The sequence below is a fragment of the Natator depressus genome, chromosome 1, assembly GCF_965152275.1.
Source record: "Natator depressus isolate rNatDep1 chromosome 1, rNatDep2.hap1, whole genome shotgun sequence".
Classification (NCBI taxonomy): domain Eukaryota; kingdom Metazoa; phylum Chordata; order Testudines; family Cheloniidae; genus Natator; species Natator depressus.
In genome coordinates, this window is record NC_134234.1 from 272,249,366 (window position 1) to 272,310,313 (window position 60,948).

At 40.8% G+C, this 60,948-nt stretch overlaps 1 protein-coding gene across 1 annotated transcript; it reads right to left on the reverse strand.

Annotated features, from left to right (window-relative positions):
• Positions 1-38,176: 38,176 nt before the first annotated feature.
• ALX1 (ALX homeobox 1) lies at positions 38,177-60,696 on the reverse strand. The gene is made up of 4 exons (XM_074951253.1): positions 60,437-60,696; positions 57,069-57,373; positions 52,906-53,034; positions 38,177-38,763 (listed from the first exon to the last, which is right to left on the reverse strand). The coding sequence occupies exons 1-4, from the start codon at positions 60,666-60,668 to the stop codon at positions 38,443-38,445; spliced, it is 987 nt and encodes a 328-aa protein (XP_074807354.1). The 5' UTR covers positions 60,669-60,696; the 3' UTR covers positions 38,177-38,442.
• Positions 60,697-60,948: the final 252 nt, after the last annotated feature.

Here is a 60,948-nt window from a genome sequence, read left to right on the forward strand (position 1 = left end):
TTTATACCTGCGCTTAACAGTGCTGCAACTTGCTGCCCTCAGGGGTGTGTTTTTTCACCCCCCCGAGCGAGAAAGTTGCAGCGCTGTTAATTGCCAGTGTAGACAAGCCCTACGTTTACCAGACCTGAACAAGAGCTCTGGGTAAACTAGAAAGCTTGTGTTTCTCACCAACAGAAGTCCAATAAAAGATATTACCTCACATACCTTGTCTCTTCAATAACTAGCAGTTATAAATATCTAGGGGTGGAAGCATCTGAAAGAGTCCTCCTCAGAATGAGGTTTTTATTTCAGATTTAATTTTTTTTATTAAAGTTAATGTGTAAAAAATTATATAGTACACAGGTTAAGAAAAGAGTGTCTGTACATCTGGGTATAGCTAAAGGCATACCTTAGCCAGTTTACAGCTGCCTCAAGTTTTGTTACCACTGCATTCCGATCAGCCTTTACCAGAATCACCTGTACCAAGGAACCTATTCACTTTCTTAGGCCTCGATTCAGCAATGTCATTCAGCACGTGCCTAACTTTCAGCAGGAGTATGCCCATTAAGGACGATAACTCTTTTAACCCAGAAATAGTTACTCAGCCACAGTTTATTTAAATCCATAAATCATCTGGTCAGGGAATGGAAACATCATATTACCTCTGTAATTAACGAGTGCTATATGAACGGCTTATTGGAATATTTCAAATGAAATATACATGTTGAACTTTGTTTCCAGTGTCTATTGGAGCATTCAAGTTAAAATTCACTTTTTGCAAACATTTGCACTGCTGAAAGTCCAGAGCTTGAATGTTCTCAAAGGGTGAAATTCACCCTTGTGCTAAGGCCTATGTACCACTTAAGTCTCACTTGAGCTCTCAAAATTAGCTTTTCCTTTAGCACATATAAATTTTTTTCTTAACCCCCTATAGTATTGTAATAGATCCAGGCCAGTTGGGTACAGCAGAGTAGTCCTTATTGGGATCCAGGAAGTGGGCGGGCTTCTGCTAAATGATCCCCCCCCAGCCTAAGGGGGGGGGGGGGTCCACAGGACCTGGAAAACCAAATAATTACGGGGGACAACTAATGAACAACAGGGACAGGAGTGCGGTCAAAGGGTCAAACGAAGGGAACCGGATGGGGACACTGAGCAGAGGACACCAGACAGCGCCCACTGCTCCTCAAAGGCGTCAAGGGAGTCAGTGGATGCCACCCAGAGGAACTCTGCCCGGAGGCGTGAATGGACAGAGGATCGGAAATAGGCCCCACAGTCGCAGCAGACTCCATCGGCCTACCTCCTCACCCTGGTTTTATAGATGGCCATTTTAGCCAGGGCCAGGAGGAGGTTGACCAGGAAGTCCTGTGACTTAGCGGGGCCATGGACAAGGAGTGCATAGATAAGGAGGTGAGGGGAAAAGTGCAACCAAAATGTTAACAAAATATTCGTGAGGAGCCGGAATAGGGGCTGCAGCCTGGCGCACTCCAGGTAGACGTGCGCCAGGGTTTCCCTCACGCCGCAAAAGGGGCAGGTGTCCGGGATTGGGGTGAACCACGCCAAGTACACGCCCATGCTCATGGCCCCGTGAAGGAGCCGCCAACTGATATCCCCGGCGGGCCTCGGGACTAAGGTGGAATAGAGGCTGGCCCACCGGGGCTCCTCACCCTCTAGAGGTGGCAGGAGATCCCGCCACTTTGTGTCAGGGTGGGACGCGAGGGTGAGGACATGAAGGGTGTGGAGCACGAGCATGTAGAGATGTTGTTTTGGCGCGGTCTGGAACCGGACCGGCTGCAGCTCCCATAGCCGGCTCACGGTGAAGGGGCGGGGGGGTCGGTCGGGTCCATGGGGCAGGGGCCCGATGAAAAGATCCAGAGGGCCTGGGGTGGAGGATGGGTGGGGTGTGCCCTCTCTTAGGACCCGGTTGAGGTAAACCCGAGCAGCGGGCTGTACAGCAGAGTAGAAGAAGGCAGATATACTGGCCACTGGATAAGCAGTTTTCTGTTCCCTGACTAACCAGAACAGGGGCTGCTCCAGGCTAATGAGAACACCTGATTCCAATTAACCTGCAAAGAGTCAGGTGAGGCCATTAAGCTAGTGTGAACATCTGACTCTAATTAAGTCCCCTCTGATATTATAAAAGGGCTCACTCCGGTCAGGCTGAGGGGAACCAGGGAGCCAGAGAAGAGGCAGTGCAGCTGAAAGGCTGGGTAATGAAGACAACCTCAAGCGACTGGAAAGGGAGCCTTAAGGTAAGGGTGAAGAAGGAGTTAATAGAGAGAAGCAGGAGAGCTGTGGGGAAGTGACCCAGGGAAATGTAGCAACTCTAGCACTTAAAGGTTGGCTGTCAACAGCTGCTGCCATTAGGGTCCCTGGGCCAGAACCCGGAGTAGAGGGCAGGCCTGGGTTCCCTCCAACCCGCCACTACAGAAACATTTCCTGGGAGGGGAAGACAGGCCCCTGTCAGGATAGGAGGCTAAGCTGTTCGGGAATAAGCCCATAGGGACAACAGAGACTGTGGGAGTTCTCTCACCAACCTCTTTACTGGCTTATGCTAAAAAGGGCTCAGTAGACTGTAACCCTGGCCTTAGAGAGAGAAGGGCTAAATGGAGGGTCTCAGTGAGCCTCTGAGGCTAGCATAAACCGTCTGGAAGTGCAGGACCCATGGGGACAAGGTTGGAGCTCTGCCACAGTATACATACTAGTATTTCTATTTTCTATAGGCTATATGCACAGAATATATATGTTATATAGAATATGAACACAATACTACTTTTAAAAATAGGCTAGTCTACAATTCCTCCATTATTTTGACTAGAAATGTCAAACTGAATGGGATCGGGGTTCCCCTTCTACTCCTCCCCAAAGGAAGATTGTGGCTAGTAGGAGAAGGGACACGTAAAACATTTCCATTAGTGTGTGAGGGAAGCTAAGGGAAGAGGAAAAAGATGTGAACATTCCCCCTTGAGCTCTTCCAATAAATTATCTTATTGCCACTGTTTCTTCTCATGATGACTTCTGATTTTTAAAGGCTGCCCCATCTCTCTGTTGTTCAGTTCACATGTCAGATGCAAGACAGATGGAGTGGGCTATCAGTGGCCAACACAAGGAGGCCAGCACTATAATCATATGTCTGCGGCAGCAGTATACATCTCTGTATTTTCAGGATTCCCTGAAATCTGGACACATGTATTTGCATAACTGCAAGGCACATCCCCTAGGAGGAGAAAATAAACGCAATTTTAAAAAACTGTATCTCCTCACAAGCTATCTGCGACATCCAAAAATCCTGGGATGAAATGTATAAAACTTGGCTTCTTATACAAACAACGATAGCTCATCATTTTTATAGGCTCCAGGGCTATTAAGAATATGGAAAGTCTTACTGTGACATGATGGAAAATGCTATCTTCTGGCTGTTGTTAGTGCACTTTGTGAGCCTGAAATTTTGGAGCCAATGGGAAAAGACTTGTCAGGCTTCACCTTAATTTCCATAACTGATTTTATATGGAACAAATGCACATGCTGTCACATTGTAATAATATCGTACAAGTCCTTCTAGCTGTGGGGCAGGATTCTACCACCTGTACTCATGTGAGTAATGTTTACTTGCACAAGTAGACCAGGCTTTGCTGACACTATACCCAGAAGCAAGGAAGGAGTTCTTAGCTGGCAGTCTTGCTCATGCAGTCCCTTGTCAAAGGTGTTCTTTGCGCAATATAATGTCCAGTGTTTTTCCAGTGCTCATTGCCTTTCCCTACTGTAGTTAAAGGCAACAGGACTCTGAGGCTGTCACTGTTGTTAATCCAGCTACCAACAAAAGACGTGATCTGAATGATGAACTAGGAGAAAAGAGTTCCCTGCCTGCTGTCTCCCCAGGTAACATTACTTTGTTGTGTGGTGCACATTTAAACTCCCTTAATAAATAGATGGACTCAGTTCCATGATGGTGAAGCAAAGCAATGATTAAGTATTTGTGAAACATAAAGCAGACATGTGAAGGAGAGTCATTAAAAGCAAAGACAATTAGTCAGACTAAAAAAACAATACACCGAGATATACATGTCTAGCCTAGATACACACAGTAGCTACAGTCTGGAAGCATTTATCCTTGGATTACTCTTTATCTATTAATAACATTTGAAAAATGATTCCTACCCCCAAGTCGTTTTCATGAGGCAAGTGTAATGTGAAATTCTGAACAAAGCCATCGATATAATTAGTAGCCATCCTGTGACCATACTTGGAAAAACCCTTCCGAAGCCTCAGTCCCTGAATGAAGGCAGGTCCTGAAGAATGCCTCCCCTCTCCCCCCTCCCCAATTTTTAAATAAAGAAAAATAGCCTTTTTGGACAATGTGGAAATGGTGGTATGTTGAGTTTCATAAACCCCAGCTTTGCTTAGGAATGTCCGGCATATGTTGATCGATGGCACTTGAAAAGACCTATGAATACACAAGGAGCAAGAGAAAATAAGGCCTCCAATAGAGCTGTCTTGATAAATGGACACACAGGGTCTGATCCAAAGTCTACTGACAGTAATGGGAGTTTTCCCATTGATTTCAATAGGGTTTGGCTCAGGCCCATGGTCACAGCAAAAAATGAAATCTTTCATACTCAGGTGCTAGTGGGTACTTTTTTTTCCCCCTCTGGATTACATGAGTCTGCACAAGCCAACTAGAAAGTGGGAGTATAGTAATGGAAGGAGTAAAGGCGAAACCCCCCTGTGCTGCAAGTCGAATTCGTTAAAAAGATCAGGACCAAAGGGAGAAGCGTGTAGATCCCAAGGCAGCCCCAGTTTGGGCTCTGGCCATTAATACAGGTTTTTATGGAAACTCTTTTCTGTCGCTTTCAATAAAAAAAAAAAGCATCTGCTGCATTATCAGTGGCATGTGATATAGACACTGCCCCCAAGATACAGACACACCTTACCACAGAAATGTGATCCCTGCTGAGCAGTTTGAGCCATTGAACTCTTTACTGCAATTCAGAAGGAAAATACGTCCTATGTAATTCAGTCCTTTCCCTCCTTTCCCCTCACCCTTTTCTTAGTTAAAGCTCAAATTGTTATTGATTCCTAAATCAAAAGTATTTATATTGTGTGTAAGAATGGAGAAGTAAGAGAGGAGATGTGAAACAGTAGCTAAGTACAGAATGACAGGTTTCAGAGTAGCAGCCGTGTTAGTCTGTATTCGCAAAAAGAAAAGGAGGACTTGTGGCACCTTAGACACTAACCAATTTATTTGAGCATAAGCTTTCGTGAGCCGATGAAGTGAGCTGTAGCTCACAAAAGCTTATGCTCAAATAAATTGGTTAGTCTCTAAGGTGCCACAAGTCCTCCTTTTCTTTTTAAGTACAGAATATAAAACTTGCATTACCATTCTAGCTTCTCAAGGCCTGATCCTGTGACCTCTCACTCACTGGAATAATCTTTACTCATGTGAACAGTCTGAATGATTTTCAGTGGGGTACTCTGGCTGTGCACCTCTGGAAATCACGTCCCAGAGGTCTATTTTATTCATAGATATTAACAAAAATTGACCAGGTTTGAACATGTTTAATGTTGTCTATTGTATATACTCCATATAGTGGGGACATTGCCGAGTTCCAGAAGGTGTGAAGGACTGGATACTGATTTCCATTGGAATAGGATTATTAATTACAATTAGGAAAGGTCATAGCTATTTTCCTCTTGCAAGGAAGCAAGATTTTTTGGCAAGGGCTGCCTCTGACACCTAACAGGTCTTGGGGAACGGATATGTCTGTGGTTAGTGGATTCCTAGCTCCCTTATTCTTTTGAGTAGTTTTAGCTGAGGGCTATATCTACACTAGAAATGCTACAGCAGCACAGCTGCAGCTGTGCCATTGTAGTATAGACACTTTCTACAACAACAGAAGGGGTTCAAGCAATTTAGTTCAGATAAAGTCATTGGAAATACTGATGTGATTAAGCACTATGTACCAACGCTGACTCACCAGCGTGGCAACTCCCACTGGTCATCCTAGGGATTAGCTCTCCAGCCTCCGGAGCGCCCTCTGCAGGCCAGTGTCCCGCTTGCCTCAGGCCCCCGTGTCCCTCCCAGACCCCAGTGCCCCTTCTCTTGGATTCTGTCCTCTGCAGTCCCCTTGCAGTCTCTGGGTCTCCTCACCACAGGGAATCCCCACTCTCCATCCCCACCTTGCCTCAGCAGCTACTGCTAGTCCTCATCAAGCCCCCGCACACTGGGGCAGACTTCTGTCTGTACCACTCATCATCGGCAAGGAGGGTTTGGACCTGCTGCTTTTACCTAAACTTGGGCTGCCCCTCCGCAACCCCAGTACCTGCTTTAGGCCTTCCACAAGGCCTGCAGGTTGGGGTTTTCCAGCCTGGAGCTCCCCAGCTCCTCTGACCTTTCCCCAATCCTGCTTCACTCTAGGTACCCTGGTGAGTTTCCGAGCAGCCAGGCCCATCTCTCTCCCCACAGCTAGAGAGAGACTGCCTGAGCTCCTGGCTCACAGCCTTTTATAGGGCCAGCTGTGGCTTGATTGGGGTGTGGCCCCAGCTGAGGCTGCCTTCCCCATCAGCCTAGCCTTTGGCTCACCACCTGAGCCCTCTCCCAGGGCTGGCTGTAACCCTTTCAGGCCAGGAGCGGGTGACCGCCCCGCTACACACTACGTGTGTGAATAAAAGTCGCTGGGTCAAGCCTCTTGTAATCATTCCCACCTGAAAAAAAATAAGCCAATGGAGCATACATTTTGTACTACACTCTTCTTTAGAGGGAAGGAAAATATTTTGTACAATTCAAGCATTTTTCTAATTCTGCTTTTCCTACCAAAATTATTTGTCTCACTTGTACATCTATAATATATAGGTAGGTACTGTACTTTTCACTTGCAATTTTAGCAACTTAAATAGGCAAGACTATCATCAATATACAGAATGAGAATGAGGAAAAGTAATATTGGGGCTGTTTTCTGTCAGGGTGACATAAGGGTGGTAGAGATGCTTTCTCATCACAAGTAAGTTGTAAGCATTGTGGGAGGGCTAGAAATCAATGGGCAGTTTCTTAGACACATATTGTCATGTCTTTCCTTTGATATATATGGCTATGTTCCTTTCAGTGGGTTCTCACGTGTAGGCTTTGAGAATATTATCCAAGCTATGAGCTTGATCTGAAGCTCATTGAGGTGAATGGAAAGATTTTGATTCCTTTCAGTGGATCAGAAGCTATTACAGATATCTAGCATATCAGATTAGCAAGTGTTCCATATATGGCTCTTCTCTAATGACTACATGTAGGCCTTTGAGGCCCAGATTTATGCTCTAAACTAGAGCTGAATGAATAATTGATTTTTGTTTGTTTGTTTCATGGCTGAACAAAACAAGGAGATTAGTTTCTAATCAAAATTGATTTTTTTTTTACCAAAATCAAAAACCAAAAAAATTTTCATTCGGGTCAAATGAAACATTTTGAATGTCATTTCATTTTTAAAAAAAAAATCATTTTGAAATGTCCATTTGAATCAACATTTCATTTTTTAAAAATTGCATTGATTGCATAAAAAATTGCATACAAAAGCATTGATTCAAAAACATCCATGTTTCTGAAAAAGAAAAAAATCTGTTTTTCAGCTAAAACAGTAGTTTCAGTGCCCTGAGCAATGCATTCTTCAGTGAGTTTAATATTGACTGAAAAAATTTTCCCCAACTCTGCACTGAACTGCCTTTGAAGAGCAGGGTTTAGGTCACACCCCCCACCTTGGCCACTCCCATTGGCTAGGTGAGGCAGCTCCCTGCTCAGTATGCTGGTTTTTGTAGATCCCATTTTAAAGCAGCTAACATGCATTGTACAAGGAGTTTAGGTACCTAATTCAGGGCTGTAGGTGGCAAGGCACCTACAAGTTAGAAATTATAACCCCTACCTCCTTTGTGGATCTAGCCCAAAGTATCTTTATAGGAAATGGAAATAATAACCTTTACATTTTCTTAAGAATGGTCTGAATTCCAGTACAACTGTTTAATCAAAAGTAGATGTTTTATCTGCAGTATTTTTTCCCCATAGATTGAAGACATTAGTTATTTATTAATAAAATAATAGGAAAAATATTATCTGACCTAACCAAGATGTGCAATTTAGTTAAATTATAAGGTTGACTAACAATTGTTATTGATTTTATTACTAACATCCTGCTGTAATAGAAGAAATGTAATACATATGACTACCATTTATTATTCGTTCTCCCATTCAGCTTGGTTGTTGAGTCTTTGCTGAATTACTTTTTGGATGGATAACAAAACTAGACATTTGGTACTCCTCTAATTTGCAGTGGCTTTTAATGAACTCAAACCCCTCAGCTTTTTTCAGTGTATTTTAAAAAAACTTTTAAAAGTAATTAAAAATATATAGTTCTGTTACATCTCATGACATTTGTATTGCTGGAGACATACCGCTTTCCTCTTCTAATGAGGTGCATTAGTCAAGAGCTAAAAGACCTTTGACCTTAGGATCAAGTGCCTACTCTGCAGGGACAAAGCTCAGTACATGGGATTATGAGTTGACAGGAGACAGCTGGAAGAAATACCTGCAAATTCACACGTAAAGTAATCCCTGAAAATTGAATGGAGGTATGTGGAAATAATAATTATGTTCTCTGTGAAAAGCCTTATAAAAACTTAACTAGGGTTTTGGGACCCTGGCTACAGTTGCAGTGTTAGAACTAAGCAGTCATGCATTTTTAGCGCTGTGGTCAGAAGGGAATGAACTTTCATGAATGGGCTTAATCTCCCGTTGATTTTATTGCTAACCCCTTCGCTGTGCTAATGATGACATATCTTGTATACCAATAGGCTACCAATAGGACTCACTCGCTTCATACAAGTACCCAATATTTTGTTTTTAAAAACTCTTCAGAGAACAATGATGACAAATAACTGTAAATGCCTAAAATAGATGGATTGACAGACGTAGCAAAGACTTGTTCTGTATAATGACAGCTGGTCGATAACTTTAAAAAAATTACATTTTGTATATTTTTTCAGTTTAACTCAAAATAATGAATGTTCAGCCACTGAAGTTGTACCGCCTTTCATTCACCAGCATGTATATTTCTGTGAGGAAAATATCTGTGGTAAACTAGTATATCAAAACCATACGTCAAAATTCCCCTCATTATCCCTGAAAGGCATGTCACTGAAGCCTCTGGTCTTTATCTTAACTTCCACTTAGATTTTGCTCTCTCCTTCTTTGAACTACTCCTAGAACCCTCTAGGCCAAACCCTGGAATCCAGACAAGCTACACCTTTACCATAAAACTCACCTTTGCATTCACCCAGTTTTGAGGCTCCTGTGTACAAGGTTGTTTCCCCTGCATTGAGTTGGAGCAATCTCTAGCCTTCTCTAATTTACACCAACTATCAAAGATCTCAAGGAGCCAGAACTGCAACTGGGGATTGGCACAGTGTAGGAGCATCCCAGTCACACCCCTTTCTTTGAGACATGGCTCCTACACCAGCAACAAACTGGAAGTAGCCCAGAAGCATCCAATTTGCTGTAAACTTCCGTTTGTGCCTGGATGATACTCCAATGGCTGGATACTTGGACAATATGGCTAAAATCTGCCAAGGGTATTGTACAAAGCAACCATGCTGCATCTAAAGACCTGACATCATCTAATGTTTAAATACCACACACAGAATCAACTAAAATAATGCCCAGTATATTTATGGGCTAAATAAATGTTTTCTTTAATAGATTTTGAATCATAAATTTGTAATTTGGTTTTTAAAAATTAATTGTCTAAGAATGACATTACTGATAAAGTGAAGGCTGCTCTGTTATTTGCCATTTACCAATGCCCCCAAGTAATCAGCTAAGCACAATCAATGTTTTGGTCATGCCACCTTTCCCAGCCACACGGCAAGAGGTGGTGCAGGAACAGTTGTGGATCCCCCACCCTAGAGCATTCTTTCAGTGGTAGAAGCTGCATAAAGTTGTCCAAATGCAGGGTAGAATCTGTTTCTATGTCTGTATATTTTGGTCTTTTGTATATACTTCTACTGTAGAGCTGGTCTGAGCAGGATTCCCATCTAAATAGCTTAGACATGGTCACCAAGGGCTATAGAAGAATGGTTGCTTTCTCATGTAAGAATAGATATACCATTTTTCATAACTTATACGTACTTTGGAGTGGTCATTTATTAAAAAATGCAACTATTTTTAAAACAATCAAGGTTTTGTCTAGAGTGATAAATTACAATCTGAAGCAAAGTGAACTTGTTTTGTGATAATCCTTTGAGATCAACAGCTGCCTTGCTGTCTGGCTTACATTGGCTGAAGAAACCAAAATGCAAACATACACTGCCCCTTATTTATAATTGCTGTATTGAAGCAAATCTGTCCTGCTTTCTGGAAAATAAAATAAAGCTGTGCCAAGGAGCACGTTTTATTTACAAATACAACAATCACATGTATAGCAATAAAATAAATCCTATAATCATTGCAATTATTCTGTTTATTGTAAACTTTGACATGCCATTTGAAACATGCTCCAGAGAGATTTCCCTTTTCCTAGACATCTGGCCAGATGGATGCTTCTGCACATGAAATGAAGACTTTCACCTTTGTATAATTTGTGTGTGTATGTTTCCTACAGAAACTACTGGACGACGAAACACATCCCCTTACCAAAAGCAGTATTTATACGAGGCAAATACGTTGTCTCACAATAGAAATTGGCTAAGATGGCAATGATTATTTTACAAAATAAGACTACTCCAGGCAAGTTTTTAATTTACATATATATATCAGAATTAGGGCATATCTGGAGCTTTGTCTGCAGTGGGAATTTGCCCCAATTACAGCCGTCAGAGGCTGTTCACTGTTTAAACTGTACAACGCTGGTGTAAACATATGACATTACTATGAACTACAACATGCCGTAATGTACTTCACCACAGTTGCAAGCATTGTTAAGATGCAGTGGGGCAAATGAATCCTGTCTGCACTAGGTTTGTACTGATGCTACTATATCAATAGCCATCAGGCTGAAATCAAGGCAATTGTCCAGTATAGACAAGGCCACACTTTTCCCATATGGTGCCATTTTTATATGAAAAAATTAAACGTTTAGGCTGAGATTTTCAAAGCCACTTAATAAATGTGGCCACCCAATTCCCATTACTTAAATAGGAATTGATTGTCTAAGTCACCTTGATGGCTTTGAAAATGTCCTGCTTAGCACCTAAGGCTCCAGGTCCTGCAGACTGATCCACATCCTTGTAGTTGACTTCATTGGGACTGTGCGTGGGCATAAGAGTCCATCCACACAGATCAGTTTGCAAGATCAGGCCCTAACTGAAAAGTGATTGAATACTTTTCCTGGCTTATTGATGACTCATCAATATATCACTGAAAGAGAGATTCTCACTAGTACACACCCATAGAGAGATTTTTTTTACACAATGCAATTTATTGCAAGATGTTTTCAGCATCCCCTCTAATGTTTTACATATTTGTACTTGGATAATAATTTATTATCTGACAAACCAGATTCTCATAAGATTGGTTTTACACTGAAACCATAACACTGGGCTTGTCTACATGAGGACCTTCATGAAAATTTATCCAAATAAGCTAAAGGCATGAACACCCTCATTCAGAATTAAAGTAGTCTTAATTCGGTTTAGTTTTTCACTTTGAAGTGAATTAAACTAAACAGAATAAAGGCCACTTTAATTCTGAATAACAGCATCCACAAATGGATTTAATGAGGTTTATCTAATCCACTTCAAATTCACACCTTTAGTTAATTTGGATTAATTTTCCAGGATGTTCCCATGTAGATAAACTCATTGTCTCCGTGATCTTAATCTATTGCTATGGAAAGAACTGGGACAATGCGCCCAAAAACTATTTGAGTAGAATCCACTTTGCCTGTATTTGCAGCCCATTTTCCACATTCATGCCAATAACTTGTTATTCACAAGATGTTCACAGAGTAAAAGTCTTCTGAATATCATGCCAATATATGTTTGCATGAAAATTCAGGCTAGAAAGGTTTGCCTAGCCATCTTGAAATGTCTTTGACATCCCTCTTCCTAACAATCATAGTTTCAGGTTGCCACTCAAGGTGTAGAAACTCTGTCACCTGTTGTACATCACCCCCTATACACCACGAATAATGAATTGCTGAAGACATGGTCAAAGTAAATAGTTCGCTCATGGAGTGTGTTCACATGAAGAGGTGATCAAAGTCTATTCACAGATAATTGGCCCACAGAAGAAAGAGAGAAACTGAAATAAATTCACTTCCCCAACTTTAAAAATGAAAATATTACAAATTATGACATCACTGCAAGCTCAAGTGGCAAAAGAAAGAGAGATGGGAGGAGGGAAGAAAGCATTTCTAATGATAAATTATCAGTAATATCCCCTTCTTTGTGAGATTCAAATGTGTGTAAATAACAGTCAAGGTAGGTAGATCTAATCATGTTGGAAGGGAAAGGAACAAAGCTGTGGAAGAGACATCAGCCTTCTCCCCTGAGATGGCACAAATTCCTCTAGATAGACACTGTGTTGTTAGGGTTCTGTATGTTATCATGAGTCTGTGGCCAGTGGCAAAAAGACAGAGCCACCAAATTTTCTGAGGATCATTAATTCCTTCTCAGCTCCTCTTGGTGGGGTAGACAGCCATAAATCAGTTAGCCAGTGGAAGTATGGCCTACAAGCCAGTCATGCTACCAGGGGAAAAATGGGGACCAGGACAGTATATGGGGAGCCTCTCACATACAACTGCCCCAAGTTTGATGGTTTATGGCCAGGATTCCTCTAAGAATATAATCAAGAAGACACTTGGGTTTTTCCACAGCACCACTAATTCACCCCACTCCTAAAAGGCTCTAGCAACTCAATGAGCTGAAATGTACAGAGATTTCTGAATATTTTTTTTTCCTTCAGAAAGCCAAGTATCTTGGACAATCAGCAAATTGGCCCGTGTACATGCCTGGTATAACTCCATCGCCTGGGATCAATATGGCCATTATGGAAAATAACAGAAAAGCAAATGGTCTTACTTTTGTCTGGTACATTTGGTAGCTACATTTTGTCTTAAATATTTTGTGTCTGCAGCCTGAAAAAAAAGACTAATAAAAAAGAACTTTACAAGGCAAGCTCTGAAATAGTTTTCCTTTCATCTTTTCCTTTGTTTATAGATTCAGAAGGGACCGTGATGATCGTCTGATCTGACCTCTTGCATAACAGGCCACATAACTTCCCCCATCCATCTCTGCATCAATCCCCTAACTTCCATTTGAGCTATGGCATATCTTTTAAAGAGCCATCCAGTCTAGATTCAGAGAGTACAAATGATGGAGAATCCACCACATCTCTTTGTAAATTGTTGCAATGGTAAATTGCCCTCACTGTCAAAAATGTGCACCTTACTTATAGCTCATGATGCCAGTGCAAAAAAGGAGGATGCGATGCAACTTTAAAGGTAACGTCAACCATGATTTGTGCTTGAAGCAGTGCACTTTAATGTATATCAACTAAAATAACCATGACACATTTCGATTGCAGTATTTTTCAAGTCTGCTGAGTCTGCATCTTGTGCACATCAGCTTGCTGGTGCCCTATCAGTTGCAGGTGTGAGGCCTTATATTAGGAGAGATTTAGTGCATGGACTCTCCCTTGCTGTGTTTGTACAGTGCCTAGCAAACTGGGGCCCTGATCTCAACTGGAACTGCTAGATCTTACAATAATACAAATAAGTAAAAATATATTTCCCAACAGAAATAACATCACAATGAGGAATACACTTTGATGACCTGGTTGCAAGATTACAAATACTGTTTACTAATAATGTGTTGTGAAGAAGGGAATTTCACTAACCTTTTTTACTTTGGCATTCCATATATTCTTTAAAATGAAGTGTTTCCTCTCTAAATATAAACAGTTCCATTTTTCATGCTTTCTTCTCTTTTTAAGAGATTTTTCCTGGGGTGTAACTTTTAGGGCTCTGATGTAAGGGCAGCTGTGTTTTTTTAAGAGGTGTTTACGCCACTTCTTGCACACAGCTCATCATCATGCTCTACTCAAATATGTTGAGAATTAAAAATGCAGCATAATAGTGGCCCAGGCATTTACCTTCCGAGCAATGGCTGGATCAGTGCTGGAGCACAACTTGGAATCAAGCATAAATGATATATATGGCATAAAGAATACTCTAGAAATGTGTGAAATGGTCTTACTGCTGTTTCAGATTATGGCAAGGGAGGAGAAGTGCCAGTGTTCACATGTTCTGGTGAAAATAAAAACTTGTGTGTAAAAATGATTGCTCTTGGCTTTTGCCCCAGCTGCTATACTCAGTCAATTTTCGGTATCATCCATGTTGCAGGACGGTCCACTTAGTTCCTACTTGGTATTTATAGAGCAGTCTCTGGGATCTGCTTTTCCTTCGTATTGAACACTGTCCCTCCTGTTATATGCTAGATTAGGCTAGTTATTAATATTAACATTCCTGATCTTAAGAACATTTTCATATCATCTGGCACCATCCAGCTCAAATCTAGCTGCATGTCAATTGTACAAGTTTGCAAAACTCAGGTAAGTTTTCCTTCTCCTTCTTCACTGGACCCAGGTCAGGTCATACCACAGTGATGTACTGTGATTGTCTTATTGTGGTCTACATTCTGTTTTATGCTGGACAAGAGCAACAGCCTAAATGAATACTGTGTTTGAAATGGCAATTCACAATATCTTGCCTCCTGAGAACGACACTTAATGTCCATCTACAGGTGTCACTGGATTCTTACTGTCAGGTTGGAAGGAGTCTAGGGCCTCATCACAGAACAGCTAAGAGAGTCTTGACTAAAATGGCTGGGTCACGTGAGATGATGAGAGTGGGATATGTTGGCCAGAGAGTACAAGAGCTAGTAGTCATGAGGAAAACTAGACAAAGGTGGTCTGAGATGTTGAATGAGGATATGAAGAAGGTTGGTGTCAGTCTGGAAGATGTACTTGACAAGAACATTTGAAGACAAAGAATAAGAGCCATCTGACTCCTGTTGAATGGACAAGGAGAAGAGGAAGAATATGTTTTCCTTGGATAGATAGTTGGGGCCCTATTTGAGTGGCATAAACTGTAAATGGGAATCTTTGCAAGAGTAATAAGTTTTTTTTATGGCTTCAGATTTTAGGGTTCATATTATTTCATTGTGTAGCCTATCACTTTTCATCTTAACCTTGTCCACTTGAGTATTCTCTTTCAGCAGCATGAAATGATTGTTCTTCTCTCTTCCTCATTGACCAGCATACATCATGGCTAGCCTAATTGTAATCTTTAGTTTACTTGTCATATTCTTATCACAGAGCATTCTTGTCAACTCCCTCCATTTACAACAAGCACTCTTCATGCGGCTTCTAACCACAGCCACATTCTCATAATGGCTCAACACAGAACCGAGATATTTAAATTGTTGCATAGACTTTAACTCTGTACCATCTAGTTTAATTGGCTTCTCATTGTCTCTGTCAATGAAGCATCACATGTATTCCATCCTTTGTCAGCTGATTTGTAAGCCATTTTCTTCTAATGCAGTCCTCCCTGTTTATAAGTCCCTTTACAATTTGTATTCATCTTCATCACACAGCATAATGTCACTGGTGAAAAACATGCTCCATGGAACTTCTCTTATAATTCAGTTCAGTACAATCACAAATAGGAATGGGCTGAAAGCTGATCCTTGATGTAGACTTACCCTCACAATGAATTACTCACTGCAGCTGCAGTTATACCTCACTACTGTTGTGCTACCCTCAAATATGTCCATGCTAGTCTGTCTGAACATATGTCCCCGGCAGATTGCGTGACTGCAGGTACACCACAACAATTCTGTAGGAATTCTGTCATAAGCCTTCTCTAAATACACAAACATTAAGAACAATTCCTTGCATTTCTCCCATACTTCTGCCATATTTGGGCTGTAAACACTGCATCCACTGTTGACCTTTCTGGCATAAACCCGAACTGGTGCTCCAGCTCCTCCTGAAGTCTTTTCTCGAAAATTCTTTCAAGCCATTTTGTCATGTGACTCATTAATTTGATGCATCATTGTTTACTGTGTTCTGCTTTACACTAAAACACAGGGACCAATTTGCTCTTTCTCCAATTGCCAGACATTATTCCAATACAGAGAATTATGTTTAGAAAGTTCATCATCACCACAACTGTCTCATGCCCCAATAGTTTAAATGCCTCAATTAGTACACTATACTGCCTTTCCCCATTAATCCCTGTGAGCTAAGTAGGTATTATCTCCATTTACAGACAGGAAAACTGAGAGATGCCTGGCCCAAGTTGATATGGAACGTCTCTGTGAGATAAACAAAGACCGTAGTTGTCCAGTCCATCTTCTGGGAAAAAATCTATGGCCTGTGAATACAGGAGGTAAGACTAGATGATTATCGTGGTCCCCTCTGGACGCAGAGTCTATGTATCCTTGAAACTTCCATTTTTGTGTCACCACCTTGGTGATAAAAATCATGGATAACAGATCCAACAGCCATAATGTTAACTCCAGCAGCAATTTTAAAAGCCATGGACTGGCAGAAGTGAACTGGTTTCTCAAAATTTGGTGAAGCAGAACTTTTTACTGGAGCCTGCCAGAATCTATGCTTTCAAAAAAATATACGAGTCTTTCTCAAGATGTGAATCTGTACAATCAAATACAGATTAATGCAATGATATCTGCTGGAGTCTGCACGCATTGTGAAATGATACTCTGAAAAAGGTATGACTGCATTGGTTCATATCAAAGAGCTGTTATCTCAGAAGCCTAATGACAGTACTTTAAGCACAGTATTAATAATGGTTTCACTGCTGATCAATGCATGCAAGAAAGAAGAGGCAGTATCCCATTTGAAGAACTACTGTAAATGGAATCTCGTTAGGTGTCTTGAGTGGTTTGTGTGTAGCACCCCGGGACCCTGTTATGTGATGACACACAGTTGATGTGATATGGGGCATGAAAAAAGTTCAGTTGGAAATGTAAAGAGATCCAACAAAGAAAAATAAAAAGGAAGCAAATATTTTTTAGAATGTCGAGGGGGAAAGCCCAACATAGAATAAAAAAGAATGGTCACTCAAAAGACAGTTGACCTGTAAAATTGTAGTGGACAACAAGAAAAGATGATTCCGGGCTTGAATCTCCAAAAGAAAAGGAGATGATGTGCAGAATCATTTGGATTTGGCCTGCTAGAAAGGCACATTAAGGAAGCAGAGAGGAGGTGGAGCAGGAATATCCAAGGTAGCAGGTTTGGCAGCTTTGCCATAGATTGGATTTCACCCCCATTATTCACAATTATCCTTTATATAGCCTCCCCAATGACAACTGTCAGCAGTCTCCAACACTATAATGGTCATACACAAGAATGAGGAACCCTAGCATTGTGGTGGTTCTGGTTTTAGAGGCTTTGTAGGAAAGCCAATACCCAAACACTAGACCTAACTATGGGCCTATAAACTCCCTGAAATTCATGAATACTTGCACTTTTTTGAATGCCTTCTCTAGCAGGAGGTAACTTCAGAACAGAACTTGAATTTTGGTGAAGTTCAGATACAAATCTGTATAATGGACTGAGCCAAGACCTCAGATCTGAACATTCCTGACCATTGGAGAAGTTCAGATCTAGAGTCAAACTTGCTTGCTCCAGGATTTAGTGCAACAGAAATGAATACAGTTATTCTACAGCATGGAAATGGCTCAATTTCATGGTTTAAATATACATCTCTTTTGAACATGTTTTCCAACAAAAGCCTTCTTTACAGCCTACTTAAGGTTGCCAACTTTCAGTTAATTTACTGACAGTAAAAGGGCTATGTTTATAATGTCAGTAAATCAGTAATGTTTGCTGTCAGCCGTTCTGGAACAAATGTTATTATGTTGTTCTGTTTCCATTTCATATATCTAGGAATCACAATGTGAAGTTACACAGGACAAAGGATGAATGGATGTTAGAAGACAATGACCTTGATTGGTATTGCTGGCTGGGACTATTCACTGCTTTACTAGCAGGTTAGAGGTGTAGCGGTGGAGTTTGAGAAACAGGCAGTTGGCTTCAGGTAGCCTATATGACTCCTTGGGGTGGGAATCTCCCCAGCTGTTCCATTGATGGCTGACTACTCTGTATGCAGTTGGTCCCTGAACAACTCCATTCTGGCAATGTAGATTTGCAGTCGGACAATAGGATTTCTCTTTGATTATGAGTTTGGTCCTGCATATTTTTTCAAAAAGAAAACAAAATTAGAATAATGTAGGAAGAGACAGAAGACGTTTCCCCATTATTTTTTTTTTTTTGCTAAAATAATGGAAAACTCTTTTAACAAGAAAAAAATACTAGACAGAAAGCTATCACCACTGTACCAACTCCATTATCTCTTAACATGGTTCATTTGGTATAGAGATAGCTCACTCCACTCCATCATGTTTACAGTCCTGGGGCCTGACTCTCTCTGTTCCAGCTGGGGTGCACTCAGCAGAGGGACAGAGTTGGGGCAAAGGTGACTTAAAGGCATCCTTCCAGTATTTTAGGCCCGGCTGGAGGCCTGCCCAACCCCTACGTAAGTTGGAGCTGCCCAAGGAGCTATATGTTGCTGAATATAGTCCAGGGTAGCACCATTGCAAACTGCCTCTTAAACATTCCCCTACACCAGGACCTGCAAGGGAAAAAGTGACAGAGGAGAGCTATTTGTTCAGTTTTATGTAGGTTGGAGAACCCCCATACTCCACAGATGTTCTCTGCGGGGAGATTCACTGACTTTAAGACTCCTTTATAGCACCAGAGCAATGGAAAAGGACCCTCGGCTAATGGAGAATCAGGCCAATAGTTCTGATCAATCTGTACTTATATAATTGTAGATATATATCTAGGATATATGTAACTGACATATATCCTCAATGTACTCAGCTAAAATCAGTGCTTTGGAAAATGTACTTTCCCAACAGTAAATAACAAGGTGAATTTTCAGTCTTTTCAGAAACTTACTTTTTTTGCCTCACCACTTTGCTACATTAATGTAAAAGGAGGCAGAAACACTATGACTTCCCCAAACCACATTGTGTATGTTATATAACAAAGCTTAAACTAGCATCAGCATCTTCTTTGTCCCCATATACAGGCATCTGCCTCCTGTGGACTGTAGTGTAGTAAAAATTGTGTTAAAACTGCAGCTACTATTTAAAATTTTCAGGGGGTTTCCTGCTCCTGCTTGCAGGCTCGGGGGTTCTGCAGGGAAGCAAGTGATCTGCAGTCAGTTCTGCCAGCAGACAGCTTAGAGTAAGGTGGGATAAGTTCTACCTCTCTGCTTTAGGGAGCAGCCTGCTTTGTCTCTCTATTTTGGAGTCTTCTATGTTATCTTTCTGAGTTCTAAGAAACAAAGTAGTGTTACGTTTCAACATTCCAGCAAAAGTATTTTAAGTTTCTATCTAACCTCTCTGTGTATATGCCCTCAACATATATGAACAGTCACTGTTCCACTGTCCCCAGATTAACAGTCATTTCCAATCTTAGTAGAGCCACCAAAATCAGCAAAACAGCAGAGGAACCAGAATCAAATTCAACTTTGGCATAAGTGGCTGAAATTTTCTTCCAAGAGCAGGGAACTGTGAGCAGGCCTGCCCTATTATAGGAGTCCTTACCCCCTGTGCATCCTCTGAATTTGGCCCTATTACTGAGCTCAAGAAAAAAGCTAAGCACCCAGAACAGTGATTGAGAAAATGAAAGAAGCCACAATACAAAATCCAAACACGGAGGTGATGACTACGCATACATATGCTTCTATTAATGTAATCCATACGTGTCAGTTTATATTGTACCCATCCTAGGCACCAGGTGTGAGACTTCATAAGTGAGAGTTCTCTTCTCCTGTAGCGGCAACAGGAGGAGAGAGAGAATGTGGAAAGCAAAATTCTTGATCTTCTTGTGGGCTGCTAAGGGTAAGGAATCATAAAGCAAATCCAATGATAACAATGTGGGGTTAGTTGTTAGAGGCATCAGAGGATAGGATCAAAGGCTCAGAAGAAAGCAAAATTTGACAAAAAAGAATCAATTGAGAGTAAGGGTCACTGAGGGAAACAGGAATAAAAGAATAAAGAGCACAGGAAAACATATGTAAGCTGTACTCGTGTGGAGGGAGTGGAAAGAAGGAAAAGGGAGGAACCCCTCCTCCACATGCTTCATGACTTACACTCAGAGGGCTTTTGTGTACATTTGTGTCTTGTTCTCTGTTTCCTCCTTGTGTATGGAATAATCAAATCACACAGTCAGAAAATCAGTGTTCCTGGAGTCAAACCTCACCCACAGACGGGTACTCTTCCCACTTAATGTTCAAAGCAGAGTGCTAGGCATTTAGAAGCATGACTCCTGCCAGTGACATCTGTGAGATTTGCTCTGTAGATCTAAAACCTTCCACAGTGCTTTGAAAATATTTATCTCCTGTTTCTCTTTCCAAATACATTGGGACCAATTCTGGGCCCTGTCCCAGCCCTTATATGCTGCTGCTGCAGGGGAGTAGATAGCAGCTGCAAAGAGCCAGGGGCAAAGTCCACCAGTGGGGGAACAATGTAGGGCTACCATAAGCAGCCCAACTCTGGGCCCCTCACGATCCCCAAAACTGTGATTATGCACAGTGGGTCAGGGGAGGAGTCTCTATAGCATAGATTTGGGGCTATGCCATTGCCCCTAGTCAGCTTAGGATGTGCTGATATCAATTATAACACACCTGGGGCTGCTCTAATTTTCACTAGGAGCCATTTTGGTTCTGGGAGTTTCCCAGATTCCCAACAGCTTAAAGCCACTGTTGCATACACATACTTCATCTGGCCTGCACCTTCTGTGTGGCCAGCAGTCCAGGGGAGGAATAATGTCTCATAGTCTGTGTCTACCCTTGGAGCTGTGGGTATGATTCCAAGCTCTCATTGAGCTAGCATGTTAAGTGCTAAAAGTAGCGTAGTCACGGAAGCATGGGCAGTGGCTATTGGCGACATGGGCTAGCTGCCCCAAGTACAAACCTGCCTGAACCCACTGGTATGTACTCAGCATGGTCAGTCTATGTCACAGCTATCAGTGCTACTGCAGCTCCGTGAGTATTTTTAGCACACTAGTTGTGCTAGCAGAGCAATGTCTAACACGAGCCAATGACTGGAACTGAAGCTAGACAAATTCAGACTGGAACTAAGGTGTAAATTTTGAACAGTCAAAGTAACTAACCATTGGAACAATTTACCAAGGGTCGTGGTGGATTCTCCATCAATTTTTAAACCTAGATTGGCTTGGGTCTTCTAAAAGATCTGCTCTAGGAATTATTTTTGGGGAGTTCTAGGGCCCGTGCTATACTGGAATGGTCCCTTCTGGCCTTGCAATCTGTGACAAGAGCTCGCCCAAGTATGTCTGCTCCAGCTGGGAATCGCACCCCCCCCCCCAGCTCCAAGTGCAGCCATAGTCAGAGAAATTCCTAAGCTTCCCTGCTCTTGCTTTTGGAGGGCAATAATCTGTTGCTGGATTTAACAGTAGCAGTGTGCTATTTAATCGTCACCAACTATCCGGGGGCGGGGGCAAGAATCCACTGCTTTCTACCCCGGGGATTGGGAGTTTCAGTTGTGCAATCTCCTTGCTTTTTTCCCCCCATGCTCTTAGCAAGGATGAAGGGAAGCTGCACAGAGACACGGGGAGAGGGAGTAAATGGCATTAATGAAGGACATTATTCCTGGTGCTTCCTCTGGGTCAGGGAATTTCTGCCCTATACTATGGACCACACCTGCTTTTGTTCTGTGTAGCAACTCTTACTGAGGCAAAACTTCAGTTTTCCCAATGGTTTAAGAGTTCTTTAAACCAGTAAATATCTACATGTTAAAGTTCTGATCCTTTAGCACCCCTACAAGGTGCTGAGAACCCTTAACTCTGTAAGTGTTTCAGGGAGGGGCCAACTCTTAGCATACATTTGTGCTGCACTGTGCACACAGAGGGTCCCAAGGATAGTTTGGTGCTTTTAAATGCTACCCTAACTTAAATAATCATAGGTGGCTTAGTGACGCTCAGCATACTGCAAAACTGGGCCCAAAGGAGAACTGGGCTAGGGGCATTCCAGAACAGGCTGATGAGCAATACTAGCTAGGAGGGACATGGAAGAGCCTTCTGGAACGAGCTTTAATAAATGTATTGGATCTTTGTTCAAAATCACAAGTTCTCTTTCACCAAACACCTTATGGAATTCATAAAACCTCTTCTTCCTCCCAATGCACTGGTCTTGGATTAGGGTACCAAACACACTAATGAAGGATAAATCTGTGGGAATTTTCCTGAGCAAGGATTGCAGGATCAAGTACTTGTGTTAAAAGAGAGCATAAAATATCTTAAACAAATTACCAAGGGACAACTGTAGACAGAGACAAGCACAAGAAGAATTTGAAAGTCAAAGGCAAATGAAAGCTACCTTGGTGCCCAACTACATTAAATTACCAATTTATCCCGTTATATAACTCACTGTGTCTGATGCTTGAAGAGTATAGTGCTTTTAAATGGTGTCACAATATAGACAAATGTGGATTTGAATTACTTGAAGAGCACACATAACATGCCGTTATTAATTATGACTGTGAAAGTGCATTATATAGTACCTAGATATATATAGATATATAGTACCCAACTGAGATTGTGGCCCCTTTGTGCTAGGCATTGTATAAATATGTAGTGTGAGACAGTCACTGCTTTAAAGAGCTTCCCATCTAAATAAACAAGATAGGAAAATGTGGGAGAAAATATGCGTGTGTTATCTCTTTTTTGTAGATGGAGAACTGCAGCTCAGAGAGATTAAGGCCCAGATTTTCAAAGATATTTAAGCACCTACCTCCCATTGATTTCAATGGAAGTTAGGCCTTGAAACACCTTTGAGAATCTGGGCCTAAATTGATATTAGAAGTCTGTGGCAGAGCCAGAATCTGAACCCACATCTACTGAAGCCCAGTCAAGTGCCTTAACCACAGGACCATCTATACCACGCCACATGAGCTGATCTGTATCTTAGACTGAAGGCTCTGCTGGTAACTGAATGTGCTTGCATGGCTTTGTCTAACCTTGTTCCTTTCCCTTCTTGTGTCAACAGATGCTAAGAACTGTACATTCTTCTCTGTCTATGAAGTGTGGAGAACAGCTATAGCCCAAATCTTGTGGGATTGCATGGAGAGGAAAGGCAGCTATTGACCAGATCCTCAGCTGGTGTAAATTGATGTAGCTCAGTTAACGTCAATGGAGCTGAGGAGTTGGCCCATCGTGTCCTTTTCCCTGTACCTCACTGTCTGTCTGACCTTTTCACAACTAATAGGAGTGGTGCCAGCAGAGAGAGGACGGGCCCCAGGGAATAGCCTCTCTGTAGTCATGTTCCCCTCAAACACCATTGGAGGTTATGTTGCAGCAAGCATTATAAGTTACTGATTTCCAGAAAAGCATTAGCACTCCATGTCACAGCTTCTACACACCATGGTGGAGGTACCATAGACACACACAGTGTTGTGAGGTGAGAGGAGCAGTTAGGAAAGATTCAGATCACAGGTATTGTCCAGTACTGCAGAAATCCAGAAATTTGTGGTGGTAAAACTGCCTTTCATGTCAGTGAGCTAATTGCTGAATCAAGTCCTGAAAATGTTCCCTTAGGTGAGGCTTTCTGTCTCAAAGGAAGGTCCCTCCACCCTCCAGCTTTTCATCTTATCTTGGTACATGGGAGGAGCTGGAGGGCTGCCTCTGACCACCTAGCCTCAGGATGAAGTGAAGCTCACTTGAAGGATGGATAGGGTTGGAATTTTAAAAAATGGATTAGTTAGAATCACAGGATAGATGAAAGCTTCAACTCCTTCCAGGAAAGGGCTCATCTGCCTCTGCCTCAGGAGGAGACAGCATCCTCAGTATCTACCTTTAGCTGTGGTTGCAGGGCAGGGGGAGAAAAAAACCTGATACTAATACTGAACGTAATACTAAAAACATGCAAAGGAAAAATCATACCCTCTGGCTGTAAAACTAACTGGAAAAGTGTCTTGCTCTGTGGCATACACAAAAGCCATTTGTACACGATGAATAACAAATTAAACCCAAAAGCCCTTCTCAATGTGTGCTGTGCAAATGTTCTTCCCTTCTCGTTACTCCCCTCTCTGTATCCAGTGCATGCACTCATGGCCTGTAGTGGGCCAGGTTATATATCCAGACAGCTCTGTTTCAAGGATCTCCTCATCTCTGCACTGAAAGGGGAATCAGGTGTTCTACAGCACTGTTTCGTCTCCCCCACAAAGGCTGCAGAGGGGCAGACTAAGGAAGGTGTAACCAGGGCCAGAAGGTACACATTGCCCCTTCACCAGCCCAGCAGAACCTACATGGAAAAGTTAACATAGTTCCAAGCTGTGCCAACTTTCTCATGGCTTCCTAGCCATTCCCACATCCATTAGGCACTCATATATTGCAGTGATGAGAGCTGTAAAAAACCCTATAAAGAATAGAAAATCCACAGCCAGAGGGCCCTGCTGGCTGCATGGCTCCATGGGAACTATGCTTTCAGAGAGTTAGGGGCTGCCCATACATTGCATAATGCATTAGGAGGTGGGTGGATGTTAATTTTGCATGTTACAAGGTGGGTGGCTGGGTGGGTCTTGAAAATCACCAAAAATGTGTTCCGTAATTTATGGATAGCCCCTTAAGAAGGCTGAGGGCACTTCTGGGTTTCGGAGCTGAAGACAGGGTAGTGACTTTATTTCAGGCTGCATTACATATGCTGAGCGGTCGAGTGTGTGCAGAAAGCTACAGTGGGGATATTGGCTGATTCTGTGCTACACCAGCCTGTGTAGAAACGGTAATGACCAGTGCCCAGTCTAGAATCCCATATCCTCCTATATAGACAAGGCTGAATGCAGAGAGGCAGGTCAAGTGGACAGGGAAGGGCAGGTGCTGAAGCTGTTTGCATCAGTGGGGGAGGGGCTAGACATCCAGATGGGAGAAGGAGAAGATGCGGAGGGTCACTCAGGTGTTTGAGTGAGGGTGAAAGATCGCCAGTTGGGCAGGAAGTGGTGAGCAAGGCTGGGCTTGGACACTAAGGGTGAGGAACCTGGGAGGGATTCATGAGTTTCTGGATATGGCGCACGGGGTTATTAATTTTGTTTTATTTGTTAGCAGTAGTGCCCAATATGTGCTAGGCCCTTAAGGCCAGTTTCTTCTCTGAGGAGTCACAATCTAAAGGCAGAGATTAGGGAAGGGGAATAAGTATAGGCAATTTATATACAAATCAACAAGGTTCACTATAGGCAGCATAGCAGAGGTAGGACTTAAAAGTGAACAGGGTACTGCCCTACACATGAGCTCAGGAAGATCAAGCCGTAGAGCTGGGCTCCTTGAAAGAAGTGTGTGTGTGTGAGACAGTCTTACAAATGGGCAGATGATGTGGGAGCACTGGTGAAGCAGAGAGGATGAGGGGGGACATGAATATTGACAAATAGGGTGGGCAGAGTTATGTAGAGCATTAAGACAAGCAGCTTAATTTCCATACTCTGTTGGCTGGGAAGCCACTGGTGATAGTCCAAAAACAGGGTTTGTGATGATTCCCCACAGATACCCAATGTTATGAGGCACCTCACAATCGCCTGCCTTCTGCTTGCTGTAGCTCAGCTCCCAGAACCAACAGCCTCTGGCAACACAAGCACTGCCTTCCAGGTTTCCACAGACCTCAGTCTCTATATGTCATAGGGTCACACCAACCCCCGAGGCCTTGTTGTACTCCCTGCAGTGTCCAGCTCTTAACCTCTGGACACTCACAGAAATTACCAGGTTTGCTGTCCCCCAAGGGGACAGTGTACACACTAGCTCAGCATTTCTGAGGGTACCCTGGAGGGTACTCCAGGGGATCCGTGGACCCCGCTGATCAACTCTTTCCCCCTCCTTCCCTCAACTCCTCCTCCTCCTCCCTCCCAGCACCTCCTTCAGACAAGGGGACAGCTCCCCAGTGTGAAGGAGGCTCTGGGAGGGAGTGGGAGGAGTGGGGACCCTGGGTCTGTGCTTCTCCTGGAAGTAGCCACAAGTCCCTGCAGCCAGGGAAGCAGGGAGTCTCCGTGTGCTGCCCCCAGACTGAGCGCTGACTCTGCAGTTCCCATTAGCTGAGAACTGTGGCCAATGGGATCTGCAGGGGCGGTACCTGTGGGCAGAGGCAGTGTGTGGGACCCCATGGCCCCCCACCTAGGAGGTAAGCGATGCCTCCCTCACCCCTTCCTGCACCCCAACTCTCTGCCCCAGCCCAGAGCATGCACCCCACACCCAAACTCCCTCCCAGAGCCTGACCCCACACCCTCACCTGCAACCAACCTCCCACCCAGAGCCCGCACCCTCTCCCACACACCTCACCCCCTCCTGCACTTAACCCCCCTCCCCCAGCCCTGAGCCCCCTCCAGCACCCAAACACCCTCCCAGAACCTGTACCCCTCATCCCCTCCTGCACCCAAACTCTCTCCCAGAGCCTTCGGCCCCCTCCTGTACCCCAACCCCATGCCCCAGCCTGGTGAAAGTGAGTGAGTGTTGGAGACAGTGAGAGATAGAGGGAGCGGGGATGGAGTGAGTGGGGGCATGGTCTTAGGCAAGGGGGTGGGCCAGGAGCATGGCCTCAGGGAAGGGGGGGGCAAGGGCTGAGTGGGGAGGCTTGGGGGGTCCCCCAAAAAACTTAAATCAAAATGGGGGTCCTCAGATTGCTAAAATTTGAGAACCGCTGCACTGGTTTGTTTGATTCAGCTGAGGATAAATGCCTTTATAACATCACAGCGCTGAGATATATTTATGGTGAAAACTATGATAAGTTTATTATCAAAGATTAATGGATAGTGAGTAAGGACAATTAGAAACAAAATTTTACATATGAAACAAAATCATAAAATTCAAACTGGGTCTACACTTATCCGTGGTTAACTTTTTCTATATAATAATGTAGAGTCCCCCCCAAAAGCTTCAGTCTTTTGCAGAGCTAGCTGTTTTTAAAAAAAAGAAACTAAGGGCCGTGAGTTCATAAAGCACCTGCCTCTGCCAAGATTTTCCTCAGCGAGTAGATACCATAATGGCTCTTTGCAGTCTTCTTATACTCTTCAAAGCTAAATGTTTGCCCCCAGAGATAGGACAATTCCCTCTGGTTTTGTTTCCAATGTCTTCCCAATCCCCTGATGACTTCACATGTAAATTAGGCTGTCGTGTTGGCTTACAATGCTAAATTTACATGTGATCAAAGCTAGACAGGTGAATATACAGCCTAACCCCTGTCTGGAAGAAACCTCTTTTTCTCTTTGTTTGGTGACAGACTTTAAAACATGTTTTGGGTACACATACACAACTCCTTAAATATCACATGTACCTACAAGCACACAAGTCTGAAGTTCAGTATGACATAAGCTTTTCTGAGCAACCTCACTTGACCCTTTTTGGCTAGATCCTATGAAAGCAGTGTTCTTGGTGTAGTGAGTCTGTCAGGCTTGTCAGGAATTACTGTTACAGAACAGTGAATGCTTTCCAAGCTGGTGCCAATGGGCCTCTGTATCACAGGGCTACATGATCAAACTAGAAAGGAAGATGAGTTTAGCAGCAGCATTTTATATGAACCAAAGTGGAGCACTATGTGGAAAGATGGAGTGAGAAAAATTGTAATTTATTCCAAGGCAGGACTATTGTAATGTACAGGCTCTTTTCCTCTGAAGATGTGCCAATGCCCCTGGGCAGGATACTGTTCTAACATAAGCAGTAATGACACCTCATACTTTCACCACCATGTCTTCTCCTTAGGCAAGGGTGTGGAGGTGCCATGGGTAGGCGTTTACCTACTGGTCAGCAGGGATATTCCACAGGACTAAATCACAGTAACTTCGATCCCTCTGCTCATTTGCTAATGATTTTCCATGGCAGAGGGTGGCAGCAGCAGCAGTTCGGGCATCAACCAACTTCCAGTGAAGGCACTGGAAAGACTCCCATTGACTTCACTGAGAATTGGAATAGGATTTTAGACCCAGAACCTCAAAGGTATTTAGGTGCCTAACTCCATTGAAATTAAAGGGAGATAGGCACCTAAATACATTTGAGGATCTAGGCCTTAGTCCTTCTTTGGTGTGTACAGTGCCTTGTGGGGGGGGGGTCTTTAACACCTCCACCATACACAATTTCCATTGATTTTGAATTCTTTTTGTATTGTGTAAAGAGAGAAATGACAGCTTTTCATTTAGCATGAACATTATATTAAAAAAAAATTATGCTCTTCCCAGGGTATTAAAAAAAATCCCTGTGAACCTTAGTCTTCATCTCAAAGGAGTATTAACATAACAAAAGAGTGTATGTAATAAAAATGTGAAGCAAGCTGTGTTCTCCATATCACCACTCAATCACTTGCTTTTTGTTACATCCCTTTCTTTGTCTAGATGTTGTGTATTTTGATTGTAAGTCCCTCAGGGCAAGGGCTTGGGGCCTGAGTCTGATCTCACTTACACCAGTGGAAATCAGGGGAATTCCTTTGTAAAACTAGTGTGAGTGAGATCAGAATTTGGTCTCATGCCTTCATATTTGGCTCCCAAGCACCTAGCACACATTTGGGACTGTGTGAACAATAAATAATAGTAATAAAAAGATGGCAAGAGGCATTTTCCTCATCGTTCTGCCTAACATGAGAAGCCCTTGAGAACATGACCCATTAATGAATAAAACATAAATCTGCTAAGCAGCTATGAATATTTGCAACATGGTGTCTTCTGAGGCCTTGGGAAATTCACTTTGGTGTTGTTCTGACCTCAGTGGGTCAATATTCTTAAATTGTGGCAACTGAAAATAGTTGAGACTATGTTCTTGTTTACAAACTTCACAGAGAAGCTATGAAGATCAACTGGGCTAGAATAGTATGAATTTCTTTTGGGTTAAAAGTTATATCCAGCTGTTTACCAGCCACATAACATTCACAGAGAGTGTAGACCCCAGATCCCCAATGAGCATTCTCAGGATTGTGGTGGGGGCAGGTTAAGAGTTTGGGAGGCCCCCAACATAAATCTTTCTAAAATCAAATTAAATGCTGGGAGCCCATGACAAGTCCTCTAGTACAATGGGACATCAACCTTTATTAGGACATCTGGATGCAACAGCAAAACAAATATGAAATAATAACAGGCCCAGGCTTATCAGCATAGCTCTTAAAATAAGTACTGGCCCTTGTTGTGTAGTGCAGAGGGAAACAAAACCACAGAGAAGACTGAGGTGTCAAGGGGACAGTGGCTCTATACAATGCTCCTGGGTATCTACTATTCTAAACTACCCCAAAATGTGAGCAGACCAGCATGCTCTCCTCTCCCGAAAGCCAGGGAAGGTCAAAACATGCAGAAGGGTAATGCCACTTGTAGGAACACTAATTGCATTGAGTGCCCTTTTCCTTTTTGGGATCATGACTATGATCTGACCATGCTGCCATGACTAAAGGTAGTGGGGAGGGGCACTTCATGGAGACAAGAACAAAAGGAAAATCTGTCCTCATAGCCAGGGAGGAATCTGTCACTTATAGGGCAAAGACACAAACGATCCTTGGCCCCCTGCCCTTTGGCTGGTATACATTTCACTGGTCCTGCAGATGAGGTTTTCTGTACAAAACATTATATTTCTTAATCATGTTCTCCTCTGTGTGATTTTGTGCAAGAAAGGAGCAGAGGGACCTTTGAGGTTTTTTCACCTGCTGAAATGTTCACACCCAAATAAGGTATTTATAAATAAGGTATTGGCACCAGTGGGGGTGGGAGGGTGTCAACATTCGTAGTTGAAATTCTGAAACTTATACTAAATAGAAATGAGCGGCTAATAGAAATGGGGGTGGGGTTGCATAGTCTTGTCTAGAACAGCTATTCACAGAGGTATTGACCCTTTACACATTTCATTTTTCTTTTCCCAAAACTGGAAAGAAAACAGACATACACTAATTGTATTCCATTAAGAAGATTCTGGTCAGTTTTTCAACCGAGGTTTTCTTCTCAGACAGCTCTGTGTGCTCCCTGTACAAGGGATTGCATAACAATAACATCCTAAAAGATCAGTTTTATTTCTGGATTACATATCCAATCATCAAGTGGAGTTTTGAGTTGGATATTGAGCACATTTGATCTGAAACTTCTGGCAAGAAAGAGATAGCAGGATGGGTAGACAAATATTAAGCCAGGTATTAAGGAGGTGGCTAACCCCAGTGCTACCCCAATCTTTCTAAGTTCATCTGTGATCTCTCTCAGCACCATATATTTCAGGTAGTTAGCTTCTTTGTGAAGTTATTGTAAGGTAGCAGTGGGCATAGCTAAAACACTGTAATATAGTACTTGGGCAAAAGTAGCCTCCCTCAGAGGAGTTTGTTTATAAATTGCTTTGGTCCACTTGACAAGGTCAAATCCATTTTCTTAATGATGAATCTCATCTGTTCTGGTGCAGAAAGAAATGTTTTCTTTCACTTCTACGTGTGGTAAGAGCTCATTCATCTCTGTATGTTCTAAAGGGAAATCTAGCTACATCAGAGAGAGAAGGAGTATTCAGAGGGCAACTGATGGCCAGTAAGATAGATTGAATTCACTTTCCTGGGACAGACATTCAAATGGTAACAAGTGATAGAAAACAGCTCTATATTTCAGCATGATGTGTGTTCTCTCTCTTACGATTAAACCCCCTGTGGGCCATCTGCATTTAATGGGTTAGAACTACTTTGTAGCTGGAGTTTTTTCCTTCCACTGCTCTTATTTATTTGAGAGGAGACCAAACTGCACTCTTTAAAAGTGCAGCATTTAGGAAATACTGCCAAGAGAATGAGAAAGAAAAGGCAAATTTATGAGCCAGTGTTGTTTTAAGCATTTAGTAGTACAAATAGGAAGTGTAGATAAATGTGGACACATAAGTGTCTCTCTGTTTATCTCAGTTACATTATTTGCCGAAATTCCAGAGGAGAATTAGACCAATTAGTTTAGATAATGGTTAATGTTGTGGCTCAGATTCAGAGATTTAGAGGATGTGTAGAATCATTTTCAAACTGAAGCTGATAGTCTTTCCTAAGACTGGCCTTCCCTTAAAACAAACCAAAACACACTTTCTAGCCCATCCTCATCAATGATTCTTACCAAAAACAGTTAGAAACAAGTATGGAACTACTGTAAGCAATTAGAGAATGAATGCTAATTCAAAGAAGCACTGTGGTTTTCAACAATATAATGGGCTATCTAATCATAAGCCTTTCAAATTAACTAATTCAAGATAGTCTCATTTAGATAGTCTCAAACATCTATTATATGTTTGTTAAGAACCAAATCCTGGTCCCAAGTCAAGTCAATGGCAAGATTCCCATTAACTTGAATTGAGTCCAGGATGTGATCTTGAGTAAGATTTTAATATGGGTGAAGCCAAGGAAATTTCTTTCCCCCCTTTCCAATTCTGTGTTCTCTGGCTCTAAATATTCAATAACTTCCCAACCAATGAGTGTATTTTACCTCTTCCTCTCTATATATAATGTTGGTGTTAGCAATTGATCACAATGATCCCTTCCGGCCTTGGAATCTATGAATCACTAAATAATATTACGAGACTTTAGCCCAGACTTCAGCTTCAGGGCCTTTTTAAAGGACTCACAGATCATTCTGTTTAAGAATATCATGTATCCAATATAGTGAAGTGACAGCTTGAGCATTTTTCCATGTGTGAATATGTATTTAATTATATTATTAAAATCCTTATGAAAACTAGTGGAAAAAATCTTACTTAAGCACTGCTTGGTAACCAAGTTGTTCTAACAAATGTAATGTGTTTTGAAATGGAAATCTGTGATAGTCCTGTTTAGTATTGATGTTTTAACTGGTGAAGAACTCAACCATTTTCCATTATTGTTTTCTGGCAAAACCATTTTAGTCACTAAATCCCTGGCTTTGGAAACACTCAGACACATAAGCAATTGTTTGAAGGATTGGGGCCTAATTTTTTAACAGCTTCTTATTTTAAATTAGGCTTTTTTTGAGACATAGGAGGAAAAAATCAGACAGATGTTAAATATAATCTCATTGCCACTGTTGTGAATCGTTTCTTAATAATTATAAATCAGATTTTTTTACTTTATTAAAAAAATCCACCACATGCTAAGATTTAAGCACAGAGCAAATTTTCATGATAGAATTCTAACCCCTTGAAAATAATGGATTACAACAGAAGTGTTGGCACACCCATAATTACAGGGGCCTCTTGTTAAATGAGACCAAATCCTGCTCTATGTATGTATTCCCAGTGAAATCATTGACACTGCATATGCTGGTCAGACATACAGGATTTTAATAATGTTAATAATCATAGTATGATGTAGAGATTATTAGGATCCTGGTTTGGGGAAATAGGCACCTCCAAAGGATTTGGAGCTATTATGTGGGCACTGGCATGTATGCTTCACATTACCCCATTCCAACTTTAGAGAGAGCTTGCAGGTTTGTGCCCTTGCTTTGGCCTTGATTCAAAGCCCACTGAGGACAATGGGGGTCCTTTGATATGCTTTGGACCTGGCCCTTTGTTAGGTTATATTTGTATATGGTTATTAGAACTGGGGGTGTACAAGAGCCATCAAGGTCCGTTTTATAGCTGAGGTCCCCTCACAAGAAGGATTCACTTGGGTCTTGATCTGGTAACCCTTACTAAGGCAAGTGGTGCTTATGCATGTCATTAGTCCCCTTCCCTATTCATGAATATTATTGTCTCTGGATTGACTAATTTGGCTGGTTAGTAATTTGCATGTTATTATGGAGGCACCAGGTAGGGCTCCATAATTAAGCTTGTTTTGTGCTTAAAGCAGGGATTCAACAAATATGTCTGAGTACAGTGTATCCTTTCTATAATTGCATCACTTACTCTCTGAGTACACAATATTATTTTTAAAAGAATGTGCAAGTCCTTACAGCTTCCCATTGCACTGCTTTCAGGTATAAGAGGCATTGAGCAAGGGGCAGCGGTGGCTGTGGGGCCAAAGGAGAAATTGGGGGTGAGTTGGAAGCAGAACTGTTTATGGGCCTGCAGGGAGAGAAGGAATGTCTGTAGGGAGGGGGGTTTTGTAAAGGAGACCTGTGCTATGTAGAAGGGGGGGCTTGAGGTGCAGGGTAGGGGTAGGGAAGTACTGATGTTTCTGAATTTTAATGGCTCTCCCTGAGCTCTGGCCTCAGCGGCCCAGGCAGTTCTACCTCACTGCACAGTGGATACAGCAATGTCATAGAGACCCTTTCCATGCATTAGAAGCTTTGTCACCAGAGACACTAGGCTTCCCACTCCAGACCCCTTCCCGGACATCTCTGCATAAAAGCCTCATATTTCCCACATATGCACGCACACACACACACTGCATGTACATCTTTTGTTTCCTCCCACTCTCCTTGCCTTTAACATGAGTTTACCCCTGCTCTCCTAGAACCCAGCACACCACCCTTATTCCCCTTCAGAAAACCCTCTTTTCCAGTAATCAACTCCCACCACAACCCCTCTATCACCTACCTTATTCCTCCTTATTGCCCAATTTGCCTCCAGGTTTTCATAGGTAAGCCACATTTAAAACATTCTCTTTCAATTACAACAGTTTCACGTCATAGTTTCATGTCTTGGAAGTTTACTTGGTAAGTTTTCCTATACAACCCATGAGTCAAATGAGAAGTAAGGTCCAGAACCACCATTGAACTGCAGTTGTTTTGTGTTGCACAGACAATGCAAAGCAGCTGTAAACCCAGTTTAACTAGCCAGTAATCTTTAGCTGCTTTGTGGTTGTCGACAGTCATGCAAAGCAACCAGAGTGTACCACTGAATCTGGCCCTAATATTAAAATTCATGTGACTCACAATATCTCAGAAACCCACAGCCAAAAAAATATCTCAGTGATCCAGGACTCATGATCTCCCCACAACTTTCCTTCTCATTTGATCATTGGATCAGAAACTGGTACTGAGAAGGTGGGCCATGGAAAACTGACATCTAGGGGGATGAGAACCAGTGGAGAATTGAGGTAGTTGCGAGCTAACATTTCAGAGGAAAGAGAGGGAACTGGCAATGAATGAATGTGTATATTTAGGGGCAGAGGGAGTGGGTTATTCAGCAGCTGTGAGAGAAAGTGAAGGGTTCAGTGGTTGGGACAAAGTCAGGACCCTGTCATAGGGAGAATGAAGGATGAAAGTCTGGTGGTAAGTAGGGCTGGTTGGAAAACAAAATTTCTTTCCACAGAAAATCTGGCATCACAATATTTGCTTTCATTCTGAATTGGAACAAAGTCAGGATTTTGAGGTCTGTCATGGAACGGAAATTCCAAAATATTTCAAATTCAGAAACATCTAATTGTTTTGATAATGTCAAATCATTTTGTTTAGATAATGTCAAATTGTTCTTTCAGTAAGGTAAAAATGGTTCATTCCAGTAATGTCAAAACATTATAATGTATAAAAATATTAAATATAATATACAAGAGAAGCATATATAAATATAATGTTACAATTCATATTTTAATATATACAAGTCAAAAATAATTGAAATGATAACATTGAAATGAAATGTGTTTACCTTTTCGAAACAAAATGTTTCAACATTAGGACAATGAACCATTTAGTTATTATCACAACAGAATGAGAGTCAATGTTCTTTTTTATTTTCTCCCATTTACAATGTCATCAGATTCAATACATCCTTGTGAAACATTTCAATTTTGATAAAAATGCATTTTCCAGTGGAAAACTGTTTTATTGAAAATTTGTGACCATTTCTAGTGGTGAATATTCCGGTCTTCAGCTAGTCAGTGAAATGTTGTCCTCAGTGTTATGATACAGATTAAGTATATTCTGCATGTTAAGATGTACAAACATTGATGACAAAATTTAATTTTTAGAGTTAGGTTTAAATATATTAATTTTTTTGGTTCAGAAAATGAGTTCAAAACTGTAAGAATGATTAATCAATCTTAAGAAAAAATAACCCTCCAGTATATCATTACAAATAAATCATGGCATTGTTTTACAACAATATTTCACTTTCTTCTTTAACAAGTTAGAGGAATCTTAGCCCAGTACTTCTATAAATTTTCTTCTCAATTGTTGCATGATGATCACATATTTCAAACATTAGCTAAAGTGTTCAGGAGAAAGGGTAGGTAAATCACCTCCTTTTGCTTTTAGTACATTCTCCACACCATCTGGTGAAGGAAAATGTATTGAAGAAGCAGCTAAAAGTACAGTCAGTCATAGTAAGAAATCATTAAGTGGATAAAATCTATTTATCTAAAAAAAAGAGAGAGAGTTAAAGTATGTGTTAAAGCTAACAAAAGTCTTGTAGACGGAAGAAGTGTACCAAACAGAAAAGATCATTTGGGGGCAGATTTTGATACCCTTATTCACACTGAGTAGATATTCACTCAGACTATGTTATATATACACACACACGTATACAGACAGACATTTCTTCTGTAAAACACTCTTGTAACAGATGTAGCGCTTTACTCCACAAATAGTGCCACTGACTTCAATACCACTATTTTTGCAGGAAGTGGCTACTCAAAGTGATTATAGGTATCTAACTCTTCAGAATATAAGAATGGCCATACTGGGTCAGACCAGTGGTCCATCTAACCCAATATCCCTGTCTTCTGACAGTGCCAGATGCTTCAGAGGGAATGAACAGAACAGGGCAATTATTGAGTGATCAAGTCCTGGTCGTCCAGTCCCAGCTTCTGGCAGTCAGAGGCCATTAGTCATTGTGGGCCAGATTCTGCCACCCTTCCCATTGTTGAATAGTACCATACTCTTGGCCTGAGGGTGACCCACTTATGCTGATGGTGAGCAACTGTCCACATGAATAGTCCCATTGTCTGCAGTGGGACTAGTCATATGAGTAACCATTCCCCATTGTGCATAAGTTGTTCACAGTTTGGCTTTCTGTGAGGAATCCCATTGAAATAAATTGTCTAGAGGGGTCACTAAAATGGCTGTTAATTGAAAGCAGTGAGACTACTCACTGAGTAAGGGTTACTCAATAAGAGTAGTAATGGAGGCAGAATCTGACCCTGTTGTATTATTTGACATCTAACATATGAGGATGGTTTTTCTACATGCTGCAGCATATAGACTATCCTTCATAGTAAGAGACTCGGCTGTTGCGAAAGTGTGACAAGTTTAACTCAGGGTCTGCAATTTATCACACCTCAGGTTTAATTGTAGCTTGAATACCTATTTGTTTAATGCATCAGGGTATGCTTGCAGAAGGTAACAAATCGTTTCCATGGTTCAGAATGAGAGGAAAAGTTTAATTCAAATATAACCCTTCCAGTTGATTACAACCAGCAGGAAAATGAGGGGTCCCCTCCCCCATTTTGCTTCTTGCTCAGATTCAAACATCTAGCAGTTTTGTAATGTTTTGAACATGACAGTTTATTTCCTGCAAAGACTCTGTCACTGCAATATATTGCTGGGAATTGTTCAGTTCTAATCTTGACCTAAACTGCCGTGTAAAAATGAACTTTAATGCAGAATTTCCTGAGACGATAATTGAAACTTCTGGTATTACAATGTACAAGTAAACTGAAGGAAAGGCAATGATAAAATGGCTCAATGTTTTGCCAGTTGAGCTTTCATTGCCTTACTGCTAATGATACTCTAATAAAAATTATCTGGAAATTGTTCTGGCATGTTCCATATACTACACCTTAACAATTATTATGTGGAAATGCTAAAAATAATAATAATAAAAACAAAAAACACATTTTTAAATTTGGAAACAGTTTGACCTGTGAAAAACGCTTGGATTTTCATCACTTTAATCCTTCTTCATATGGCACAAGTGTCGTATAGCCGTTGTATCTTTACATGTGTTGAAAACAAATCAGTCTGCTTTGAAGCATAAGGCACATTTTACAGTTGTCTAAACAGGTCATTAAAAAAGCTGCTAAATGTGAGCCTGAAAATTCCCCCTTCCTCTCCCTGCCCCCAATATCCACGGCCAAAATTGAAGAAGCTCATTTTGGCAGGGTAATAAAATTAGGAAACCGCAAGTATATAAATGAATAAAAGGCTGATCTTTTCCTTAAAGACTGTGCATAGGACAACTTTCTTTTCAAATCATCCAATTTAAAATTTTTGCTATAAAAATCTCATTTCCAATTAATAATAATGCTTTCAAAGTGAGGCTTATTTACTGTACTTAAGGATTATGGATTGGATCCTTCTCACATTTAAGTCATTAGAAGCATGGCCATCGTCTCAAATAGAAAGAGGAGCACTCCCTAGATCCCTGTAGTTTTGTTTTATTAATACTACTTAGTTCAGTTTTGTTGTAATGAAAAATGCTTTCCCCCTGCATCCCTTGCTTCGAAGTGGTAGCCAGAGAGAAAAGCAAGAAGCATGGGCTGTGTGGAGAGCTGTATCCTGTTCTAATCACAGCCATGCAAGTCCTTCTTTATTCCAATTAATTTACTTTGCCTTTATGAACTTGAGAGACTGGCTGTTGCTTTCAAGGAGCTTGACATTTCACTCATCTGAAGGAGCCTGGAATGTGACAGGGGAAAGGGAGGAGAAGTAAATCAAAGCAGATAGCAATTCTCCAGATGTAAAGTATTTTTCTTTCCCCCCCCCCCCGTCCCTATTTTTTTTTCCACCAGAAATGTCAAAGTCTGCTGACGTTTTAATTCCTTTATAATATGCAGTGAGCATATAGAGCCTAATCCTGCTGCCACTGAACTCAATGAGAGTTTTGCCATTGACTTCTGCTCCCAGTGAAACCCACAGCAAATTTCTCATTAAATTCAATGAGCGCACACTCAGGTCTATATGAGCAAAGGATCAGACTCACCATTCCATTACACCAGTTTTACAATGGTATAACTCCACTGAACTCAATACAATGGGTGTAGCAGAATAATGGATCAGGCCCAAAGCAGCAGCACAGTGCTCACAGAGTTAGAGCTACAACATTTATTTACAATAAGGAGAATCATACGCTTAACACCCCACACAATGTGCTTAAAGATTTACCTCACAGCCTTGATATGACAAATGTGTTTTCCTCACCAGACTTCCTCCTTTGTCAACTATTCATTAATAAGGAATTCCTTTTGTACGTAGCACTGACATATACCAAAATATAGCCGATGTATTTGTTTAATAGCTTTATTCTTTTTGCAGGTTTTATAATCGTATTTCATCAACTGGTACAATAAAACATAAAAAACGAAAAACAAGGATGGTTGAGATTGGTAAATCTATTCAGGTTTATCCTTAAGTTTTATGGTTAAATAATATAGGGTATTTGTTTAAGCAGGCTTCAATGTATATCCTGACCTCTAGCATTTCCAAACACAGCAGCTTATTGTTGTGTCCTTTAAATATGGGAAATAAGAATGTTTTTAGTTTGCTATTTAAAAAAAAAAAAGAATGCGTACTATGATATTACATGGCCCAGGAAATGTTCGCAGCGTGCTCCTTGGCTTTCATTCGTAGAACGGCAATACTGGAGGACCTCCTTTCAAATTCTGGCTTGGTTTCAAATGCGTGTCCGTTGGTAGCCCCAGAAAGTAAAGAGTCAGTGAAAAAGTTGTTGAGGGGTACATGGCTGAATTGGTTCTGGTGGTTTGAAAAGCCCGTGTAGCCAGAATCTGTCCGGGGTGAGTGAGAATAAGGTGTCATACAGGAGGAAGTGTCACGCGGTAGCATGCAGGAAGTGACCATTGAGCTGCTAGCTGCATTTCCTGCCCACAGATTGTTCTGAATCTGGAACATATAAAATAAGATTACATTTAGATTTTTTTTCATGTTTTTTTCCTCTTTCTTTGGTTTCCGTCACTAATTCTGATATATAATATTAGCAACTATCCTACTAGTTCTATACAATTTCAGTGAAAAATACAGTGAAGATATACCATGGGCAATGTATTAGATCATATGCCAGGGAACTAGGACTGCTGAACCCTTTCTCTGCTCTGCCACTTATTCACTTGGCACACTGAACTTAAATATAGCCATCTTCCCATGGAGATAAAGAACCCAATCTAATGCCCATTATAGTCAGTGGAAGCCTCCAAATGATTTCAGAAGAAAGGGGCTGTAGAAGTGAAAATATCATTGTCATAAAAAGCTTTGATAGTTGAAAATTTGCACTTTGTTTTATTATTATTACTTATTTGTATTACTGTAGACGGGACCCCGTGCTGCTAGTCACAGAACACAAAGCTCATAGAATCATAGAATCATAGAATATCAGGGTTGGAAGGGACCTCAGGAGGTCATCTAGTCCAACCCCCTGCTCAAAGCAGGACCAATCCCCAATCAAATCATCCCAGCCAAGGCTTTGTCAAGCCTGACCTTAAAAACTTCCAAGGAAGGAGATTCTACCACCTCCCTAGGTAACGCGTTCCAGTGTTTCACCACCCTCCTAGTGAAAAAGTTTTTCCTAATATCCAACCTAAACCTCCACCACTGCAACTTGAGACCATTACTCCTTGTCCTGTCCTCTTCTACCACTGAGAATAGTCTAGAACCATCTTCTCTGGAACCACCTCTCAGGTAGTTGAAAGCAGCTATCAAATCCCCCCTCATTCTTCTCTTCCGCAGACTAAACAATCCCAGTTCCCTCAGCCTCTCCTCATAAGTCATGTGTTCCAGACCCCTAATCATTTTTGTTGCCCTTTGCTGGACTCTCTCCAATTTATCCACATCCTTCTTGTAGCGTGGGGCCCAAAACTGGACACAGTACTCCAGATGAGGCCTCACCAATGTCGAATAGAGGGGAACGATCACGTCCCTCGATCTGCTCGCTATGCCCCTACTTATACATCCCAAAATGCCATTGGCCTTCTTGGCAACAAGGGCACACTGCTGACTCATATCCAGCTTCTCGTCCACTGTAACCCCTAGGTCCTTTTCCGCAGAACTGCTGCCTAGCCATTCGGTCCCTAGTCTGTAGCTGTGCATTGGGTTCTTCTGTCCTAAGTGCAGGACCCTGCACTTATCCTTATTGAACCTCATCAGGTTTCTTTTGGCCCAATCCTCCAATTTGTCTAGGTCCCTCTGTATCCTATCCCTACCCTCCAGCGTATCTACCACTCCTCCCAGTTTAGTATCATCCACAAATTTGCTCAAAGAGCTTACAATTTAAGTATAAGAGAAGTAACAACAGATGGATACAAACAGATGGGGGAGTACAAGGAAACAATGAGGCAATATTGATCATCATGGTACGTAGTGGTCTCAGCACACCAGTCACCTAATGTTGCAATGTTTTGCATATGCATCATGGCAAAGGAGAGTTTTTAAGTAAGCATTTGAAGGTAAAAATACCAAACTTTGAACTGAACGGATAATTTTCTCAAGCTACTAATGCTTGACTATAAAATATGAAATTTCAGCATCTTGGATAGCTTCGTATAGTCAGTTACTTTAAAACAAATGAATCCAGAAGATACAGACATGAGTCATAACACATTCATGGCTCTTTTCTAAAGTGGTTTCAAAGATGGTTTTTAGTTAAAACCGCCTTTTTCATGATGTTTTAAAACAAAATTACACCCATGAACCTTTTTTCCAGTTCTCTGCCTTAACTGGCTATACAGCGTGGCATTTTTGTTGGAAAACCTTGCATGACAGACTAGGAGACAAACTTTGTGGTTACAGGCAATGTCTGCTACGGATCTGGAGTAACCGCGTGTGTAGGGTTTGCTGTATTATGCCTTTTGTGTTTGGCAGTCACCTAAAGCCTAATTTTTTAAACATCAAGTACTACTGGTTTCTCCTGTCTTCGGTGTCTATATTTATATAATTTATGAATCTATATTTTTCATATATTTGTTATTTGTTAGATGGTGGTTTACAAGGATTTTCAAGGCTCAGCACAACTTCTGCTTCCATCTCAGATTGTGTATATTTTTACTCCCCTATCTGTGCACTTTGCTCCAACCAAGACTCACATCCAACCCTCCTTCTTTGTCTTCTCCCATTCTCTACTTGGCACCTCCCATCATGCGGCCACCTTATGCATGAATGGCCGACTTGATCTTACAATCCCCCTTTCTTCATACAAGTCTCTCCTTATACAGTTAGGGCTTGTCTACACAGAGCTTTAGTCCACAGCAGAGGGGTGTACATTTTAGTCCACACTAGCATGTCATGCACTAACAGGCTCAATGTGGACCCTGCTGATACACACTAAAAGTTCCCTAGTGAGTGTTAATGTAGTCCTGTTTCAAACGTTACTGAAAAAACAATAAATCCATGATAAAGACAACTTTCCCCTCTCATTCACGATAGGGAAACTGCTCTGCCAAGAACTATATCATGCTCTTTTCATTTTCTGTGGTTTTCCCCACACCTGAAAAAATGTGTTTGTTACATTTTCATGCTGACTTTAGATTGCAAACAAATTGGGATAGGGCCTGTATCTTTTTATGTGCCTGTTAAGTGCTTTACACACTTATGGTGCTATTTTGGAGTTTCACAAATTGCTCCATAGGTCACAAAGTGAGTTCCCATTATAAACCCAATTTTGCCCCCATTTTTTCCTGTCAAATTTGCCATCAGTTGGAAAAGGGGCTAATGAATTATGACACCCCACACAAAAAAAAAGTGGCACTCCCAAGTTAAAAAATGTTTCTGATGCTTTTTTTTCTCTACTCCTTCATAGCAAACACACACACACAAACCACCAACCAGAAGGACAGAGATAAATTATGGTTTACTAAACTCATCTAGTTGAGATCTAATGTGCAGATATAAAGATGAGGTAATTAAACTCATATTATAAAAGTTAATATTTTAAATAATATTGTTAGCATGGGTCTTCGGGAGCTGACAAACTCATTTTGGATCCTTGGCAGCTCCAGAGACAGTGCTAGGAGTAGAAAGAGGCAGCCATGGGGAAATGTTTCTTCCTGGGTGTCTTGCAGAACACTTAGCAAACAGGGGGCAAATAAATCACACCCATCCTGAGGCTCCTGCTCTCCCTAATCTCTCTCTCTCTCTCTCTCTCTCTCACACACACACACACACCCCTCCTAAAGATCTGCTCCTACATATCTCAGGTGGTCTGCTGGGAGAGAAGGGGGGAGGGCAAGAGATGGAGAGAGCAAAGTGTTGGGGGCAGGAGGGAGGGGATAGCATGGATAATTCCTCCTTCCTGTGGGTCTCCTGAGATTGACAGGAGGAAAGAGACCCAGTGACCCTTAGGAGGCTTGTCAGTCCCCATCCACTTCCTGCTTTTGGAGGATCCCGACCTCACAGAAACATCAGGCCCATAGGAGGCCCACCCCATCCCTACATGCGGCTTCTGATTCCCCAAAGGACCAGTTTGAGCCTGTTTTAACTTGTCATAGGCTGACAAGCCTAATTTTGCTCCTCAGAGATCAGGGAAGCCAATTTCAGCTACCCAGGGGCTAAGGAACCTGCTATGTCATGTGTGGGTCAGTGCCAAGGCTACTTAGGCTTATAGGAGGAGGCTGCCCACTAGTTATTCCTAAGGTTCATAGAGAGGGTCATGAGTATCCTTCTTAAGGCTCAAGAGATAGGGGTTCCTGAGGATCCTAAGGCCTGCAAAATGCAGGTCCTGATGCGGATACAAAGCCTTGCAGGGTGTGGGGTTGAGGAGGAAGAGACCATCAACAAGCCTCATGAGGCCTGTAGGGATGGAGGGTTGAATACGCCTCCAATAACTCTAGAGGAGGGTGAAGGTTGGAAAGGGCCCCAATGAGCCTTAAGGTTTACAGGATTTGTGAAGTCCCTTAGAGCCTTTTAAAACTCATAGAGACTGGAGGTACCAACAAACCTGCTAAGGCTTTTACAGATTTGGATGCCTAATAACCACCAAGGAGTCTCAGGGGATTTGAGCTTCCTGGATTTTCTTCATATAAATGTAAGGCTGCAAGGCACCTCAAGAGGTCATCTAGTCCTGCACTGAGTCATTAGGACCATTTAAACTTCAGCCATTCCTGACAGGTGTTTGTCCAACCTGTTCTTAAAAACCTTCAGTAACAGGGATTCCACAGCCTCCCTTTCAAGCCTATGTTATCCATCCAACAAACAGTTTTGTCTTTCTAGAGCTTGTGCTAACTCTGGCCTTCTTTATGATCATTCACATTCCACAGAAACAAATCTGCCTTACAAACTCCTGGTTAGACAATAACTTACTGACAGTAATTAATCATTCCCCATTCCTTTTGGGGGGCCCAATCCTCCAAGGTGCTCATGGTGTTCAGCTTCTCATATGCTCAGGCTCTATGACAACCAATGACCTAAGTGTCATTAGACACAGCACTCATGGGCCAGATCCTCTGCTAGTGTAAATTAGCATAGCTCCATTCAAAGCTTTGCCAGTTTATGCTAGCTGAGGATCTGTCTCACTGTGCCTACAATGGAGACAGAAAACTAATTATATACTAATGCTCTGTGTGGAATTGTATAGTCTACCTGCAAGTATGGTGGCTGTTCCAAACATAAGCCATGATACTTCTGAAAGCTCTTAGAAATAGTGCATGATCCCCAAAACTACAGTCTTATGAAGCTATTCTTGCAGTACTGTATTTCCAGTTTGAATGATATTCAAATGTAGAGGATTTCACAAGAAAGATGATTATGTGATATTTCCAGCCCATAAGTATCCAATCTGAATCTTGGAACCTTTTGAAATTTCCCCATTACTCCCATAGTTGACATACATTAGACAAAATCCCATTTTATCTGTCTTGCCCAATGTTCTTTAACAAAAATCAGGGCAAATTCTGCAATTCCATGGGCTGCCGAGGTATGATTACTGTAATAATTTTGCCTGAAAACTGTTTTAAATGGGTGAAACAGACAAGTGGGACTTTGTCCAATGGTATGTCTACTACTGTGATGATGGGTGGACTTCAGAAGCTTCAAAGGTTAAGTTTAGATGTTCCTATAAACCTGTGTGGTCTGGAAGTATCACAAGATCAGTACTTGTGAGATCTCTGCTACCTCTGTGTTTGTCATACTATAAATATAGTACCACAAGTTTTCATGATATTTTTATCCTAAACACACCCCTTTCAATTTGAGGTTGTACAGGTGTAAGTGAGGGAAGAAATCAGCCCATAATGCTGAAATAGATCTATGCTATGTCAAAAAAATGAACAAATGATTGATTCTTAAAGATTACAAAGTGGTCCCACAGATTCCTTCATTGGAGGAAGGAATCTTAACTAGTAGCCTGAATTTGAAAAGCCTAACAAGATCCTGGAAGATGTTTACAGCTTATCTCATGAGGCAGCTACACTTTTCAAGTGTATGTATCATGTTTGCTTTATCATCCTATTCCCCAGGTCTTTTTTCTGTTCCTTTATTATTGGACATGAAAATTATTCAGCCTTCATTTTAAGTGTGTGAATCATTTTTGATATCAGAGCTCCACTATTTAGCAAAAAGTTATTCCATAACTGTCTCAAAGTGAAATTCTAAGTGCAAAATATATCCCAGAATTAAATATAAACAGAGCAATACTTTACAATAAATAGAAATGATCAGTGCTTTTTCTATAGTGTACATTGCAGATGTAGACGGCAGGGAAAGGGGACATTGTGCACATGAATTTAAAGAAAATATTTTTCCTCTTAAAATCTTGTGTGATCTGTGTACTATATAAAAGGCAATTCAGGGAGGCTGTGAATAAGGCTATACATACTGTACATCTCTGGTTTCTGTTAACATCACAGACAGCTTCAGATTTGCTCTTGTGGTCACCATGAAATCACCAGAACTCTTGAATATATTTACCTACCATGTTTTATATATATTTATACACTGTCAGCTAGAAAAAAAGAATCAGATTTCATGGCTGTGACATCAACATCACTAGGAAAGTCGAGTTGTCCTCGTGCTTATGATGTCACTTCCTTAGAACAGACTTTCTGCCTGACAGAATTGAAGTATGAAGTTAACTAAAGTAATCGGTATTCTGATTGTCTTTCCATGTAAAAATTCCATACTTCTTTGGGTTCAAGTCACAGATCTTGTTGTGTAATAAACCTTGGATAAATCAACACGTTGTAGCTGAATCGCTCATCTTTAAAATCTACTACACTTTCCCTGTCTGGTCTATTCAGACTGTAAGATCTATGGGGAAGAAGGTCTTTGTCTCTTACTAATGTGTTGTTTTTTTTCAGTGCCTAGCACAATGGATCACTGAGATGCTAATTAATAAACAACAATAATAATATAGTAATGAGCCGGATCCTAGCCACTGGGTCTGTTACTTTTGTGCTGCTGAATGATGCAGGATAGTGGGGGATTCCCCCGATGTACAGGGAATGCCCATTTAGCAAAAAGTCAGGGTTGTTAGCTCTATACCACCTACTCTCCCTGTCCTTCTCCCTGGTAGAGATGATATTCCTGGACTGCCACTGCACCCTGGCAATCCCAGGCTGGCTAAAAGTTCCTATTGAACTGGTTTAGCCAGGTTAATTTACAACAGCTCTTGCTGCTCTAAACTAAACCACAGGTCAGTTCAGTCCCTGCTTAGGCCCAGGATCAAGGAGCAGAAAGGCAACTTCCCACCCCTTGGTCCTGTGTCTACCACAGCTTGGCCAGACTAAATTGGCACAGTGTTCAAAAGATCATCATGCTTTATTTCTTGTATAGTGTACATGTCAGATGTACTATAACCCACATAACTCTCTAAGCCAAAGAGTGAAAAGAAAGGCATGATTCACTGCTATGATATGGTCAAATCCATATTTCATACCCTTGGAGAGCACTATTAAAGGGGAAAATCCCACCTCACACCATTGAGTAATCTCTTGTAACTAAACTCTAGGTTCACTTTCACCCAAAAAATTTTAAGGGACTAAGGATTCAGCAAATAATGAGAGAGGAAATGTTGAGACACCAAGGACCAAGTATTTTGAAGTACTAATTGTGTAAGTGAGTATGGTGCTTTTGTGGGCTTGAAAAGAAAATTGTCATATGTTGTATGACCCCGTCTAGAACAGCACAGGAATGGGTTACCTAGGGAGGTTGTGGAATCTCCATCCTTAGAGGTTTTTAAGGCCCGGCTTGACAAAGCCTTGGCTGAGATGCTTTAGTTGGGGTTGGTCCTGCTTTGAGCAGGGGATTGGACTAGATGACCTCCTGAAGTCTCTTCCAACCCTAATATTCTGTGATTCTAATTGGCAGTGGTCAACAGAATTAGCACTAAATAAGTCAGTTAGTCAGCTACTGCGGTTATCTGCCAGTTATATTTAGCCTATAGTTAAAGTCATATAACGTGGTGTATAATATAGACTACATGAGGGATCTAATTTGAGCCAATAACTCTGATTATTGTTAATGGGAGTTATCCATTAGAATGGAATTGGAATTATGATTCACAGGCTTAATAAACAGCATGTTCATATTTATATAATTGCTTACACCCTTGAGTTGCTAAATAGAATATGTGACCTTAAGGTTTTCCATTGCTGACTAGGTAGTCATAGGATAAATAAGTACACATCACCTTGCTTAGTCTGTCTGAGTGTGTTTGCCAGCCCAACGTAGGGGATGAGCCCTTGTACTTCTTCCCATCTCTATTTTTAAGAGGTTGCCATCTACTCTCCCCACGTTCTCTCTTTTGCACCCCCACAGCTTCTTACTTCTTTCGAAGCCCCAGCTCTCCTTTTGGGATTCCCACTTGCAGTGGGTTGGAATTTCCCTGAAAATCAGGTGCAGCCAGTGCCTCAGACATGCCTCCATTTCCAACTCCAGCTGCATTTCAAAGGAGATTCTGTGGCTCCGGAGAAAAGGAACCCCAGAGTCTCTGTGACAAAAGGGAAGTCAACTTAGAAAAAGCAACAAGAATCCAGCAGAGGTAACAGTGCAGCAACTACAAAGAACAAACAAATAGGGAAGTAGGAGTGTGGTAGTGAGAGAGATTGGTTGGGAGGAAGATATCCCTCTCACACTCTCTGTGTTTTTAAAGGATGTGATTGAATACAATTATTTATTTATTGGCCTTCTTGCGTTTATAGAGATAATACATATGGATTATATTTAAGGTATACAGTGTAAAACTACTAAGAAGATGCAACCTTGTCCCAGACTTGGTCCATTTATAACCTAGTACCTGAGCACAAAGACCACTGAAGTTTAACGCAGACTGTGGCACTAGCCTCGCCAAAGGACATGGAGCAATGTCTCCCACTTCACACCACCCTCCAAAACTGGCTCAATGTAGTGGGGTGTAAAACACATGCTGTATTTTGGACATGGGGTAGCAGGGCTGTGCGCCCTCAGAGCCCTGAAGTTATTCTTCCTGCCTCTAGCACAATGTTTCCAAGGACTGACTTCATCCTCTTCTCCCTATCACAGAGCTGTGCCTTAAAGGCAAATCTGTACCATCATTTCCAGTGTCAGACTGTTACTGAGGTCACTTTTTCAACACAAGGGACAGCATTTTTAGCCTCTCAGACTCTAGCCTATGGTATATTTTTATTACTACTCTTTACAAATGATCTGAGCCCTAATGTGCTGCATAAGTTAATCAGCTAATGAGGCCAAAAGCTGCAACTAGAGCAGATCATAAAACAACATATGCATTGGTTTTTCCATCAAAAATCAAATTTTCAACACAAAAACAAAATTTTCAAAAATTCAAAATTTGGAAAATTTCAACTCGTCCTACAGCTGACTTTAAAAAACCTGATGATTTGCAGGGTGTTGGGGGAGGTAATTATAACATCTACTTTTTGGAAAAATTCAACAAACTCTACTTTTTACTATTTTACCTTAATTTTTCCATGACTATTTTGTCATACAACATGCTTGACAACAAGCCTGAAAAACAGCTGAATGGCAAGGAGTTGTGTCCCAAATGCTACTTTAAGTGCCCACACCTGTATGCTGGTTGCTCCCATTACAGTCAATGGGAGATCTGTGTGTGCAGACACAAGAGAAGAATTTGAATGGCATTGGGGCTTCCAGATATTTTTTCAACCTGCAGAGCAATCATTTTGCACCACAACTTGTGTCAACAGTCAACATACTGCAAAATAGATTAGACTGAATTAGACAGAACAAATAATTATGGTTTATAAAAATATCAAAAGTACATTGTCTATTACTATGTTAAAGATTAAGAAGAGTAACTTACTAACATGGTTGGGCTGAAAAGATTCTTTATTCACTTAGGAAGAAATACTTTACATAGTTCACACAAGGCTCCGAATGCATCAAAAACATCATACTCTTACTGTGAGGGTGAGGTAAGGTAGGCAGTTGAAAAGCAAATCAGGGGGTCTCCACACCCTCTGTTTTGCTCCAGCAGCATGCTATTAAGTATCTTTCTTTGCTGGAATTCAGGTGGGATGTGTGTGTTTGGAATAGAACCCATAGATGAGTTCAGATCAGAGATATGCAGGCTGCAAATCATATAATGCAGAGCAAAGAACCACATCACCTGCTGATCCTCATGCCACACAGCAATCAGTGCAACAGACTGCCCCAGTGTCCCTATATTCCTTCCTCCCCAGTCCCCATGTACTTTTCACAGGCAAAATCAAAGGTTGGTAAATGCCCATCAATGTAAGTAAGGAATTCACAACTTTATCACCCAATCTTATTATCTGTGTTCCCCCCACTCCCAAGATAACCGGCTTATCTGCATGCATGGCAGAGCATGCCTTGATCTTTAGAGATGTCAGTGTCAGAATAACAGTGCTTGAGAGGGTTCATTTAGGGAAAATGAAACGGCTGATCGGTTTACTTTGTATCATTATTTATTGTTCCAGTTGTGGTACCACTAGGATTGCTGTAATAATGGTACTCACTCTACTGAATGGCACTGTGATTGCAGCCTCTACTCAATTACATTAATGTCATTTAGATCTTGTCTACACTTAATGCTACAGTGGCACACTGCATTATTGCTCCAGCTGCGCCACTATAGGGCTTCAGTGTAGACACTACCTACGCCAATGGGAGGGGTTTTCCCATGGGCTTAGGTCATCCATCTCCCTGAGAGGCATTAGTTAGGTTAACAGAAGAATTTTTCTGTCAACCTAGTGCAGTTTACACGGGAACCTAGGTTAGCTTAGCTACGCCAATCAGGGGTGTGGTAGTTATGCCGACTTAATTTTCTAGTGTAGACCAGGCCTTATTAACAGTATCAAGGGCAGGCAAGCAGATCACAAATTTAAATCCTGACCAATCTCTAACATAACAGCAGCGTATATCTCTCTTGCATATTATGTCTGTCTAGCCACTAATATAACTCCGTCACCATAGTGCCGGAATGTCTCCCAACCATTTAAAAATAGAAATAACAATAGCAATTTCTCTCTTTCCTCCTTATCTGCGGAAGAAATAGCTTGAGTAGTTTATACAGAATGTTGTATGTGTTGTGTGTGTGTGTGAAGCACTTATGAGGGGAAAGAAGCCAATGAAAAGGTTTGAATGCAATGATTGAAGCACTTAGGAAGGGAAAGAAGCCAAATGGAAAGGTTTGAATGCAACGATTGAAGCACTTATGAAGGGAAAGAAGCCAAATGAAAAGGTTTGAATGTAATGATTCCAGTGGCTATTATGTCTTCTGGTAGAAAGGTTTCATAGGCCAAGTCTATACTACAGCCCCCACAGTAGCACAGTTATGCTTCCATAGCCTATAGTGTGGATGCTTCCTCCATCAACGGAAGGATTTTTTCCATTGCTGTAGGTAATCCTCCTCTTCGAGAGGCAGTAGCTAGTTCAACAGAAGGAGTCTTCTGGCAACCTAGCCACATCTACATGAGTGATTACATCAACCTAACTACAACGCTCAAGGTGCAAAATTTTTCACAGCCCAGAGCAACGTAGTTAAATCAACCTAAGTTTTAGGTGTAGACCAGGCCATAGCCTCAGGCCTTGTCTACATGAGCACATTGCACCAGTTTAACTAAAGGAGCAATTTTAAATTGACTTAGGTCATGTCTATTCACACAGCATTGCAGCGCCACAGAGGCACAGCTGTACCAGTACAGCTGTGCTGCTGTAGCGCATCTGGTGAAGATTGTCCATGCCAACAGGACACAGAAGAGAGCTGTCCTGTCAGCACAAAAAACCACAAGCAGCATAAGACAGGACAAGCTCTCCCACCGACATAGCGCTGTGCACACAAACACTTATGCTGGTATAATTTATGTCAGTTGGGGGATGGCGTATTCACACCCCCAAGTGATATCAGTTTGCCAACATAGGCTGTAGCGTAGACACAGACTTAGTTAAACCAGTGCAGAAACTGTGGGGACTCTCATATTTCAGTTTAAACCAGTCTTATTTCAGTCAGTTTAAGTTGATTAGGAGACAGTTAAAGATAAACTGAAAACTACCACTTTTAAACCTAAACAAGAGAGCCCATCTGAGTTTAAAAATCAGTTTAAAATCAGACCTGTACAGCTTTCTCTTGTAGGCAGGCCTTCTTCCATATACATATATATGTGGGTGTGCTTATGAGTGGATGTGTATATGTAGGTATGCAAAGAATACATATAGCAGTAAGGTAGCAATACTGACTTAATATTCTGCTATCAGGGTTTCTAATATAAACCTCTATTTTTAGGAGTTTATAACACAACCCAGTGATAAAAATTTCCTCCAGGCCGAAACTTGGCAGACATGACCTAAGCCTGGGAAAGAATTTTTCACAAGATTCATGAAAAAAACAATAATCAAGTCAGTCATTTTGGACCAGTAAGAAAGTATACAACAGACATTTTCACTGGCTTCGTGTTTTTCTTTTGGCATTCTCCTACAACTCAAAAGAGCTTCACTTAAATACTAGCAATAACTGCCAAACAATTATCACATAATGTGGAATAACATTATCTATATTTAACAATATTTTAAATAACCAAACTATGGTTATTTTTAAAATATACACGTTTTGCACACACATTTTAAGATGCTTACTGAGCATCCCAGAGAGGTGTATGCATAGTTCTGAGGTCTGGTATTAATGGAAGTCTGCTGGTCAGGAAAGATTGCAAATGAGATTGTGCTAAAGAAACTGTGCTTTAGGGAGCTGACATGGTGTAGAGGATAGGGCACGGGACTGAGGTTCTGAAGATATGGATGCTAATCCCAGCCTTGCCACTCACCTCCTGTGTGATCTTGGGCAAATCGCTTCACATCTCTGTGCTTCAGTTTCCCCTCCTCACTCATTGTCCCTCTTGTCTACTTAGACTGTAAACTCTTAGGGGCAAGAACTATCTCATACGTGTATATACAACGCCTCACATTCTAATATACTGGGGCCCTGATGTCAGTTGGGGCCTCTATATGCTACTGTACTACGAAATAATGCTCATGCTCTGGAAGACCCATTTCCTAACATAAATGCATGCAGGTCTGTCTAAGTCAGTGTAAACTGATGAGCTGACAAAGATTCAGCAGTCCTGGTAGCACAAGAACATGTTGACATTGAGGGAAGGGGGCAGGTGTGGCTCAGGATGTCCAGAAAAGCTTTTTTTTTTTTTTTTAATATTGTGAAGTGGAAATTAGGAGGGAGACATGAAGAAGAGTGAGTACAAATAGAGGTGTCCCAAGCCCAAAAGAAAGGGGGCAAAGAGCAAACAGAGGAATGGGACAGGGGATAAACAGCAAGGAGGACGGGAACAGTATGAGAGGGAAAGAGAAGAGAAATAAATGGAGGGAGTCTATAACAGGTGAGAAGGGTTTCGTCATCTTTTCCCCCTCCTCTGCTTCCCCCCAGTCTGACCCTGAAATTACTTAATCATAAACTGTGTGCCTGTGAGCAGTCTCACTGACTTCAGTGGGACTGCTCATGCGAGTATACACTAATGTACACGCTTAAATGGCTGCAGATTCGGGGCCAAACTGCCTAGTGATCATGTAACGAAAGGTCTCCTGTTAACAAAACAGAGTGACAACTGCAATTCTGAATTTCCTGACTTCATTGTTAATGCTGTTTGATGTTCTTTTTTAATGAATATATAGTATACAATGTGTAGGGGTGTTTGTATGTTTATAGTATATGTAGGGATGTTTGTATGCATATATATAAGAAGTGAAATCTTGGCCCTATTAAATACAGTGGCCCAACACCCATTGATATCTAAGTGTGACTAGGATTTCATCCACGGGTGCATGTGCATACACCCTATGTATCATATACATGCAGGGAAAAAAAAGAAAATGCACAAACCAAAGTTATTGCCCACCATTTAAGAACAAATCAGCCTCCATAACTTACGGAAAATCAGCCATAATAGAAATGCAACATCTTATAAAAAGCCTTTTCTCATGTAAAAAAGAAAAGTTGTAAATGTATTGTGAAAGCTAATTATTCGGTATAAACAGTTGAGGTGTTGGTCATAATGGCAGCTCTGTTAGTTACAACGTTTTTTTGGCATTTATAAACAGCATAAAAAACAAAGTACGGTCCGGGGAAATGAAAATATACAGTAACTGGTTGGGGGGGGAGGGGGACGACAAAGTAAAAGAAAACAGATGTCTTGGCTGAGACTGATGGTTTCATGGCAATCTTGCTCAAGAAGGGTTAAGGCTCACCAAACAACGTCCAAAAGATATTGTCTTATTATGCTATATACAGTGTTATATTTATTTGACTAGTTAACAAAGGTAAAGAAACTGAAAAGTGAAAGAGTGCAGGAATCACAGTGCAAATGTAGTGCTCTTGCTAGCTATTTTGTTTCTAGGTCTTTGCATGTATGAAGTCATACAGAAATGATATTTAAAATGAAGAATGTTAAAAGAAAATCAAATCAGTAGAGTCAGAAATAAAATCAACATGGATTTGAATGTCTTAGTGAAGGGTAATGATGATTATTTTAATTATGCTACAATTGTACTATCTTTTGAGCACCCTTACATGTAAGCATTGGCATGAGTGAGGAACAAAGGTGTTGTTTACTGTACCTGTGGGTAGCTGTCAGTCCGTGGTAGAACAGATATATCATAGGTGGCAGCAAAATGGCTTTTAGCTTGCTGGATCTGGCCATAGCGTTCCCTTTTTCTCCATTTGGCTCTTCGATTTTGGAACCAAACCTACACCATGAAAGCAAATAACAATCACAAGAAGCTATTGAAAAGCCTTTCCTGAAACTGGAAGGCAACTTCCAAAATTGCCATGTTTCTCTGAAAGGAGACTTCTCTCATTGAAAAGAGGAAGCTCACTGCCCCCTCTCACCCCAGACCCTTTCGATATAAGGTCTATTGAAGTGAATTCTGGCTCTTTGAGGTGTGTTTACAAGAAATCTATTTTTCCCCTACTGACTGAAGGAAAGAGACAGAGAATGATCAGCACATAAGGTAACATGATGTTCTATATCCCAATTCTTTTGGGCAGCCCACTCAGGTAACAGGAAGTCACACCTAAAAAGTCCCTTCTCTTATTATTAATTTCATACAGTCAATAGATTGTTATGATTGGCTAAACTCTTTATGTTAAGAGGTGGTATATAAACTTTGCTGGAGCAATAAGAAAATGGTGGGGGAAGCTGTCTAACAGCATCCGTGAGCTCTACTGTATAATGGAGAGGATCTTGAAGGAAGGGACACAACCAGTTAAGGCTGGGAAACAATAAACAGTTATGGGACAAAGGTTGTTCTTTATGATAGGATCCAGTGGATGGTCTTGGCAGCATGCATGAAACAGCTCAGTGAAAAGAAATATTATTTGTACTGGGAGATGGGTCCTGTTTGGAACACTGGAGGTCTGGGAAGGAAAGGAATTTCATTTCTAGGTTCACTTAGGGTCTGATCTAATGCCCACTGAAGTCAATAGAAAGATGAACTTAAATGGCCCTTGGATTGGGCCCTTAGTTATTAAGGCATTAATGTATCTAACTCCCTGAGTATTTCTATTGTACTCAGCACAGTATTGTCTAAGAGACTAATATGAGTCCACCATGTTGTAACTTGTTACTGGCGTCTAAAGATGGGGCTCCACCTTGTGATGTATAGTTAAAGCTTCACTCTATTATGGAAGTTTAGTTTGAAATGCCTAGAAGAATTTATATGCCTCCTTTGTAGCCTGCTACAAGTTGAACCAAAACTACTATATTGAGGGTTCTGTTGTGCAATCCAGACTCATGATGGTGAACACTTGCTCATGAAAGTCATCCCACAGAATCAAAGGGACTGTTCATGTGAAAGTGTTCATCAGCAGAAGTAAGGGTTGCCCAGTCAAGCCCTTATTGTTCTGCTATGGGTAAATTCATTTTGATACTTGTTAATAAAGTTACCATGTTAGTAAAACTAATATTACTCATTGTATTGAGGATCCCCAGTCACAGACAATGACCTCATTGTGCTACGCACTGTACAAACAGAGAACAAAAAGATGGTACCTGCCCATATACCGAGGGATGCTTCATTTTACTGGATTATTTTAAATATTTAAAATAAAGTTATATGGTATTAGACTCTAGAATAGGGCATGTAGCTCTCTTTAGGCTGTGCAGAAAGTCTCATGATGAGGAAATAATGTAAAGACTCATCTGTCATTAAAATGTAACATCAAAATGAGAGTTACTTGAAAAAGTTTCTTGTTGGTTTTAGTGTTTTTAACTCTTAGGGATTTTTGCCCTGGTTCTCCAGGACTCTAACACTCCCTTGATATTGTCCAAGCAGCAGGGGCATATTATCGGTCAGTTTAATTTCTAACTACATACTGCAAATTTAATATGGCAGTTTTGAAAAATGTACCCAGAAATCAAAACAAGGCACAGAATATCTGTTGAGCATATTCTCTATGAACCTTGTTGGTAAATTTGTATTATCTATCATGCCTGGGGCTCAGCAAAATATATATATATAGTATTTTTTTCCTGCTGTCTCCACAGGAGGCACCAGGAACATGCAAAGGGAATTTAGTAATGAGGCTCTTTCATTGAAAAAAGACCTTGACAATCTCCTTAAAATGGGTGCCAATTACTGCACTGACATGCAGCAGGAAAGAGAACAACTTAGATAAATTAGGTTCAGGTTGGCTCTCTCTGCATGTACGCAGGACACAAATTAAACTGGATCTTGATGAAATGGCGGTGAAGGGAAATGTGGGTAGCGTATCCAGCTGATCATTCCGCTAAAGTAAATAAAACAATTTGTTTGAATTTATAGTAACTAAATAGAAAAAAAAGCACACTTTTTTTTCTTTGACAATCCCCCAAAATGTTTCTGTTTACATCACTTTACTAGAAACTGACTCTTGGCAAAGATAAAGTAACCATTTGCCTACACAAAGTAATGCAAAACTGCTGCTTGTTATCCTTACATTGCCAGATGCTTGCCCCTAATGATGCAAGGCCTTTTAAATTGCTTAATCCCATGATGGAATACTGTTGCTACTCAGGATCAACATGATCACATTTTCTTTTCATATTCCTTTCTTATTTAGCTTCTCAGAAATGCAGATATTGGTCATTTTCTAAGTGAGGGGAAATTATTTGTAAACAAAATAGAAAACAAATATTATCAGAGAGCTTATTATTCAGATATACTGTGCTTTGTGCTTTTAATTCTTCAGTTGTGCTACTTTTAATTCAAGATGCTTATGTAACTGTGAAAACAATATGTGAAAAAAATATGTGAAAAAAAACTGTGAAAAAAACCAATCAATTTGGACCCTATTATTCCATCCGAATTCACACTAAGGAGAACTTTATTCTGTGAAGAGGCTCAGTGGCCCCACAATTATGTAACTGAAATAATATAAAGCCACAGTGGTCTTAATGGCATATATGTGTTTGTTTGAAATCTAAGCAGAGATCTGTTGCAGAGATCTGTAACCAGAAGTCACATGCAAAAAGCTCTCTAAATTTAAAAAGAAGACTGAGTCTCCAGGGTTTATTAAAGAGTTAAAAGTCACTGGGCTAAATTCTCTTCACTTCAGTGACATTGCGTGGGTGCAAATGGAGCGAATATCTGGACCCCGTTTTCAGATGACGACAATGCTTATGCCACTCAGTTGAATACAGACAGGCAAAGACCATTTATTTTATAAAAGTTAAGTAATTTAAATAGTTTATAAAAGTGATCTTTGTTTAATTTTCAGTCATGTGCATGTGAATTGGCTTTTATTTCTTTATAAATGACAGGTTGTGAAGTTGTTAACACGTCAAGTTAAAGTTACTCAAAAAAGTTACTCCTGTTCTGGGAGATTCAACAGGCCTGATATTCCCTAAATTGTAAAAAAACAACAACCAGGGAATATCAATGAAACCAGTAAGATCTCTAAAAACAGAATGAACTTTTAAAATGCAACCACTGTATATATTTGACTGTTAAACCCATCCTTTGAAAGTAAGATTCAAAAGATCTCAGATGTTTTGTCAGCCTTTCTGCATATTTAACACCTTTTTTCATCATTGTACATGTACACATACAGATATTATACAGATGTATTAAATCAGTTATGTGTGTGACTAAGATATATGCATGTAATGCTAGCTAATTAACTGTTCAACAGTAAATGTACCCAAGAAATTAAAATAATCTTGAAAATAGATCATACAATAAGTGAAAGAAACTAGGTCTCAATCCTGAAAGGTATTGAGCAGCCTCAACTCCCAGTGATATTAATGGACCAAGCCCTTACTGTCTATATATATATTGTTTCAGTGTTTACTCTTTGAAAAAAAAAATATAAGGAATTTGATTACTTTAAATCTGTAATTTGTGTTCAATAATAGAGTTAGAGTCCACTGCAGTCCAATTTGGTATGATGATACTGCCAAATTATTATACCTTTTGTATACACTGTTGGGAACTTTTACATATTAATACCAGATTCATGTGCTACCTGAAATTTTGACAGAGAAGCAAGGTTATCAGAGATCAAAACTCCATATTTCTTTCTATTTTTCCTCCTATATGCAAGTTTCCCAGACAGTGAAACTTAAATATTAACAAGTTATTTTCCCTATGTACTGACCTGGCTCCTCTTTATAGAAAAACATGACAAAACATATTCTGTTTGATACACAAAATTACGGACTTTTGTACAAGCCCTAATGTGCTGTTGATCAGTTTTCAGAATGTTTAAATCATCCTGTGTAATGTCTAAATTAGGTACCTACCTGGACTCTGGCCTCAGTGAGCTCTGTTCTCAGAGCTAGCTGTTCTCTTACATATACATCAGGATAATGTGTTTTCTGGAACACTTTCTCCAGTTCCTCCAGCTGTAAACTGGTAAAGGTAGTTCTGTGTCTCCTCTTCTTACTGCTGGAGACATTGCTGTCACACTTATCTCCCAGTTCATCCAGTTCTCCCTTCTCCTGCATCCCTTTCACTGGAGACATCCTAAGACTGTTGCAATTGTCCATGGGCCTATTCAGCTCTGTGTGAAGAGGCTGTCCTTCTACTTTAGTAATCCCATAGTTCACTGTACACAGGGGGGAAATAAGCAGTTAAAAGGTCTTTTAGATCTGAGGATTTTTAGAAAACTTTCATACGGAAGTTGATTATATGCAATGATGTGTTGGAATGTGTGATACAATTGGCAAGAAATCCTGTAATTTTTAAAAACAAATGTGATGCCATTATTGATACCTATAGAATTTTCGCAAAGGTATGTTATGTAAAAATATTCTTTGAACTCTTTTGGTGTGAAGATAAAAAATTCTGCATAAGTAAATTACCTATTTCTTATATGTTGCAAATAAAATACATAATAGGCAGTATATGAAATCTGATTAAAATAGAGTTGCATAGCCACAGAATTCTAGTGTGAACTAGATTTTTACTTAAAATAAATGGCACAAAAGCTGCTGAAAAATGTGATTTTAAACTAAGATGGCAGTTAAACTAACCCCAACATATTTCTATTAAAAAAAATCAAAATAATTATATAGAATAAATTAAATATTTGTAAATTAACTAATCAAGAACCACCCAGTTGAATAAAACTAAAATATGACATTGTGCACAAACCCAACAGATTTTTAAATACTCTTGGATTTGTGAAGTGGAATTGTTTCCAGTTAAGGTTGTTATGATTACAAAATATAGAGGGGTTCTGCAAAATGTTAATAAGTTAAAAGAAATTATTTCATATATTTTGTATTAGTATTTCAGGAACTATTTATCTTTAGGTAAACACTAAATGACAGCAATAAATATTAAAATAATTTTCTTTAGTTTCTACATAAGAAATAAAAAACATTTGATATTTTTGCTAAACATGTCACATTGCATGGATAACTCATGCAACATGTTATGAGAGTTGAAAGATCCTTTTTTTGCTCTCACAGACAGGAAGGAAAATTGAAACATCTACTGCAGTAAAACTTTATAAAGGATGGCATCAGGCATATGATTTGGAGCTTGTTTTGAGGTTCTCTGCCATGCTCCATAATTTCATTCAGAACCATTGATGCCTCTCTGTTCATTCAGGGTGATTTTAACCAAACATAATTTTTTAGATACCTGACTCCAATACACAGATTAATAATGCCATAAAACACTAAACATAAATTAAGCAAGCTAATTAAAAACAATCACACTCAGTAAATCAATATGCTGTAGCTTTCCTAAGCCGCACTTGTTCTTGATACTTTTAAGAGCAAAAGATTGCCATTGGTCCCTTTAAGATTTCTCACATAAAAAGAATTGTCTCAAAAATCTTTCAATACCTATACGAAGTACAGCAAACTTGATATATTATTAATCCTAGTATTGTACTTAGCTGATTTGTAGCCATACCTAGGAACTTTCTACTAGACCAAGCTTTTTTCTTTTAGTGTTATTTTTATAAACGCTGAACTACATAGAGAGAAAATATTGAATTAAAATGTCAAAATTGTAAACTGTTCATTAAAAAATAAAAATAAAGTGTACCATGTTTTCTTTTGCCTAGATTACAGAAATTAATTTATTTAGTCAGAATGATCAAAAAATATGTGTTATAATTTATGATCTGCAATATAAACATTACAGTTATAAGTGAGTTGCCCTAAAGTAGTATTAGCCCAAATAATTATTTGAAAGAAATGTGAAAAATGTTATTCAGTTTCAGCTTTTGAAATAAAGTACAAATGGTATATATTTTAAATGACCAGTCTGAAATAAAACATTGAAAATGTTCACAATAAAAATATTACATAGAACATAATAATTAACTGTAACCCAAATACATTTTATGTAACGTTTGGGAAGTGAAGTAATTATTTCCACAGCCTGAATAAAATATTATAAAAGTACATATACTTTAATCATTTTGGTACTTAACATTTGCAGTAAGGTGTTTGGCAGATTTGAAACCTCGTTAAAATAAATGGGTTTGTTATAAATATCTCACATGTATTGGTTTGTTGTTTTAAAAGAACCCGCGCTTGCAGGTTATGTGCTATGTACAAACGAGACACAAAAATCCTCTTGGAATTGCAAAAGTGCTTTAACTGTCTTGAAATGAAATGATGGGCTTTGTATTCGGTCGGTTACAAGATAGAAAAGATAGATGGTTTGTTTTGATAACACTTTGACTTTGCAGGGCTTTTGTATTCGGAGCTGAATACTTTTCAAACAGCACCACTAAGAAACGTCCCTGTAGTAGCTTGAAATCTATAGTGGGTCTTTTTTGGATATTAAAAGTCAGTGTAACAGACTGTATAGCAAGCCAGATCTGAGTCACTTGAGCATTTGTTGCTAGGTTAAGAATGCTTCTAGACTCTGCACCAGATGTTATTGCAAGTTTAGCTATTTCGTCTCTTTTGTATATTAGATAGTCTAATCTAAAAGGCAGAATGACCAGACATGCTTTAAGCTAAAAGATGGACTGACCGTACAAACCTACGCAGCGCCTGCCTATATAGCACGCAGCTATATATGATCCTTACATTCTATCTTGAACTATATATAAAAGAGAATGAATCTGTGTGCACTGTACACATTACATATCAATCAACATACAGATATTTTCTATGATAAAATCTGCGAATTTAGCTGCATCCTGTAACGAAGAGAACTGTTTAAAAATGTTCAACTTCTAGGTTTGGCTGGACTGGGTTTTGGCTAGAAATCCGTCAGGGGGTTCTGTGGAACTGTCTGAATGGGGGAAGGAAGGGGAAAGTCGGCGCTGTTTACTGCAATTCGGATTGGGATTCTAGTTGAATGTTTTGAGTTTAGGCTGTGTCTTCCGGAAACATTTAAACTATGGGGCGGTAGAACCCAAAGAGAAAGCTGAGCATGTGTGCTGCCGGAAAGGGAGCCTGAAGCCAAACGAAGGGGGCTCTCTACTATCTTTACTTAAAAGATCACTTTAAAAGCGGGCGACCGACCCTCCACCGGAACGTGCTCCGGATCCACCGCACTTTAGTGGCTAAGTGCACCAGTTAAAGCTTCCTCTATTGTCCTCGGATACAAGGAGCGAACCTGGGAGGGGAGACGCGCCGATCCCCCTGCTCTGCGGGCTAAGAATAGTACCAAATAATCCTACGGGGAGACTCACCATTATTGTCCTGGCAGGGCGAGGTCCTCTCGAGCCTCACATGATGCTCAGCCCTTTGCAGAGGGTTGAAGGCCTGCACGCATTTGCTGGCTGAAGTTTTGCTGTAAAAGGACTCATTGTCCAAAGTTTCCATAACGTGCTCCAAAGTGCCTCCTGCTCCCATGTAAAAGTCACTGTTCTTACTCGGCTGGCTCTTCAGGGCAAACTTCTCGCTCAGAAAATCCATAATCATCTAAAGCTGCTTGGAAGCCTCTTCCCTAGACAGAGGCTGGCCTGTGAGCTGGGGTGGGGGGAGGGAGGGGAGGGAGGGAGACCTCCGGAGCTCAGGGAGCTGCTTTGCCTCCGAGCCTTTGATTTGTCTTGTCTTGAAAGGGGGGACCCGAAATTGCTCTTATATCTTGAAGCTCAGCAGGGCTCCTTGCGCAACCTCCCATTGCTAATGAATATGAAAATAGGCAACCAGTGTAACTCCACCCCAGATCCCTCTCGACCTAATCCCAACACTGGAGGGA

Excerpts from the sequence above, each read along its gene's own strand:
- ALX1 (XM_074951253.1), bottom strand. The coding sequence starts at position 60,668 with ATGATTATGGATTTTCTGAGCGAGAAGTTTGCCCTGAAGAGCCAGCCG. Across the intron at positions 53,035-57,068 it reads TCACTGAGGCCAGAGTCCAG|GTTTGGTTCCAAAATCGAAG; the intron begins GTAGGTACCTAA and ends TTCATGGTGTAG. Across the intron at positions 38,764-52,905 it reads GGACTGACAGCTACCCACAG|ATTCAGAACAATCTGTGGGC; the intron begins GTACAGTAAACA and ends TATATGTTCCAG.